Source organism: Gossypium hirsutum, chromosome D08 (genome assembly GCF_007990345.1).
Source record: "Gossypium hirsutum isolate 1008001.06 chromosome D08, Gossypium_hirsutum_v2.1, whole genome shotgun sequence".
Taxonomy (NCBI): domain Eukaryota; kingdom Viridiplantae; phylum Streptophyta; class Magnoliopsida; order Malvales; family Malvaceae; genus Gossypium; species Gossypium hirsutum.
In genome coordinates this window covers 68964650-69034179 of record NC_053444.1, presented here as the reverse complement: position 1 = coordinate 69034179, position 69530 = coordinate 68964650, and the positions used below count along the sequence as shown (strand labels likewise).

Below are 69530 nucleotides of genomic sequence, written 5' to 3'. Positions count from 1 at the left end.
GTTTCATGTTCTCTCACTGAGTCACACACAATGGCGCATCTCTTTAGAGACCTTTCACTCGGCCACTCAAAGAGAGAGTCAACGCCCCCGCCACCGCCACTTCAAACTAAACCACCACCAATGCCGACGAACAAGCTTACCTCCCCCGATCTCCAATCTCCACTCGGCCAACTCGCCTCTCAACTCACCGATTCCGACCTTCGACTCACCGCTTACGACGTCTTCCTCGCCGTATGCCGTACCTCAGCTTCCAAACCTCTCTCCACTTCCGCCTCTTCCATTGCCGATTCGCCGAGTCAGAACTCGCCTGGTCAAAACCACAACCACTCGCCTAGCTCCCCCGCGTTGCAACGCTCGCTTACGTCAGCAGCTGCTAGTAAGATGAAGAAGGCTTTAGGTTTGAAATCTCCTGGCTCGAAGAAGAGTCCCGGTTCAGCTCCAAGCTCGGGCCAGGGAAAGTCTAAGCGGCCGACGACTGTAGGGGAGCTTATGAGGATTCAAATGCGGGTACCTGAGAGCGTTGATGCGCGTGTTAGAAGAGCGCTTTTGAGAATTGGCGGTGGTCTGGTTAGCTCTATTTAAGATTTAGTTTACTTGAAATTTTGGTTGATCTGGAAATCTTGCTTTATATTGCAATTTATTTGATCCAGATAATGCTGCTTGTGAGTAAGTTAATTTGGATTGTATAATAATATAAAAGTTGATGAGCTAGGATCCGATGACAACGATGTTGAAAAGTAGATTATATTATAATTTAAGTTACAAGCTAATTTAATTCTAGAATTCAATCATGAGTAATGTAAATTCTTCAAAGTTATTGTAAAATCCATCCAGATTATCAAATTTAGTGTAATAGAATTTTGATGAAGTTCATGAATTGTATTTGTTGTGATGTTACGGTGACTGTATTGATAATGATCTACTATAATTTTATATATCACAGGTTGGAAGGCGGATTGAATCAGTGGTTCTTCCATTGGAGCTACTGCAGCAGCTTAAGCAATCAGATTTTAGTGATCAACAAGAATATGATGCATGGCAGAAAAGAAACCTCAGGGTTCTTGAGGCTGGGTTACTGTTGCATCCTCGTGTGCCACTCGATAAGTCGAATAATGCATCACAAAGGCTACGGCAAATCATTCATGCAGCTCTAGATAGGCCAATAGAAACTGGGAAGAACAATGAGTCAATGCAAGTTCTTCGCAGTGCTGTAATGTCTCTTGCCTCTAGATCTGATGGGTCTCTCTCTGATTCATGCCACTGGGCTAATGGCATTCCACTGAATCTTAGACTCTATGAAATGCTTCTCGAGATGTGTTTTGATATTAATGATGAAACATCCGTTGTTGAGGAAGTTGATGAGCTTATGGAACAGATAAAGAAGACGTGGGTGATCCTTGGGATTAATCAAATGCTGCATAATCTCTGCTTTGCATGGGTTCTGTTTCACCATTTTGTTTCCACTGGGCAAGTCGAAATGGACTTGCTATATGCTGCTGATGGTCAGCTAGCAGAGGTAGCAAAAGATGCCAAGACAACCAGGGATCCAGAATACTCCAAGATATTAAGTTCTACCTTGAGTTCAATATTGGGCTGGGCAGAGAAAAGACTCCTTGCATACCATGACACTTTTGATAGTGGAAATGTCTATACCATGCAGGGCATTGTTTCTTTAGGTGTATCAGCGGCCAAGATTTTGGTTGAGGATGTATCTACTGAGTATCGCAGAAAGAGGAAAGAAGTTGATGTAGCTCGAAATAGAATTGACACTTACATCAGGTCATCGTTACGCACTGCTTTTGCTCAGGCAAGTCTTTACTATCTGTTATTAGCCCCCTTACTCAGAATGAAGGAAAATTGAGCACCAATGGCTCATGTCTAGTATCTGAATCTTCATTGCATATGTAGAAGATCCTAACATGTATGAGACTTTGAATGCAACAAATATTATGATGTGTTTGTGTTCTCTCTCTTTTTTTCTCTATCCCCCCCAATTCTCCATTTTACTTGGTTTCATGACTAAGCATATACATTGTTTTGTTGTTGTATAGAGAATGGAGAAGGCAGACTCAAGCAGGAGAGCTTCCAAAAACCAGCCAAATCCTCTTCCTGTCCTTGCAATCCTTGCTAAGGATGTTGGTGAGTTAGCAGTTCATGAGAAGCAGGTTTTCAGTCCAATACTGAAGGGTTGGCATCCTTTGGCAGCAGGTGTGGCTGTGGCCACCCTTCATTCTTGTTATGCTAATGAGATAAAACAGTTCATATCAGGCATCACAGAGTTAACCCCTGATGCTGTTCAAGTACTTAGAGCTGCAGATAAACTGGAGAAAGATCTTGTGCAGATTGCAGTCGAGGATGCAGTAGACAGTGATGATGGTGGGAAGGCAATAATCCGAGAGATGCCTCCTTATGAAGCTGAAACTGCAATTGCCAATCTTGTTAAAGGGTGGATCAAGACTAGATTAGACAGACTTAAGGAATGGGTTGACAGGAATTTGCAACAAGAGGTAGGCACTTGCTATTCTTTTTGGATGAAAATTTTATCTTTCAAATCCAAGTTCTACAACTACTTAGTTTTATATTGTGTAATTATATATTCATTGTGAAAATATTTTTGGAGTCTCTTTACTGGCAATGTCATAATAGATTTCTCTCTTTATGGATAATTCTGTTAGGCTTGCATGGCTTGACTACAAATGAGTAAAACAGGAAACCAAAAAGGGGAAGAAGTAATTATGTTTAAGAATTAACTTTTCCTAAGCATTTGGATTACATGCTAAGGCTATAAGAGTACAAAAAAAGGTATTGTGAAGGACTGCAGAGTATATAAATCAGCTCTAATATAGTAACATGTCTTGTTAGTGGTTTGCTTTGCATAAGATTTAAAGAAGTTTCCTTTTTAATATTTATTAAAGAAATAGCACTGTGCTTTACAACCCTAACCTACATATGTTAGTAGGAGATGATTTCTCAATAGGTGCATTATTTCATTTATTTTAGTTTCGAATTCTATGTTATCATATGAAGCACTTCACTACCTGTGTAGAGGTAGTTTATGTTCCTTTTGAAAGTTGCTGGTTCATTCATGACATGGTTATCCACTGAATTGGTATTTGTAGTTTTGTTAGAATGGGAACTTGTTATTGTTCTTTTTGTTTTTGCTAACCAACATATTGCGTTATGTTAGGTCTGGAATCCACAAGCTAATCAAGAAGGATTTGCACTCTCTGCTGTCGAAACTTTGAGAATCATTGATGAGACTTTAGATGCATTTTTCCAGCTTCCAATACCAGCACATCCTGCATTGCTACCTGATGTGATAGTTGGCCTTGACAAGTGTCTTCAATATTATGTGATCAAGGCAAAATCTGGATGTGGTAATTGCTTGCAAATCTCATTAATGATCTTAATACGATGTTTAGGGGTTTTATAGTTTCTAATATTGCTGTCCATTAAATCTGACTTGCAGCTTCACGCAATACATATATCCCAACAATGCCTGCTTTGACCAGATGTGAGATTGGATCAAAGTTCCAAGGTGTCTGGAAGAAGAAAGAAAAGTCACAAAATACTCAGAAAAGAAATTCTCAGGTTGCAACCATGAATGGAGATAAGTCATTTGGGATACCACAGCTGTGTGTTCGTATAAATACTCTGCACCACATCCGATCTGAGATGGACGTTTTAGAGAAGAGGATTGTAACCCACTTAAGGAACTGTGAGTCTGCTCATTTGGAAGATTTTTCAAATGGCTTGAGCAAAAGATTTGAGCTAACACCAGCTGCTTGTGTGGAAGGGGTTCAGCAACTGTCTGAGGCAGTAGCTTACAAAATTGTATTCCATGACCTAAGTCATGTTTTATGGGATGGTTTGTATGTAGGGGAGCCTTCATCTTCTAGGATCGACCCTTTATTACAAGAACTGGAGCAGAACTTACTGGTAATCTCAGAAACCGTGCATGACAGAGTTCGTACAAGGATTATAACTGATATCATGAAAGCGTCCTGTGATGGATTCTTGCTGGTTTTACTAGCTGGAGGCCCTTCTCGTGCTTTCTCTCGTCAGGATTCTCAAATTATAGAGGACGATTTCAAAGCCCTTAAAGATCTGTTTTGGGCCAATGGTGATGGTTTGCCTGCTGACCTCATAGATAAGTTTTCAGCTACAGTGAGAGATGTCCTTCCCCTATTCAGAACCGATACAGAGAGCCTAATTGAGCGGTTCAAACGTATGACCTTGGAGGCATATGGCTCCTCCGCAAGGTCTAGGCTTCCACTACCTCCAACATCAGGACAGTGGAATCCTACTGAACCAAACACGCTCCTGCGGGTGTTGTGTTACCGGAATGATGAGGCAGCTTCAAGGTTCCTTAAGAAGACTTACAATCTACCTAAGAAACTGTAATAACCTGGGTTTGGTGTATAGCGAACCAAGGCTGCATCCTATGGAAAATTTGAGCTTGCAATGTTCATGTGATTATATATATTTTGTGAGATGGCCTAGACAAGATGTGTAGCATGTCATTGCCAGTTGACTGCAAGGACCTAAAGACGTGGCGTTAATCATGTATAGCATACAGCGGTAATATTCGGGTGAAATCCAACTGCTCTTTACTATGCTTCAGAGTCCGAACAGACTTTCAATGGCTTGCCTATGAGCATAGGTTGGTGGGTTCCATTCATTACTATGAAACATATAACTGTTTGAGATCTAGTTTTGTCTATTCTCTAGAGGGATTAGGAGAATTTGTTTGCCTTATGAGATTCTTTTGTTCATTATTTCATTTATCTGTCATTGCGTGTTATTTTGCTTCTTTTTTTTTTTTTTGATGAATTGCTTTTAGCCACTGTCTTTTGCCATATATAATTTTATTACCAGGTCTTGGCATGTATCATAATACAGGCTTTTATTTATTGCAAAAGAATATACATATTTCTTATTTCTTGCTTTTGTTTGTATGTGAACTTAGCATGCCATTTTGCAGCTCTTCCAAGCTCATCCGCATTCAAATACGGATTCGACTGTATGGACAAAACTGCATTTGGACCATTTATTCCAATGTTTTACATAGATTGCCTTTGAACGATGCTATTCATTTGGGGGGTATTTTTTCTCCGAGTGAACAAAATGACTTATAAGCAGGTTTGCCCCCGGCAGTTTTTGTCACAAGTTGGTATTGTCCTCTTTGAGCACTCCACAGGTCTCCCAAAGCCTTTTCACCGGAAGGTGCAGCTCAGGCAGACCATCCAGCTACACAAAGGCCACCTGGTTCAGCTGTTACAACTTGGCCGTTGGATTCGCGGAAGTTCAGACACAGGTTATATATTGTTGAGAGATTCATTGGTCTAGGATAGCACATCCCAGAGAAGAGCTACTTTAACTCAGCTTCAATGAACCTATTTTTCACAAGTCCAATGGCGCCATTGTTCCCAAGTTTTTAAACACTTTGGTCAAATAAATTATCCACGATTTATCATATAATATTATAGCAAAAGTCTTGCAGAAAGAGTTACGCGTTTGTATACATTTATCGTAAACATACAATTATTACGTGAACATACAACTACGTGTTTCGTTTACAATGCATCACAATCTTTTTAAAAAAAATTACGAAATAATTTGAATCGGTCTAACTTTTATAATTGAAGACTGTTTGTTAGTAAATTCGAGCTCAATTTGAAATTTGATATTTGGCATGAATTTGATCAAATATTTTTCTAAGCTTAAACTCAATGCGAGATATAATTGAGTTACTTGAGCATACTAAGTTGACTTATTAATTTTTATACTTGAACTCGATTAAATTTGTGCACATTTAAGTTTAAACTCAGCTCGATAATTAAATTTAGGGTCAACAATATACATTAATGGCAATAATATAATTTAATACTATAAAAATATTTAAAATGAAAAAACTTAATAAAACATGTGAGTCATTCTATCCAAGTAATACTAAAGCTAAAATATTTTTCCCTTCCCTCCAAATAAAATCTAAAAACCCACAAAAGCCCTTTGAACTCTCTCCTTTCTTTTTTCCCTTAAAAATCCTCTCGCCCAGCATTCAAACTCTTGCTTTGCTTCTCAAAAATGGCGTCGCGCTTTAGATCTATCTCAAACCCAACATTTTCTATCCTCAAATCTACCATTAACAAGCCAACCCTTAAACCCAGTCTCGCCTCTCCTCTCCTTCATGCTCGCTCTTCTTCTCCCAAATTTTCTAGGCAAGCTCTGTAGTTTTCTATTTTCCTGTTCTTTTTTTTTTTTTTCAAATTTGGGTTTCATTCAAATTCACCATTTGATTGTGCTACTAAACTTTTTCAGGTCTGTTTCTCGATTGGGTTGTCTTCAATCTCTGCTGCCACTTCACTCAGCAGTGTCTTCAGCTCGGCTCAAGTCGTGCCTAGGAACTGATTCAATGAGCTCCAGGTCGTTGTCTCAGGGTATGCTTTGCAGTGCAAATCCAGGAGTTTGATAATCTCCACAATGTTTGTACTTTTTTAAACTCCATAATTAATTGACAATGCCAACGCTGTTTTGTTTATGTTAGTCTTATCTCATAACCATAATATTCATTTCCAGTCACTTATCAGTCTACAGCTATCAATTTGTGAACACTTATATGTTCTTTGTTGGCCACCTTTAAAAAAAAACCTACAGCTCTTAATATATAAGTTTTAGCTTTTTTGAACATAAACCAAGAGAATACTGAACTACATAAAGGGTTATTCTGAATTAAGTAAGAAAACAATTAAGCATTGAAAAGCATGATTGATAGTTCTTCTTCTGTTAGTCAAATTTGAAGTCTATTAAATTCAGCTACATTAATATGATTGGAAATGCAAACTCTAGCTATGTTGACTTTCTGTGTATGCTATACCCCTACTAGGATCCTCATATAATACGAATATTATCATAATAAGTTCATGACTCTCTATTTTGATTTAGATTCAGCTTCTGTAACATTTGGTTTTTCTTTTCTTTTCAACATGGCCCTTTTCTATCCTTATTTGTTGCGGAAAGGATCGATTCGAGAACTCCGATATGACTACAAGTAAATTGACCGGAACGAAAAATAAAGTGAACACAAGGATTTACGTGGTTCGGCTTTAATGCCTACGTCCACGGGCAGAGGCGAAAAGAAATTTCACTATAACAAGATGAAGATTACAAGTGTTTTACACTCAAGACACAACCCGAGAACCTCACAACTCTCAACCCCTATAGAAAACCCGAAAGCTAAAATCCTAGCTTTCAAAGAACAAGCTTTGCTCTCTCTTGGTTTGGGATGATGAATATGGCTAATGAACCTCTCTATTTATAAGAGAGTTCAAGGACATAATTGTCCAAAACTTTGGCAAAGATTTGTGGTTGAAAATGGACACCAACAACCATCCACTAATCCACTACCACCAACAACCCACTACCAACAACAACAATCCACTACCAATTTTAAGCCATTTCTTAACAAATCTCCACCTTGGCTTGAAATTTACCAAGCTGAACATCATAGTGAATTCCTCGAACTGGATCACCTCTTCCAAACGCCTCTCTGGCGCTAATCAATCCCGAATACCTATCAAGTCCAAGCAATGCTTGAACTTATATGCAGGGATCACCTTAGTTAACATATCTGCAGGATTCTTCTCGGTAGCAACCTTGCTGATAACAATGTCACCTTGCGTAACATGTTCCCGAACAAAATGATATCTGACATCAATGTGTTTGGTCCGTTCATGAAACATCTGATTTTTAGTCAGATGTATGGCACTCTGGCTATCGCAAAATACAACAGTGAAATCCTGTTGTAAACCCAAACTGCTTACTAGACCTTTCATCCACAATGCTTCTTTCACTGCTTCTGCTAACGCCATATATTCCGCCTCAGTCGTAGATAAGGCTACGGTAGACTGTAACACAGCTTTCCAACTAATGGCTCCTCCAGAATAAGTGAAAACATAACCCGTCAGAGATCTTCTTTTGTCCAGATCTCCAGCATAATCAGAGTCCACATAGCCCGTGACACTGCTAGTGCAGTCACTCTGATCATATACCAAGCATAAATCTGCAGAACCTCTCAAGTACATGAGAATCCATTTCACGGCCTGCCAGTGTTCCTTGCCAGGACAACTCATGTATCTGCTGACCACACTAACTGCATGTGAAATGTCTGGACGAGTGCAAACCATTGCATACATCACGCTTCCAACTGCACTCGAGTATGGAATGTGAGACATTTGCTGCTTTTCTTCATCAGATTGTGGTGACAACTCTGCAGAGAGTTTGAAATGTGGTGCCAACGGAGTACTCACAGTTTTCGCTTTATCCATGCCGAAGCGTTGAAGAACCTTTTCAATGTAGTTCTTCTGCGACACACGAAGCTTGCCCGCCTTGCGATCTCTGTGAATATCCATGCCCAAAATTTTCTTGGCAGCACCCAGATCCTTCATCTCGAACTCACCACTCAACTGCGACTTTAACTTGTTGATTTCCGACATGTTTTTGGAAGCAATTAACATGTCATCAACATACAGCAACAAATAAATGTGCGAACCATCTGAGAGCTTCCGATGATAGACACAAGCATCATAGTCACATCTTGTGTAACCATGCTGAATCATGAAGCTATCAAACCGCTTGTACCACTGCCTTGGGGATTGTTTCAATCCATATAAAGACTTCTTTAATAGACAGACATGGTCTTCTTTACCAGGAACTGTAAAACCCTCTGGTTGACGCATGTAGATTGTTTCCTCGAGCTCACCATGCAAGAACGCCGTTTTTACGTCAAGCTGCTCAAGTTCTAGATCAGACTTGGCCACCATGGCAAGTAATACACGAATGGAAGAATGCTTTACGACTGGGGAGAAAACTTCATTGTAGTCAATCCCCTCTTTCTGAGTGAAGCCTTTAGCAACCAATCGTGCCTTGAATCTAGTTGTTTCAACCCCTAGGATGCCTTCCTTTTTCTTGAAGACCCATTTGCAACCAACTATCTTCTGGTTACTTGGCGGCTTAACCAACTCCCAAGTATGGTTCTTGTGAAGAGATTCTATCTCCTCACTCATAGCAATTGCCCACTGTGCCGACTCATCACACGTGACAGCCTCATTATAACTGGAAGGTTCTATACCAATGGACTCCGCCACACTGAGCGCGAAAGACACCAGATTAGCGTAACGCGGATTTGGTTTGATTTGTCTCTTCGTTCTTCCAGTGGCAATGCTATATGGTTTTTCTTGAGGTGACTCATCTTCATCGGAATCTTGCACCTCAACTTGATCATCCTGGACTGAAGTACCTTCCGTAGGAATTGGAGCGTCCACCTGACACTCCACCTGCTTCTCAACACCGTGATCTCCCATTCTATCTGACTCCTCCTTTTCCCGGGAATTTGTGGTGGATCGAAGCATGGATGACTCATCAAAAGTCACATCTCTGCTGATGATGAACTTGGACGAAACCGGATCAGGACACCACAACCTGTATCCTTTCACCCCTTGGCCGTATCCAAGAAATATGCATTTCTTCGCCCTCGGTTTGAGTTTTCCCTCATTTACATGAGCATACGCAGGGCAGCCAAACACTCTTAAACCAGAGTAATCAGCAGGAGAACCAGACCATACTTCCTCAGGAGTCTTCAGCTCAATAGCTGTTGACGGAGATCTGTTAACCAAATAACAAGCAGTATTAACAGCTTCAGCCCAAAATTCTTCACCGAGCCCAGCATTTGATCGCATGCAACGAGCTCGCTCCAAGAGAGTTCTATTCATGCGTTCTGCAACTCCATTTTGTTGTGGTGTTCGACGAACAGTGCGGTGTCTCACTATTCCTTCATTTTTGCAGAACTCATTGAATTCACCTGAGCAAAACTCCAAGCCATTATCCGTCCGGAATCGCTTGATCTTCTTTCCTGTTTGATTTTCGATCAAAGCTTTAAATTGCTTGAAGTTGATGAGAACCTCATACTTGCTCTTCAGAAAATACACCCAAACCTTTCTCGAGTAATCATCGATAAAGGTAAGCAGATATCTGTAACCACCTTTAGAAATTGTCGGAGAAGGCCCCCAAAGGTCAGAATGGAAGTAATCCACTGTGCCTTTTGTCTTGTGAATCCCAGTGCTGAACTTTACCCGAGTCTGCTTACCGAAGACGCAGTGCTCACAGAAATTCAACTTTCCTGTACACTGCCCAGACAATAATCCTCGTTTGCTTAGCACCGATAAGCCTCTCTCGCTCATATGCCCGAGCCGCATATGCCATAACTTCGTGGTGTCAGAATCTAGATCATCTGATGATGACACTCCCGCAACACCTGTAACCGAGGAACCATCGAGGAAGTAAAGGCCCCGCTCCAAATTACCACGTATCACAGTCAAAGCACCCGAGAATACCTTGAGAACTCCACCTTCAGCAGAGTACCGAAAGCCTTTCTTGTCCAACGTACTCAAAGAGATCAAATTTTTCTTCATTTCTGGAATGTGCCGAACATCAGTTAGAGTTCTAACAATACCGTCAAACATCTTTATACGAACTGTGCCAATCCCCATGACTTGACATGCGTGGTCATTTCCCATTAGTACTGAACCAGAATGCTTCTCGTATGTTGAGAATGCATCTTTCGAAGTACTTATATGAAATGTAGCTCCCGTATCAAGAATCCATCTCCCACCAGCGTAAGAGTCGGATACTGCAAGAACGATCTCGGCATCACTTGAAGAATCTGCATCAGCTACATTCGCACGATCATTTTGTTGCTCCTGTGATTCTGATTTCTCCTTCCTTTTCGGACAATCTACCTTCATGTGCCCGTACTTCTTACAGTAGTAGCACTGTATTCTCTTCTTGGACTGCGATCTAGGATGGCTTTTACTTGAACTTCCACCCTTTGCCTTGGATCTTCCTCGAGCAACCAAGCCTTCGCCTTCATTGTTTTCGACCACCTTACCAGTGATTTTCTTCCTCAACTCACTGGAACTTAAGGCATTTTTCACCTCCTCTAGAGTCAGGTCATCACGACCGTACATCATTGTATCAACAAAATTCTCATACGAGGGAGGCAAAGAACACAAAACAATTATTGCTTGGTCCTCATCATCGATTTTGTTATCGATATTATTCAAATCCATGATAATGGAATTGAATTTATCCAGGTGCTGGGAAACAGGTGTACCTTCCTCCATCTTCAGGGCATAGAGTCTTTGCTTGAGGTAGAGCCGGTTCGTCAATGACTTCGTCATGTACTTGCTCTCTAACCGGAGCCACAAACCGGACGCGGTTTTCTCATCCGCTACTTCTCGTAGCACTTCATCTCCTAGACATAGCAGAATAGCACTATGTGCTCTTTCTAGCATGTCATCCTTTTGCTCTTCCGAAAGCGTGCTTGGTAATTTATCTTTACCAGACAATGCTTTTAGCAATCCTTGTTGAACCAGCACTGCCCGCATCTTGATGCGCCATAAACTGAAACTATTTTTCCCGGTAAATTTCTCGACATCATACTTAGTCGATGAAACACTTGTAGCCATAATTTGGAACCTTTGAATGAATGATAATATTTTCTTCCTGATGTGAAAGATCAGACAAAGCTGCAGTCACAGGGCAATTCAGAAAATATTATCACTCCTTCAACTACGCTCTGATACCAATTTGTTGCGGAAAGGATCGATTCGAGAACTCCGATATGACTACAAGTAAATTGACCGGAACGAAAAATAAAGTGAACACAAGGATTTACGTGGTTCGGCTTTAATGCCTACGTCCACGGGCAGAGGCGAAAAGAAATTTCACTATAACAAGATGAAGATTACAAGTGTTTTACACTCAAGACACAACCCGAGAACCTCACAACTCTCAACCCCTATAGAAAACCCGAAAGCTAAAATCCTAGCTTTCAAAGAACAAGCTTTGCTCTCTCTTGGTTTGGGATGATGAATATGGCTAATGAACCTCTCTATTTATAAGAGAGTTCAAGGACATAATTGTCCAAAACTTTGGCAAAGATTTGTGGTTGAAAATGGACACCAACAACCATCCACTAATCCACTACCACCAACAACCCACTACCAACAACAACAATCCACTACCAATTTTAAGCCATTTCTTAACATTATTGTCAATTGATTTTAATGGAACAGTGGGATGCAAGACTCTGTAGGTTTCTCCTATTGAAATGAATAACTGAATGTACATTATGATTCGTGTATAATGTTAAGAAATGGCTTAAAATTGGTAGTGGATTGTTGTTGTTGGTAGTGGGTTGTTGGTGGTAGTGGATTAGTGGATGGTTGTTGGTGTCCATTTTCAACCACAAATCTTTGCCAAAGTTTTGGACAATTATGTCCTTGAACTCTCTTATAAATAGAGAGGTTCATTAGCCATATTCATCATCCCAAACCAAGAGAGAGCAAAGCTTGTTCTTTGAAAGCTAGGATTTTAGCTTTCGGGTTTTCTATAGGGGTTGAGAGTTGTGAGGTTCTCGGGTTGTGTCTTGAGTGTAAAACACTTGTAATCTTCATCTTGTTATAGTGAAATTTCTTTTCGCCTCTGCCCGTGGACGTAGGCATTAAAGCCGAACCACGTAAATCCTTGTGTTCACTTTATTTTTCGTTCCGGTCAATTTACTTGTAGTCATATCGGAGTTCTCGAATCGATCCTTTCCGCAACAAATTGGTATCAGAGCGTAGTTGAAGGAGTGATAATATTTTCTGAATTGCCCTGTGACTGCAGCTTTGTCTGATCTTTCACATCAGGAAGAAAATATTATCATTCATTCAAAGGTTCCAAATTATGGCTACAAGTGTTTCATCGACTAAGTATGATGTCGAGAAATTTACCGGGAAAAATAGTTTCAGTTTATGGCGCATCAAGATGCGGGCAGTGCTGGTTCAACAAGGATTGCTAAAAGCATTGTCTGGTAAAGATAAATTACCAAGCACGCTTTCGGAAGAGCAAAAGGATGACATGCTAGAAAGAGCACATAGTGCTATTCTGCTATGTCTAGGAGATGAAGTGCTACGAGAAGTAGCGGATGAGAAAACCGCGTCCGGTTTGTGGCTCCGGTTAGAGAGCAAGTACATGACGAAGTCATTGACGAACCGGCTCTACCTCAAGCAAAGACTCTATGCCCTGAAGATGGAGGAAGGTACACCTGTTTCCCAGCACCTGGATAAATTCAATTCCATTATCATGGATTTGAATAATATCGATAACAAAATCGATGATGAGGACCAAGCAATAATTGTTTTGTGTTCTTTGCCTCCCTCGTATGAGAATTTTGTTGATACAATGATGTACGGTCGTGATGACCTGACTCTAGAGGAGGTGAAAAATGCCTTAAGTTCCAGTGAGTTGAGGAAGAAAATCACTGGTAAGGTGGTCGAAAACAATGAAGGCGAAGACTTGGTTGCTCGAGGAAGATCCAAGGCAAAGGGTGGAAGTTCAAGTAAAAGCCATCCTAGATCGCAGTCCAAGAATAGAATACAGTGCTACTACTGTAAGAAGTACGGGCACATGAAGGTAGATTGTCCGAAAAGGAAGGAGAAATCAGAATCACAGGAGCAACAAAATGATCGTGCGAATGTAGCTGATGCAGATTCTTCAAGTGATGCCGAGATCGTTCTTGCAGTATCCGACTCTTACGCTGGTGGGAGATGGATTCTTGATACGGGAGCTACATTTCATATAAGTACTTCGAAAGATGCATTCTCAACATACGAGAAGCATTCTGGTTCAGTACTAATGGGAAATGACCACGCATGTCAAGTCATGGGGATTGGCACAGTTCGTATAAAGATGTTTGACGGTATTGTTAGAACTCTAACTGATGTTCGGCACATTCCAGAAATGAAGAAAAATTTGATCTCTTTGAGTACGTTGGACAAGAAAGGCTTTCGGTACTCTGCTGAAGGTGGAGTTCTCAAGATATTCTCGGGTGCTTTGACTGTGATACGTGGTAATTTGGAGCGGGGCCTTTACTTCCTCGATGGTTCCTCGGTTACAGGTGTTGCGGGAGTGTCATCATCAGATGATCTAGATTCTGACACCACGAAGTTATGGCATATGCGGCTCGGGCATATGAGCGAGAGAGGCTTATCGGTGCTAAGCAAACGAGGATTATTGTCTGGGCAGTGTACAGGAAAGTTGAATTTCTGTGAGCACTGCGTCTTCGGTAAGCAGACTCGGGTAAAGTTCAGCACTGGGATTCACAAGACAAAAGGCACAGTGGATTACTTCCATTCTGACCTTTGGGGGCCTTCTCCGACAATTTCTAAAGGTGGTTACAGATATCTGCTTACCTTTATCGATGATTACTCGAGAAAGGTTTGGGTGTATTTTCTGAAGAGCAAGTATGAGGTTCTCATCAACTTCAAGCAATTTAAAGCTTTGATCGAAAATCAAACAGGAAAGAAGATCAAGCGATTCCGGACGGATAATGGCTTGGAGTTTTGCTCAGGTGAATTCAATGAGTTCTGCAAAAATGAAGGAATAGTGAGACACCGCACTATTCGTCGAACACCACAACAAAATGGAGTTGCAGAACGCATGAATAGAACTCTCTTGGAGCGAGCTCGTTGCATGCGATCAAATGCTGGGCTCGGTGAAGAATTTTGGGCTGAAGCTGTTAATACTGCTTGTTATTTGGTTAACAGATCTCCGTCAACAGCTATTGAGCTGAAGACTCCTGAGGAAGTATGGTCTGGTTCTCCTGCTGATTACTCTGGTTTAAGAGTGTTTGGCTGCCCTGCGTATGCTCATGTAAATGAGGGAAAACTCAAACCGAGGGCGAAGAAATGCATATTTCTTGGATACGGCCAAGGGGTGAAAGGATACAGGTTGTGGTGTCCTGATCCGGTTTCGTCCAAGTTCATCATCAGCAGAGATGTGACTTTTGATGAGTCATCCATGCTTCGATCCACCACAAATTCCCGGGAAAAGGAGGAGTCAGATAGAATGGGAGATCACGGTGTTGATAAGCAGGTGGAGTGTCAGGTGGACGCTCCAATTCCTACGGAAGGTACTTCAGTCCAGGATGATCAAGTTGAGGTGCAAGATTCCGATGAAGATGAGTCACCTCAAGAAAAACCATATAGCATTGCCACTGGAAGAACGAAGAGACAAATCAAACCAAATCCGCGTTACGCTAATCTGGTGTCTTTCGCGCTCAGTGTGGCGGAGTCCATTGGTATAGAACCTTCCAGTTATAATGAGGCTGTCACGTGTGATGAGTCGGCACAGTGGGTAATTGCTATGAGTGAGGAGATAGAATCTCTTCACAAGAACCATACTTGGGAGTTGGTTAAGCCGCCAAGTAACCAGAAGATAGTTGGTTGCAAATGGGTCTTCAAGAAAAAGGAAGGCATCCTAGGGGTTGAAGCAACTAGATTCAAGGCACGATTGGTTGCTAAAGGCTTCACTCAGAAAGAGGGGATTGACTACAATGAAGTTTTCTCCCCAGTCGTAAAGCATTCTTCTATTCGTGTATTACTTGCCATGGTGGCCAAGTCTGATCTAGAACTTGAGCAGCTTGACGTAAAAACGGCGTTCTTGCATGGTGAGCTCGAGGAAACAATCTACATGCGTCAACCAGAGGGTTTTACAGTTCCTGGTAAAGAAGACCATGTCTGTCTATTAAAGAAGTCTTTATATGGATTGAAACAATCCCCAAGGCAGTGGTACAAGCGGTTTGATAGCTTCATGATTCAGCATGGTTACACAAGATGTGACTATGATGCTTGTGTCTATCATCGGAAGCTCTCAGATGGTTCGCACATTTATTTGTTGCTGTATGTTGATGACATGTTAATTGCTTCCAAAAACATGTCGGAAATCAACAAGTTAAAGTCGCAGTTGAGTGGTGAGTTCGAGATGAAGGATCTGGGTGCTGCCAAGAAAATTTTGGGCATGGATATTCACAGAGATCGCAAGGCGGGCAAGCTTCGTGTGTCGCAGAAGAACTACATTGAAAAGGTTCTTCAACGCTTCGGCATGGATAAAGCGAAAACTGTGAGTACTCCGTTGGCACCACATTTCAAACTCTCTGCAGAGTTGTCACCACAATCTGATGAAGAAAAGCAGCAAATGTCTCACATTCCATACTCGAGTGCAGTTGGAAGCGTGATGTATGCAATGGTTTGCACTCGTCCAGACATTTCACATGCAGTTAGTGTGGTCAGCAGATACATGAGTTGTCCTGGCAAGGAACACTGGCAGGCCGTGAAATGGATTCTCAGGTACTTGAGAGGTTCTGCAGATTTATGCTTGGTATATGATCAGAGTGACTGCACTAGCAGTGTCACGGGCTATGTGGACTCTGATTATGCTGGAGATCTGGACAAAAGAAGATCTCTGACGGGTTATGTTTTCACTTATTCTGGAGGAGCCATTAGTTGGAAAGCTGTGTTACAGTCTACCGTAGCCTTATCTACGACTGAGGCGGAATATATGGCGTTAGCAGAAGCAGTGAAAGAAGCATTGTGGATGAAAGGTCTAGTAAGCAGTTTGGGTTTACAACAGGATTTCACTGTTGTATTTTGCGATAGCCAGAGTGCCATACATCTGACTAAAAATCAGATGTTTCATGAACGGACCAAACACATTGATGTCAGATATCATTTTGTTCGGGAACATGTTACGCAAGGTGACATTGTTATCAGCAAGGTTGCTACCGAGAAGAATCCTGCAGATATGTTAACTAAGGTGATCCCTGCATATAAGTTCAAGCATTGCTTGGACTTGATAGGTATTCGGGATTGATTAGCGCCAGAGAGGCGTTTGGAAGAGGTGATCCAGTTCGAGGAATTCACTATGATGTTCAGCTTGGTAAATTTCAAGCCAAGGTGGAGATTTGTTAAGAAATGGCTTAAAATTGGTAGTGGATTGTTGTTGTTGGTAGTGGGTTGTTGGTGGTAGTGGATTAGTGGATGGTTGTTGGTGTCCATTTTCAACCACAAATCTTTGCCAAAGTTTTGGACAATTATGTCCTTGAACTCTCTTATAAATAGAGAGGTTCATTAGCCATATTCATCATCCCAAACCAAGAGAGAGCAAAGCTTGTTCTTTGAAAGCTAGGATTTTAGCTTTCGGGTTTTCTATAGGGGTTGAGAGTTGTGAGGTTCTCGGGTTGTGTCTTGAGTGTAAAACACTTGTAATCTTCATCTTGTTATAGTGAAATTTCTTTTCGCCTCTGCCCGTGGACGTAGGCATTAAAGCCGAACCACGTAAATCCTTGTGTTCACTTTATTTTTCGTTCCGGTCAATTTACTTGTAGTCATATCGGAGTTCTCGAATCGATCCTTTCCGCAACATATAATTATGTACGTGTCAATGTACTTGGACTCGTATAAATGGATCGCCATGTTTTGGTTGCAAGAGATCATCTATGGTAAGGAATGTAAGGCCATTAGGATCATTCGAACTTGTTTGATATCTGCAGTTTAGTGGTCTGCATTTTCATGTAATGCAACGATATTTTTTTTGTCTTTCATTATCGACGGCCAACATTCAAGTAATTTTGCCAGTGGTATTTGTTCATTGTTTCAATGTGTTCAATGCAAGCAGCTTAGCTCAATATTGAGTATTGACCATGCTTTGAAATATGTTAGTAAATACTGTTTTTTTCTCCCGTACCAGAGTGATCGTCTTTAAAGAATTAATATTTTGGGTAAACTACACTAGTAGTCACCCAACTATTAGTAAATTTCTTTTTTGGTCAATCAATTATGAAAAGTTACAAAACGATCACCCAACTATTAGTATATATTTTTTTTGGTCACCCAACTATGAAAAGTTATAGAATGATCACCCAATTATTCAATGTCGTCTTTCTTGGTCACCAGCTGACTAATCGTGGTAGCTTTTAAAATTGGCATAATAACAATTAGCTTTTAAATTTGGCATAATAACAACTTTAACCCTCAATGTATATACATTGTGTCACTGAAAAAAAAACTGAAAAAAGAAACAACTTACACAATGTGTAAATGTTGAGGGTTAATCTTTTTTAAATCAAGACTAAATTGATATAATTTATAAATGTTGAGAGTTAAAGTTGCTAATTGTTATTATGTCAATTTAAAAAAACTGTCATCATTAGCCCGCTAGTGACCAAAAACGACAAAATTGAATGAAAAGAAATTTACTAATAGCTGAGTGACTACTAGTTTAATTTACCGTAATATTTTTAATGATTCATTGAACCATGTGTTTAGTTTCTTTCTTGTGGCACTTGCTAATGCTAATTTATAAAGGTTCTTCTTTCTCTCGACTTGAACAGAACTAGGTCTCAGTGTGCCTCGATAACGTATCAGAAGTCGAAGGAAGTGATGCATGATGGAAGAGGGTAGTTGTTTTTTCCTTCTTTTATGTGTGTCCATTTGGAGATTTAGTTTATTTGACAAGTATGCCATTTCATATCATATTGAAATGAATTTTCAATGTCCTTGTGATTCTCCCAATTATAGAAAATTCTCTCTAGATTTCAAGCTTACTCCATGGATTCTATATGTGCTGCAACACTTTGACTTTGTTACTTTGAAGAATAAACCGCTTTGCCATTCGCTCGACGTCGGGCTTGGCTTAAAGTTATGGTGGATTGAACGAATTTATCGATATCAATCCCTTAACCAAGTCTTTTTGTTTAAGAGAAATTCATATTGTAACAATCCTTAGCATCATATCCAAGTAGCTCATGTCCATTATATCATTCATGTTTCTTGTTTTACTTTTTATAGGAGATATGTTCTTCAATCCCGCATCAAACGGTAAGTCCTAGACTCGGGTGAGAGTTAATTATGTCTTCTAGAATGGCCTACTTTTTGAAATTTTTCATATATTGGAGGATCCTACTTTCACATCCATGTCCTGATAAATATAAGGTAAAGACTTGGTAGGAGAAGCTTAAAGTTGTGTAGAAAATCGGTAAAAGTATCATGGAGATCCATGTAATAGGAGTCAGATTGTATTTTGCCTTATTTATTCAAGGCAAATTAGCTATTGTATGTTACAACAAAGAGCAAACAAATCATTTCTGTTAAAAGTTTCACTCATTTGTACTCTTAAAAATTGACATGGCTGATGGAATAACTAGATAGTTATATGTGCATGCTACATGTACCTTATGCTAATGTACACGGGTAAATTTTTATAGAAGAACATGTTTGCTCTTTGATATAACTTACGTGGACCAATTTGTTCATTTTTTTAGTAGAGAAGACAAAATGTAATCAGACTCCTAGTATAAGAGCTTCCTCGATTTTTTAATCATAGAAAGCATGCTATTTTGACTTAGTATATTTTTATATTTGTAAAGAAAGGGATGATATGTAGATATGAATATGGTGTCTCCATTTCTTTGATAGTTACCTTGGCTATGATGCCCATGTCTCCACCCTTAACTAACAAAACATTAGCATGTGCGGGCTGCCTTGTACATATATATATTTTTTTGGGTTCTTATTTTGTAATATCTGCATATAGACGTATTCATATAAACAATCATGTACTTTCATGCATGTTCAAACTACTACCTTCGTCGCAAATAGAAGAAATTTGGATTTTCTTTGCAATCGGGGCCAAGGCTATTCGTATTTCATGTATTTGTATTCTTCCATTGCCCTAAGCTTTCCGGAAAATAATAATTTATGTTACAAGGAAATCGAGATTATAATAATATTGGGATTTGAGTTTATTATCGATTTTCTTTTATTATACCAAACTTGGTTCAATGGAGGGGCAAATGAGAAAAGTTTAATATCTGCCCCAAATCCCCAAGCCATTGATTAATAGAAGGGGACAGCTTCTTTACAAATGAACATGGAAGCCCATATTTTCAACCACCATTATTTAATCCCCACATATATCATCTCACTATTTCTAATATGATTTATTGACCGACAATGAATCATGATGTATCTCTTATTAAAAATATATTATCATTATTATGTTTGAATATAGTACATTTATGGATAAAAAATACTATGGAGGCTCTTTATATTAAGGTTTGGATTAGATTTTTTTTTACTTAAAAAATGAGTAAATTAATACTTTTTAATATATTAAATCAAATAGCAAAATGGTTCTTTCTATTAAAACTTTAATCGATTTATACTATTAAAAATTGGCGTGAGTAATAAAATATTAAATAGTTAGACGTGGGGTGCCACATATATCTCATGCTGATATATGGGATCGGCTTTTTTAACAATAAAAATAAATGAAATTTTTAGCAAAAAAAATTAATTTGCTCATTGATCTAATGTATAGAGATTAATTTATCTAATTTTTTAATAAGGAGGCAAAACTCAATCCAATTTTTAATGTAAAGACTCCTTGATACTTTGATGTGCATGAATTATACAATTAATGAAAGAGAAATCATATAAAAAAAATATAGTAAGCAATTTGAGTATAAGATCACTTCCATTCATTTAATATAAGGAGTTCATGATACTGACTGTGTTGCATGCATGATAGAAGAGAGGCACGTGATCACCGCAAACTTTGCTTCTTTTTCACACTAAATTTATTAACAAGTCCTCTTTTTTAGTATAACATCACTTCTATTCTATGGGATCACATACTGTTTTAGTACACAATATTCCCATATCTTTACATTTTGATGTTAAGTAAATTGATTCCTTTAAAAACATTTAAACTATCAATCACAGTGTTAATATTTTTCGTCAATTGTACATATTTTTATTAGTGTAATAATAAATTTAGCTCGCGACATTTATACATTCTATCAATATTTACACAAAATATGCTAAATTTATTATTATATCAATCAAATTTTGTATAATTGGCAGAAAACATTGATGCCTTAACTAATTGTCCTCAGTTGCTCACTTTCAAAATTGGCAATGATTAAATTACTCTAATCTTTTTGAGAATGATCAATTTACTCAATATCGAATTGAAATAAACCATAGAAATGTTTTTACCCAATATATTCACTAGAAAGGTATTATTGAGGGAGGCCCACTCATTCAAGAGAAAGTCTTCGAAGTATTGTTCGTCTGCAACCGATGAAACCCTTAATATGTATGGTATTGTCCTTGGTCAAAGTTTTATTTCTCGACCCTATGAGGAGCAGGAGTGCCTAAAGCAACAAGTTCAATGGAGTAGAAGCGTCTCATTAGGTACTAAGAAAATGTAAGTTTTTTTTTGTTTTTTGTTTATTTGGTAAGATTTAGGGTTTAGAATTTAGCATAGTTGCTTACATTTCCTTAATAGTTGTTCGTTTGTCATGGGTGGTTCACCTATTCAAGCAGCCAACAAGAGATAAAGTCAAAGTTGATACTTTAAGCATTTAAGCTCTCCACAAAGTTAAAATATAAAATCCCGATTAGAGATAATATCAATTTATTAAAGGATTTATCATTTTTTAAATAATAAATAATAGTCGAAAGACTTAATATTGTAAGTAAAAAAAGCTGCAATGATGAAGTTTCGACAGTCTTAATGATAACAAATTCAGTTAAGTAATAATTTTCCATCACTTCAATAAACTAAAAATTGGTGCATTAATGCTTTCAACATTTTACCTTAAAAACATCAACTTTTATTTATATTTTATTAATGTTTTGACCTTATAATATAATCCTACCTTACCCTTTTCAATAATAATACAAACGTTATCTTCAAAAACCTTTCCATTTCACCTCACGTCGGTGGGGGCCGGTGGATACTGGAATTTAACAATAATAATATATTCATGTGAATTGTGGAAATTCATGCAAAATAAGTCCATTTCATTTTATATATTTAATTTATATCAAAGCTTTTAGACTTATAATCCAGTTGGCTTGGACTTTATTTTCCTTTAAATTTATTATTACAATATAAAAAAAAACCAATGTTATTTGAATAATAATATAAGTTTTAGACATATTGGAATCTATTTTTCAACCCGACTTGATTCGACTTTAAAAATAATAATTTATATATCTAAAATTTGTTTTAGAATCAATCGTCAAAACCCTTTTTTCTTCAACTCGAAGTGGGTGGCAAGGGGAATTAAACCCTTAACTAATTATGGGGGTGATCAAGTGACAAAGACGTATGTCTACAAACATGGATATTTTATATATTACGGCTTTATTATATATTATTTTTGATATGAGGATGCAACTTTTAATATTACGAAGATTGATATATAGTTCCAAGTTCTTAATATACAAGGAAAAGGTTATCGTGGTTTGTGACGGTTCATTTAAACAGTTAAGGAAGGGAGAGAAAGAAAGTGTGGATTATCTTTTACATCGATATCCTTAATATTTAAAAGAAAATCTCTAGTTATTCCTAATGTGCCATCTACTGATTTCTACTACGCCAGATTTTTAATATGTAAGGTAGAAGTTGTCATGTCAAAATGTGTCTTTAACTTGCGAAACGGTCCTTCTTAGTCCAGGGTGCCAACTCGTGAGACTGGAGGGACACGATGCAGACTCATAAGATGTAAAAAAGAAGAAGCATGCATCCAGTTTTTTGACTCAACCGGTGTTTTAATATTATTATTAATTAGTAAAAAAAATCATAATCCAAGAACAAAGAAAATATAAACAAAATTTTACTAATTTACCGGAATTAAGAAGATTGGGTTTCGAAGCTTCAAGAATTTGCCAAATTTGGCAAAGAAAAAAAAAACAACTAAAGGAACATTAAATAGTCTAAGAAAAAAAATAGTTAGGAAAATTATAAACTGGAATTCACTAATGAATTCATTAGCTAAATTAAACTCTGGTTGGGAAAAAAAATTTAAAGAGCTCTCATTAAAGTTTCCCTACTCTAGCATGCACTAGATCAGCTGCCTGAAATCAGGACCCACAGGTTGGTGAATCAAGTAGTCATCACCGTTAGATACATCAAAAACCATGTTTTGATGATGGTGATGGTGATGATGATGCATGAATTGTTGCTGATGATGTTGTTGGGCTCTTACCATTTCCTTCTGTCGTCGAAGCTCGAGGACCTTACGGTGAGAATTTGAATGCTTAGTGAGCACAAATGTCGGGCTAGCAGCGGGTCGGTATTCGGGTACAAGACGACCCGATTTATACCTCACACCACAAGCGTTGCAAAGAGTTTTCGGACCCATGGGTCCAGTCCGCCACTGCGGCGTCTTATCCGTAGCACAATGCAGGCATTTCCGCCCGTCTGAGCTCGTTTCTCCACCGTCTTTCTTCTTCGATGATGACGACGTCGTTTTGACTGGTTTTTTTCCCGGTTGGTTTGAGGGAAGTGGTTGAACAGGAACGATGATATCCGGTTCGGGGGATGAAACCGTTGGACTGAGAACGAGGAGGCGTGACGCCCAATTGCACGGCGCTGCGCGGGAACGTTTGCTCCTTGCTTTGGCGGGAACCGTCATGTCTGGATGGAAAACATGGTTGTTGTCGCCTCCGCCGCCGTCGATGGCGTTTTCGATTTGGTTAGGGAGTTCAGGTTGCAACCCTCGTGGCTCCGATGATACGTTGGGTAGGGTTTTCATACCGGATATCAGTTGGAGCTTTTGCAGGTCCTCACTTGAAAATGATTCCTCGGCGAAATTCGACAGCCATTCCAGCTCAGCTAAATCGTCGTACTGTTTTCAACAAAGATGAACAACAGTTGTAAACAATTTGAATTTTGAACTCTTTTTTTGATAAAGAAACTCTTTTAACCTTTGTTTGGTTGCCGGGAAAATTATTAAGAAACAAAAAAGGTTAAATCCTATTAAAGGTCCTATACTATACATTTCATAATTAATCCCTCTATTATCTGATTACTTTTAACTTTTATTTGTCAAAATTGAAAATAACTGTTTTCCATTAATTCTATCAAATCAAATCAAGTCATAAATATATATATCTTTTTCTTTCCAAACAGATTCAACCTATATCACATCAAGCATTCTTTTAACATTATTAACGAAAATTTTTAACAAAATTAGGAAAAATCAAATTATAAGAAAAACTAACCCCGCGAAAAAAAAATTAGTGTAAGGACTTCCCTTAAAATTTGACCACAAAAAATAACCTATCAGTATCACACCATTGCATGTATAGGAAAAAATTTTAATTACCGGCACACAAAGATCACCAGCGAACTGACCGTCGGTGAAACTCCTGCAACCAATACCACCACCTAAATTCGTTTCTGGACCAGAAAACGACGACGAATTGCAACTCTCGACAGCCGTAATGGTTGACGAATCCGTAGAATGACCGGCAACGGAGGAGTTGAAATTAGCGACATCAGTAATAACGGCATCCTCGTTGGAGAAATCGAGCAAGTCCTCCACGATGAAATGGTCACCTCCGGCCGCCGGTTTTTCCGGTGTCAATTGAGAACAGTAAGCGGTTCCTTGAAAGAACTCTGGCGCTTCCATAATTTTTTTTCTATATATTTTTTTCAATTTTTTTAAAAAATATGAAATTTTATTTTGAATGTAGTTTTTTTTTTTTTTTGGCGTTAAAGGAGAGACTATAGTGAGAGGAAAAAAATGTGTGAGGGAGTTGTGGTTTTTGAGAAAGAGAGAGAGTGAGAGAAAGAGAGGTTTTATTTGCGTTTGAAGGGGACAGGCCGACAGCTAAAATGGAGGATTTTGACTAGGGTGATAAAACTACAAGGATAATTTTGGCAATTTCAACTCTGGTTTTTATTTCCTTACTATAAAAACATTTTTGTCTAATTTTTATTTTAGTCCCCCTTTTTCTTAAATCTGAGATTCGATCTCCCTGTTCTAATTTGTCGTAAGTTCAAAATTTAGTAGCTGTCGAGAAAGTAATGACATGAATTTTTTACAAAAGAAAAACAACGTCGAACGTTCGGTTCATACCTAAATCTTATTAGGGATTTAACATGGTTGATTCAATTTTTAAATGGAACTGATTACATGATCGAAAAATTGTAAAAAATAAAATTCACACAATCATTTTAACGGCAACAACTAACAATGTTATTGATTTTGATTGACTAATAACATATTTTTTTTAAAAAATGACCAAATTATGTGAAGTGTATGTAAAATAATTAAATCTCAAAATTCTGGATAATATAATAACTAAAGTCATAATTAGACTTAATTGAGTTATAATATACCGATAATTTATGTTCATGCTTTCTACTTATAAGTTTTTAACTGGATTAGTGTCACAAGTTAATCGGATACCAATTCAATTGAGAAAGTAAAAAATATATATATTATAAGGGTATTTATTTCTTACAAAAATTTAATAATTTTTTTAATTAAATGGCTTAAACTACAACTTTAAAAGAGGTAAGTGATTAAATTGAAAGCAATTTATTCAAAAAAAAATTAAAAGTAATTTAAACCTTTGAGTGCAGTTGAAGCATTGTTATATATTCTATATAAATTTATTTAATTATATCATGAGTGTTACATAATTTAATATTCATAATTTTTTTGGGTATATATTTTTATATGATAGTTCATAAATTTATAAAATTAAATAAAAAATAATTTAATTTTAATTTAACTTTTCTCTACATCATCTATAATGTTTAAAAAAATATTCTTTTAATAATCTTCATCTTTTGAGAAAGTAAAGCTAATATTGTGAAGAAAAAGTAAAAGCAATGGAATTTAAAAGAAACAAATAAACAAGCTTTTAGAAATAAATGAGTTATTTTTAGATTTATTTTAGTGCAGGGATTTTAATTATTCAAATAATATTAATTGTGACTAGATTTATTTATTTAAAAAAAAGCTTTTAATTGGGTTGTAGGAAAATCTAGTTGGAAGTTACTTTAGTACCCTTTTTCTTTTGGGGTATTTTGTGCTTTTTTTTTCCTTCATTTAAAAATATATTTGATTTTATATATATGTATTAAATATCTTGATTATATTACTAAAATAAAAAAATAAGTAAATTTTAGAAAAATCAAAACATGGAAAATGGTGAGGATAAAGTCAAAGTTTTGTAGGGAATTTATTACACATATTTGTTTATATAATCAAGGGCATTCAAGTGTAGTACTTTTTTTTATTTCTTTATCGGAACTAGTAAAGTAATTAATTTTTCGCATTCTGTAGGCCCATTAAGGGGTAGATGCTGATTACGAGTTTTAAAATGCTCCATGCTCAATACGAGAATCGAACCCTCGACCATTGGTTAAGGTAGGAGATACCCTTACCATCTTACCTAACTCTCGTGGTTCAAGTGTAGTACTTTTTAAACCAAATTTACATTTCTACAAAATTCATCTTAAAGGTAAAATATATCGACTTAATATATGATAAGATTTAAATTTTGAATAATTTAGGAGAAAACTCATACATACCATTAGTAAGGGTGAAGTTATCATTTTTTTTTTGAAGGTCGAATTTAAATCTTAAAAATTTGAGTAAATTAAAAAGATATTTTCATCATTGTGTTAATGTAAATTTTTAAAATTTTCAAGAGATTACACTATAAATTTTTTTTTATTTTCCAAGAGGACATAATTTGATTTTAGATTTTAGGATGGGCTGAAATCATATCTATATTTGTAATTACTTGTTTTAATAATCTCATTTTTAAAATTTAAATATAAATTCTCTTCGTAGCTGCCTTACATAATAACCAATAATTATGTGATTAAAATTCAAAAAAAAAAAAAGTCAAGACAAGATTAGTTAAAAAAGACAGATCATAGAGCTAAAAGTAACAAGGGATGGATTTGATGGTCCCTGATTTGCTGTTTAGTCTGATAAAAAATCTAAACCGCACGTGCACGTAAAGAAGGTGGTGATGATCAGCCAAGTGTATAAGAACCATCATACGAAGTACCGCACATAATCATTTACTTCATTGCTTCGAGACAATCAATTAACAATGATTTACTGTATTAGAAATGAATCATTAATAGATAATTTTAAAAATAATCTTAATTAATCAAATTCAACCGATCCAGCAGGTTTAATAATTAACAATTCTTTGCTTTATTTTCATTTCTGGGGATTTGCGCTTATAATTTTTAATTAATTTTCTTTTATTTTCTTAACTCCCTCTCTGATATTTCCTATTTTATTTCTTTACTTTAAGTATACCATTAACTACCACCATAATTACAGCTCAACTTGATGAATTGGATGGCTAGGATTTTGTTATTAAGCAATATGCTTCTTTTATTGATAGTTACCCAAATGTCTCATACTTTGCAAACAGTTTATTTAGAATTCTCGTAAAAATTTTACGACAAATCCTCTTTCGAAAATACTTAGCGAGTTGTCAAACATACATTTGCCTGACATGATTTTTGAATATTTGTTGACAATCTAGTGGGACTTACACGCATTTCACTTTATCCAATTTAAGGAGCCTCGTACATATTATAGCGTCACTCTATTTAGACATTTCAGTATGAGCCGCCTGCATAACAATGTTCCAATTGCGAAGCAACATGTGGCACCTCAAGAGTAAAGTGAGACCCAAAAGGCCAAGTAACCCAAATCCATTACTCTCCACCTAACTAAAACACCACCATTATTGTCCGACCATTGTAAGTCTCTAATCTAGTTGAGCAAACTTAGGGACATCACAACTTTTTCAGTGCATCAAAAATTTACCGATTTGGTATTTGCAAATTATTTCATAATCAATCAAACACATATAATTAATTTGTAACTTATCAAACTATCCAAATTCACATGTCATATGCTTCACACGAGTAATTTGCAAGCTTGATTAAACTTTTTAATATATTTAAAGATTTATATTCAAACTCAAATATAAAAATCAAACTGAATTTTAATTTAATTGCAATAATTTAAATTTTTACCTCAAATTTAAAGTTCAATTAGAATTTGTATTTTTTAATTTACAATAATCTTAACACTCCACTAAATTGCATTGCACCAGTTTGGACGCTAATCGCCCGCGTGGCAGGTAGAGAAGTGGACGACTGATAGTAAAGTGGGCCCTTTTGAATACACCAATCCCTATGCGAGTTTATTATTATTTTTGAGGGTTAAATCTTAAAATTGTATGATTCATATATTAAATTTGATTTAAGTAATTATAGAAATAAAACTTTTATTATAATTTTAATTGTATTTATATAAATTTTAATTTTAATTCAATTATACACATTTAAATAAATATAATATATAAAATTTATATAAATATTTTAATTTTGTTAGCTAGAAAGGTAATGAATTTTGTCTCGAATCGAATTTTATAAATAAAAAAATAACATTGAAAGATTTAACTCAATTATATTTGAATTTAATTGAGATTTAATTTGAGTATAACATGCCAAAGAATCTTAGATTAAAAATAAATATATTTAAATAATAATACAAACAAATTTCTACTTATTTTTAATTTTATTATATCTTTTTCTTTTGCAATTACCTTTTTTTTTATTTGCTTGAATTAAAAAGAAATTTCTGTAAAAGAGAGGGCGTTGCTTGGCGTGGAGGTCTTCATTTACCAGACTTTTTCTTCTTCTTTTTTCACTCACTTTGAATTTTTTTTTATTTAAGATAAATTACACTAAAGTCATTAAATTATTAGTAAGCTTACGTTTAGTCACTCAAATTCAGAAATTTACAAAATGATCATTGAACTATTTAAAAGTTTTCATTTAAATAACTTAATTATTCGAAAGTTTTTATTTAAATCACTGAGCTATTAAGTTTTTTTAAAAGTTCGGCTAGCGATCTCTAAGCGACAAGTCGATGACCGATACGGTCGATTTGAACCCATCAATGAGTAGAACATATCTTAGATTTAAGTTCACCTAACTAAACTGTAAAAGAGAAGGGGAATGAGAGATTTTGATTGGTGCAGGTAGTGACATAAAATAATTTTTTGAAATTGAATGACCATAATTTACCATTGATTTATATTTTGAATTGTAAAAATGGGTGTTGCATGTGGAGGGTCCAAAATTTCAGGTGATAGAGGGAGGGGGTTGGTGGTGTCAGCCACCCATGTGAATACTTTGGTGAATATAATTCAGATCATAAATACGACATGATTATACGTAAACCAACCTAACAATTTTATAAAAAAAGAAATTAAGATTTAAATTAACAATAAAATTGCAATCCAACATGGTATTAAATTTGTGGTTATATTCTTAAAAAAAATATAAAATACGGTCAAATTGCCTTTTTCTCATGGGGACTAGTTGTAGTTTACCTTACATTACTTTTATTTTAAATGATTTTACTATAACGTGATAGCACGTGCCGGATGGGAACGTGAGTGGTTGAATACGCACGTGTTCAGAATCCCCCTTTAGAGACAACTCACGTGGGAGCGGACGTTCTAGTTGGTTGCTCAATGCTCACTTGTGTTTGTGTGTCTTAGGCCCATTTTACTTGTGTGTATCTATTGTCAAATTATAGTTTCGGTGTCCCGATTGTTTTTAAATTTATGATTTGATCCATGTATGTTATTGTCATAATTTGACCATTCTACTCTTATAACATCATTAGTTAATCTAGGCAATTAACCATTCTACTTAAGACGCCTACTTGTCTTTCTTTCTTTCTTTTTCCTTTATAAACACTTATTTGAACTCATTGAATTTTCTTTTATGTTGGAAGGATGTTTTTTTTTTAAAAAAGAAAACCCACATAACATTTTTACAAAACAATTAATAATATTAAGTATTTAAACTAATTAATGATATTATAAAAAATACAGGAATCAAGACTCATCGATTTAAAGTACTAGGGGCAAAGTAAAAAAAATTCATGTAGGGCAGAATTAAAGTATAAATATTTTAATGACCAAAATGCAAGTTTACCATTATACTAATTTATAATCTTATAGTTTTTAAAGAGATTATAAAACAGTTATACAATTTTTAGGGATTAAAACTCTCACTCTCGAACGTTGCCCTGAGTATGGGGTTTAAATCTCAAATCTAAATATAAAGAAATTATACCATTTTAAAGAATCAAGACCGTATCTCTTTAATGTTACCGTTGAGTATAAGGGTTAAATATCAAATATGGGCATGGACAAGCTTCAATCATAAGCCCATTCCTCTTTGTTTTGCTTTTTTTTAATCTTTTTTCTCCAAGGCAAAAGAAGGTGAGAAAAAGAAGAAGAAAGACATGTTACCACGATGCCAAGCAAGCAAGTGTTTATCCTTAGTGCTTAAGTTAAAGAGTTTGCATATGTAAGAAGGAATGGCATATTCTTGGCCATGTTGGGATTTTAAAAAAGGGTGTGTTTTTCAGTTCAATTTCATCCCTCTGAGCCGACATGTAGATATGTTTGCAGCACCTTTTTTAATCACATTGTTTCTATCTGTTTTCTACTACCTTCTATAATCAATATGGCAGCCAATGAACCCATAAGATTTGTCCATTGGTTTGGGCCAATAATTGGAAGAGTGGAAGGGATGAGAAACATATTCATTTTGGGCCAATAATCAAAATTATTATAGGTTTTAATTATTTGTTTTGGGTTTGAATTTTATGGATGAAGACAAAGATGAATCTAAAAAAATGTTTTAAAAGGATCAAAGATAGAGGCAAAACACAATTTTACCATTATGTTAACTTATATTTTATAATCAAAGGGATTAAAAAGGATATTTACCATTTTTTGGGGGTGAGAAAGACTACCGACCACCCTCTATCCATTTCCTTGAATGAAGAAAATAATGTTGGGAGAGTTTTATCGCTAATTTAAGAGTTTGATATGATTTTTTCTTTGGATTTGATCATAATACAATGTGGTTATTTGATATAAAAAATTCTTAAACACCGGAAAATATTAAAGTTATAGTCCTATTGTGTTAAAAATTAGGATTTAACCTCTTGATTTGGCTTAATTTATGGCAGATTATATGGAGTTGGGCATTCGCATTTCTTACTTAGTCATCCATGGTTGTTTTCTCCCAAAAGCAAATGAATCCCATAACGTGTTTTATTTCATCTCAAATCATAGTGATCGAGTTTGGTTACCAAAAAACACTAAATTAATATGACGTATAAATGTTGAAGGTTAAAGTAGCTATTATGTCAAATTTAAAAGCTATCACATTAATCAACTGGCTACCAAAAAAGACAAAATCGAATAGTTTGATGATCATTTTGTAACTTTTCATAATTAAGTGACTAAAAAAAATTTGCTAATAATTAAGTGACTATTTTATAACTTTTCATAGTTAAGTAATAAAGAAATTACTAATAATCGAGCCACTACTAATATAGTTTACCCAAAGAACTTTTAAGCCTTTCCTATAGTACAGTTACAGTTCCTGGCCCATATTTTCTTGTTCCTAGTTGCCCAAAGCACACCCATTAGTAAAAAGCCCACAGTTCATCACCCAATACAAACAATATATATATTGAAAAAAAAACCCATATACGTATTTTAGGTACAATTACAAGAATAATCACAAATTACAAATGCAAATAATATAGTCGATTGAGTCTTAACTTAATTGGCATCGACATTATTGTCAGTGTAGGAGGACGTAGATTCGAGTGCACTGAAGCGTATTATCCTTCTATTTAAAGGTTGAGAAAGAATTATGAATAGTTTTAAGCAATGTATATAAAAGAAAATAGATATGATAAAATAACATACTTTCGAGAAAGAGATCATTTTAATATCTCGTATTTATGTTTATAATATAGATTTAGGGTTTATGTTGCACTTTGGGTGTCATGCGCGGGACATAATTGAACAAAAGCCGGCATTAATGAGATTTTTCAGAACAAATAAATCTCATTAATCAAAACATAAATGAGTACATAATCAACTATTGTCTTAAAAGCAATTATTGTGGGTTAAAGAAACGACCTAACTCATATCACTTTTTTTCATGAAATGCCTATCTACTATATATCCACATTACAAAAAATATATACTTTTATCAGTTTAATTAACTATTTTAAATTCTTTGTATTTTTTTAATATTAAATAATTTTAAGATTAAATAATATTAATATAACCCATTTTAAATTGGTTAATTTTTTTCTAAAAATATTTTATAGTTAATATTAATTTACCAACATAAATATATATATATAAAACAAGAAGATGAAGATGTTCAAAAAAAAATCTCAAATTGGAATCCCCCAATGTAAAAAGTTAATAAAAGCAGCTACCAACATCCTAATCCAATGACTAAAATAAACTTTTCTTTTTTTTTTTTAAGATTCTAAGCAAATGGGAATCAATTTTCAATTTCATCCTAATCCAATGACTAGTCTAGTCGGATAAGATCACAAGATGCTTCCCTATCACTAAAGTTCTCCTACTACTCCTTTTTATAAATGCAATCCCTACATTTGGTTATATTTAATAATTATATTAAATTTTGTAGACAAAAAATTAATCTCTTTTAAGAGAAGTCTTTGAAATGTCGTTTATTAAGTGTTAACAAACCTCTCGATTATAAAAATATTATACCCATAATATCCTTGCTCGATTTTATCTTTGAGTTTTACCTTCTATCTCCACGACAGATACTATTCTTACCTCTAATGTTATATAAAGACGTGTTTTAATCTATGTACAACTTTTAACACATATAGGTAGTGGAAATGATAAACATATCAAATACAAGAATATTATTGGAAACATTAAAAGTGAAATTAAAATTTTTCAGAAACTAATTTAATTACTTCTTTTCTTATTTTTAATTAATTTTATTTTTACAATATAAATTCAACCCTTCGCAGCTTATTAATCATAGTAAAAATATAATTCTATAAATAAGATACAAAATAAATACCTTTGAATTTATAAGAAAAACTTAAAATTTTCAATATTTTTAGAGTGAATTATTCTTAAAGATCACTAAACTATTAGTTAGTTTACATTTTAGTCGTTCAAAAAATTACAAAATGATTATAGAATTCTTTGAAAATTTTTATTTAAGTCACTAGACAATTAAAATTGCTATTGGATGGCCTTTTACGTTCACATTGCCTGCACCAATCGAAAACTCTTCCTCCCTTATCTTCTACAATTCATTTTTTTTACGGGTTACGAAACTATAAACCACTGTACCAATCATCGAATTGTGGTTTGGAGCTCACTACCAAATGAAAAAATTGAATAGCCCAATGACTGAAATAAAATATTTTGAATAATTCATTAACTATTTTGTAACTTTTAAAAATTAAGTGACCAAAATATAAATTAATTAATAATTTACAGACCTTAAAAGTAATTTACCCATAGTTTTTAAGAAAAACATATCCAAAATATGGGAACAGTAAAAAGAGTGAAGGCAAATGAAGATCATGGGATCTCGAGAGATCAACAGAGGAAGCAATAATCCATATCGTTTGCCGCGTGTACGAATCTCCTCGTTCGGGTGTCAGTCACACGGACCAAAGCTTTATGCAGCCGCCAGCTCACTGTGCCACCAACCACGTGAACCCATATTCTTTGACCGCAGGTGGGTGGTTCATGTCACGTGATCTTTCTTACGTGTCAACGTACGAACTCCTGTCAGAAAGGATTTTTATTTGTACGGATCATGTGCTCGGTTTTTTTTGTCCGTTTGTGAGACCTGACCCGGACGTGGTGCCATCACAGCCGTTTATTTCCATAGATCGAGGCGGTTTTTGGATTCTAATGCTCCTACGTGTACTCGCCGATTTAATATAAGCTGTATATCTTACTTTCATTAAAAAGTAAAAAAATATTAACGGGTTAATTGCAACTTAAGTTTGATTTTTAATATTTTATTCATTTATATTTAAAATAAAATTATTTGTTTTATATAATGAAATCTTTAAATTTCACAAAAAAGAAACATTTATATGTTCTTTTATATATTTATTTTTATATTACCCCTCTGCTCATATATAACATATTACACTGTAAAACCAACTTGTGAATTAAAAAAAAGTAAATACAAAAAGTTATATATAAATTTTAATATATAAATTTTATTTTTATATAATTATATATATGAAAATTTGATTGTGATTTAAAGGCATAAAACACTTTAAAATTGATTTAAATGTAAACATTTTAAAAAATAATTGTTATTTATATTATATAATATAATATTACATATTAAATTAAAATTTCTATATAAAATTAAACTTTTCATTTTTTTAAAACTCCACTTATAATTTTAATACAACATTTATTTTACTTTTTAATGGATTCATTAAAAAAGTGGTTAAATAAGTTAAAGCCACCCTAAGCTAGAAAAGCATTTAACTTCACCAGTAATTTAGTGCTCTCTGACAGACTGGAAAAATATCTACCACCCAATGCGGCGTACACTAGTGTTAATTCATTTTTATCACGCTAAACTACGCAGGGGGAGTTAACGACGTGTCACTGCCGCTATGTTTGTCGGGTTCTTAACTGCCAAGTAGTTTGTTAAATTAATGACACCTGGCTGCAATGCACGATCCCGAATCATCAGCCCATTTGATCGTGGCTGCCACTCTCTTCTCCCCGTCCACGTGGCATTAACACTGTTCTTGATCCATTAAAACCGAATATATCTTAGGATTTCGTATTATTATATTGAAATCGCGAGATTGCCCTAAGAAGTTACTAGTAATTTCGTTTTAGTACAATTCATGGTGAAAATAATAGTTTTGGAGTTTTTTTATGATTGTTAAATTTAAAAAGGGTTAATGCTAACATACATCCTCAATTTATCTTTTAGATTATAAATTTTAAAATGTTCCAATCCAATTCTCAAAATATCTTTATATCAATTAGATTCTTCCATCATTTTAATGATAGCTTAATTGTTATGTGCAAGCTCAGATTTGACATGGAGGATAGAGCATAGTTGAAGCACATGGATCAAATTATGAATGCTTATGAGGTTCTTGTATGGATGACGTTGAAATGATGTATTAAAAATCAGATAGTGTTATTAGAATTTTAGGGAGAAATTCTTAAACAGGTCATATTGCATTTGTTATTATGATAAGTAAAGGCATATTTTGTAAGCAGTTAGAATAAGTGATAATGGACTTATTCGTCATATATTTGAACTAAGATTGAGTTTTAAAGTCATCATTATTTGGAGAGCTTTACTCGAATACCATCTCTGCCTAAATAAGAAAACATGTGGTTATACAAAAAAAAAAAACCCCATTTGATCAAGCTTTATGTTGTATCTAACGAGTAAGCTAACATAATGACCTGGTTGGTATGGTAGTGAAAACTTCCAAGATTAAGTTAGAATGTTTTCAAATTTTGGGATTATATAAAGGTTTATGTTATAGTTTAAGGACTTATGGTGAAATTACTCCATAAAAAACTTCCTTAAACTACCGTTAAAGATCACCTAAACTCGCGATATTTTATTTCGTTTGTTCCGCGATAAGCGACAACTCCTCTTTAAAAAAAAATCTCAAAAGCCGGTCCCATAAGCCAAAAACCAGTTTTTTCAATTCACTAGACGGGTAAATAATAAAACGACAAGGCCGTGACGTTTTATTCATCACAGCCAATGACAAAGAGATAAGCACAAAGCTCTAATTCCATGGGACCCTCAGTGATGGCAACAGTAAAAAGACTATACCTAATGACTTAAAAATCAACGGCTAATAAAAGCCCGTGAGAATTGTCCTACTGTCACATCTACCATTAGTTTTTTTTTCTTCTCTTTTAAAAGGAAAGTGTAGGCGGAAGAGTTAAAAAACTTAACCATGGTTAACTCAAACAACTACGGGTTAAAAATGCAGTTTATAATGGGAGAGAACCGATCGTTCATTTTAGGAACCAAAGAACGATGTACAAAAATGATGATCGGAGAACCAACACGACCAAATCCCACCGTTAAAATCCCGGCGTGGGACCCACTCAATGATCCGACGTCTAATTATTCTTCCGTTAATTATAACTGCAATGCGCCGTCCAGTCCTTGTCCCGTCGATTACCTCTCATCGCTCCACCGTTACCTCCCGTCAAACGATTTCGAGTCGTCCGACTCTCTGAGTGAGGATTCGGATTTTCCTGTTGACGCGTTCTCGTGTGACCATTTCCGTATGTATGAGTTCAAAGTGAGGAGGTGTGCTCGTGGCAGGTCACATGACTGGACTGAGTGTCCGTACGCTCACCCCGGGGAGAAAGCCCGGAGGAGAGACCCGAGGAAGTTTCATTACTCGGGTACAGCTTGCCCTGATTTCCGTAAAGGAATCTGCAAAAAAGGCGATTCGTGTGAGTTCGCTCATGGTGTTTTCGAGTGTTGGCTGCACCCAGCACGGTACCGGACTCAGCCGTGTAAGGATGGTACCAGTTGTAAAAGGAGGGTCTGTTTTTTCGCTCACACACCAGAACAGCTCCGGTTGTTACCACAACAGAGTCCGAGAGGAAACGGGTCGAGTTCGGGAGATTTGGATTACGTTGGGTCCCCAATACGTCACCGTTTCGACATAGTTTCTTCGCCGACTTCCATTTTAGCTTCACCTCCGTTATCCCCACCTTCCGATTCACCGCCTTTATCCCCAAGCGGCTCGTTTTACTCGGTGAGTGAACTCGCTGCTTCCATGCGTAGCATGCAGCTCGGTAAGTCCAAAATGAACGGCGCCGGCGCTTGTTCATGGGGTATGCAAATGGGATCGGGTTACGGTTCCCTTCGGGGCTCCACGCTTCGACCCGGGTTTTGCAGGTCTCCTTCAACCCCGACCCGTTCTGGGTTAGGCCAGTTCGATCTCTGGGAATGCAACAACGGTTTCGAAGAAGAACCAGCAATGGAAAGGGTTGAATCCGGTAGAGATTTAAGGGCCAGAATGTACGCGAAGCTTAGTAAAGAAAATTCCCTCGACGGACTCGATCCAACCGAACCGGATCTGGATCTCGATTGGGTCTCCGAGTTAGTGAAGTGAACTCGATACTGGCAACTCACCCAACTCAGCTTTCTGTTATGATTTATTTCGGGAATTCTTTTTATATATTAAAAAAAACAAATCGGTGGCTATAATCTGACCTTTTGTGAATATTAATGGGGTTTTTTTTTATAATCTGATTTTCGATCATCATTTGCACTGTGTAAATAGACGACGGTGGAAAAGAGAGATGGCGGAGAAAAGTCTCTATTTTGTGGTGCGACTGCGTTTTCGTTTTTAAAATTTTCTTTCCGAGAAAACCAATAAGAAAAAAAAATTGCAGACGTTTGTAAAGAAAAGCAAGTATTTCTAATTATCGGAGATGGTAATTTGTTTCTTCATTTTGTTCTTGGGATTATCTCTGTAATTTCTTTTGTCATGGTTAATCAATGTAATATATGTCATTTTTCTTTTGATTTACTTGTGCTTCTTCTTTTCTCGGGAAACACAAAGAAATTTGAGTTATTGTTTGAACGATAAAAAAATTGGAAGAAAATTTATGTAAGTGAGAAGTCACAAGGGAAGGGCTAATTCTCCATTGCTTAAAAATACTAAAAGAGAGTTAATAATTTTAATTTATTCTCTCTTTAAAATACTTTTAATGTTTAATTATTTTTTCATCCTTTAAATAGTATAGTATTTTTTTTCTTTTTGGTGTTTAATTATAAATATGTTAAAATTATTAATTAAAAATAAAAAAATATTTTTTAAAATATTAATTATAAATATTTAATGATTATATTTAAATATTAAATATTTAAAATATAATTTATATATTCTAATTAAATTTTATTAATAATTAATGTTTATTGTTTAAAAATATTTAAAATTTATATTTCATATTATTAAAATATTAACAACAAATTATAATAATTTTTTATATTTTTACTAAAATATAATAATATTAACTAATTTAAATATTATTTAAATGTATATTTGTTACTTGATAATAATATGAATATTTTATTTCTCAAAATCACTTTTTAAAACAAAAACATTACCAAAACTTTTTAAAGCAAAAACATTACCAAACTAGCCTAAAATGTTTACCTTCGTAAGGCTGAGATTAATAAGAGTTGGATGCGTCTGAAAAAGAAGACATGATATTAATATATAGCCCATTTATCTTTTTCCCTCCATTGCTTTAATCAATCAAGGCTATTTACTTTTTTGTAGACCTCCCCACCTTTGCCCTCTCCCCCTCTTCCCCCTATTCTTTCTTCACCATCATCCCCACCATTGTTACCACCGTCGTCGTTGTTACTACTCTGTTCCTTACGTTAGATTTTGACGTAAAAGGGTTGGCATGGTCTTATAAGAACAACGTGCTTATAGGAACTTGTTGCTTAGGTCCAAATGATCATACTATTCATATCTTTTCTCTTGGACGACAACACTAAACCGAAAAAACACAAATAGAGGGATAGAAAATGGCAGCTTCGTCAAGTTTATAATAGAAAACGGTAGCTCCGTCACGTTGGTAACGGAAAATGGTTAGTGGGAGCTGTTTTGTTATTTTTTGAAATTTGAGTAACTGTTTTGTTAGCTAACTCAAAGTCGAGTGACTATTAATACAATTTACCCTTTAATTAATTTATTGTGGTTTTGGGTTAAGTCTTGTCTACCATTTCATTTCGTTTGGAGGTCCTTTATATTCGTATACCAACTATAGTTTATATTTTTATTTTACTTAAAAAGCAGTTTGAATTTTAACTAATTTCAAATAATTATTATATATAGTGTTGTTTTAATTTGAGCTTTGTTTTCTATTTTTGGCATGTATGACAAGATTCAAAGTCACTTAATCAATTTTCGATTTACATTCTCTTCTCGAGTATTTAATTTAATTGTTTTATTTTTCTATCGGATAAATAAAAATACATATTGAAATTTGAAATAATTCAAAGATAATACAGAATATAAAATTAAGGATGGAAAAATGTTAAACTAAAAACAAAGAGTGATTTCGCTTTCATACTGAAATGGAAGTGGGAAGATCTTATCTTTGGGTTTGGTTGGATTCTCATGTAATCCCAACCTGATTGGTAAGTAATTACAATGATTTAATAAGAATTTCCATTTTTTGAGATGTCAACTCATTCAAACTCATTAATATATATTATCATATTACTAATACAATAATCATCATATTAAATTTATAATTATATTTCTATTGTTGTTTTATTTTTAAATCTTTCGATGTTAGAATTTAGATTTTTTTTAATTTTATTTCGGTACTTAAATTATCATATTTTATTTAATTTTAAAGATTATAGACCTAAAATAAGTATGTGGCACGTGTCATGTTTTTGTTAGTAGAATTTTCTTTCCGTTTATAGTTTATATTATTAAAATGGGATAATAAAAATTAAGAATTAAAGGCTAAAATTTTACTAAAATATATATTAAATGTAAATGCAAAAATACAAAGACGAAAAAGAGTGTAAACCTAAATTAAATTGCATAAAAACGAAAGAGACACACCACAAAAAAGTAATATTTTCAGAAGTGTGAGTCCATATAAACGGTTGTCATCGTTTTTTTTTAATTAAATAAAAATCCTTTTTGAAATATAAATATTTTGATCATTAAAATACGTATTCATGAAAAAAAATTAATATTATTTTAGTATATCTTATAAGATATATGTTATATCCTTAACTCACGTGTGAAGTCTAAATTTTTTTTTTACGTATTGTACATCTTTAATATTTTTCTATTAAGATAAATTCGATTGAAAAACATATAATAATGTCAAAGAAATCTTGGTAAAAAAATGATAGAATTATGGTCCTAAAATTTTTTATATCTTAATTCGAGTTTCATGATGCGTGAAATACTATGTTTATTCTAATAATAATTATATTATTATTTATATCTATAAACTCCAATATTAAAAAATATCTTAGTTTTATTTATTTAAAAAACATTTTATTAAAAATATTGTTCTCGAAAGCTATGGAATCTAATATATAAAATAGACATCGCCCAATTTGTCCGAGCATTCTTTTTATCCAAAATTGGAGCCCTCGTAGGGGACAATGAACCTAGTCGGTGCCTTGGGGCTTGGGGGGACCTCACCTTCGTGTCATTTTCTATGCACCATTCAAAATTTCAAATACCTTATTTGTTTAGACATCCTTAATTTTACGATATATTCTATTTATAAAATAATTTTAAAAATAAATTAAATTTTATTTTATAATAATAAATATCATATATAAACTTAATAAATTTTTTTCTAATTTGACAATATTTTATAGTAATAAATATTATATATAAAGTATAAACTTAATATGCCTAATTAAATTTTATAATAAACATCATATATAAAATTTTTAGTAATTTATTATATTATTAAATATAAATAATTAAATATTTATTTTTAATAATATTGAATATTTTAATATTTTATAATGATATTTAAATATTCTAAAAAATATAATAAAATAATAACATAATAATATTAGACTTGATTCAAGTTAATTTTTATATAAAAATAAAATTACTTATAAATGAGTTTTTTTTAAATGATCTACGCTTTTTAAAATTGTAAGTCAATTTACAATAAAATTTACTTATTTTCCGTTAACTTATAACTCATTTTCTATTGACCAAAATGTTTTTCATGAAACGAACAAACAAAATATGAAAAACATTTTTAATAAGTCATATTCCATGAAATAAATAAACTCTTAAACTCAGATTAAGTTGGATTCGTAAATGAGAGCAAGGTTGTCTTAATATTTTTTCTTATACAAAAGACTCTAATACTTTTTTTTTAAATAATTTTTATTATAAGTTTTGATCATATATGTTTTTTTTGGACATAATATTTAGAACTATCCATAACTCCTACCTAACTTATATGCATTCAAACTCGTATCTTCCCACATCAACAACAATATATGTGCCAATCGAGCTAAAACACAACCAACACAATACTCTAATCTTAAGTTGAAGGCGTTCGAGTTTTTCACTTATATTGTAGTTAAATATTATTATTATTATTATTATTATTATTATTATCACATTGAGATAGTGACGTACCACCCCATTGGGATTGTGTTTGGATAAAAATTGGGGCTCATATGCACTCTTTATGTTGACAGCTTTGGCTTCTTTCTATTTATGGTTTCAAATCTTTTTCAAAACACATATATATTGAGAAATATGGCAAAATCACTTGAATTGTTATTAAAATTATGATAAAATAATTTTTTAAAATAACAATGATATTTTTTATTAAATAAAAATAATAAAGCGTAAAAGAAATATTTCTGTTTTTGTTTCTTTATAATAATTAAATTTAAAAATTTAATCTTTCTACCTTAATTTAATTATATTGTTAATTATTTTGATTAAAACATTATGGTTAATTTTTTTCTTTACAACTTATTATAATATAAAATGAATCGTTAAAATACTTAGGAGATCCTTACATTATAATGATTGAATTGAATCAATTCCTTTATTATTAAATGGATCAATTTAGTCCTCGAACTATTAAAAAAAATCAAATAAGTTCCCTTCTAAATAAAAAATTTCGTTTACAAAATTATAAAAACTTAAAAATATTAAATCTATTAAATAATAAATATTATTTTTTAAACAACAAATATTAAAATCGATTCTAATTTAGCTTTATATAAAAATATTTAATAATAAATTAACTAATTTATAATTTTAAATGAATTTATTGAATGCAACGAATAATTCAACAATTCCGGAAAATAAAGTCTATTTTAAGAAACGTGGAACCTTATCTAAAAGAGGTCCACAATGTTGTTTGCGTGCTAAAGAGTAGGTATAGCAAAATCAAGTTACCATCAAAGGGACAAGTAGTCCTCAAAGGGGACCCAAGTCTTTTTCGCTACATATACAAACAAATGCTTCTTTGTTCTATGTTCCCCACCTTCTTCAGTTATCCATTCCATACACCTATCCTTGTTTAAAGTGATAAAGTGATATTTAATTTTTTACTTTAATTTTTTTTGTATATTGATAAATTAAGTTATTACTGTTTATATTTTCTTTTTGTTAATTTGATCTTTATTATTATTTCGAGTTAAATTTGACCATCAATTTTTTTTTAAAAATGTCAAATTTCATCATCAACTTTTCGAAAAGAATTGAATTATTTTTTAATTGAAATACAAGCTAAAATGTTAATATTTTAAATGTGGTAGCTTGCATGACAATCCACGTGTACTTCATACAATTTTTTTTCAATTTTTATGAATTTTTTTAAAATATTTTTCAAAATTTAAATTTATTGTTAACGTAATATATAAGATAAATAATACAATGCTAGCATAAGTGTACATAAATTACCATGTAAGTTGTCACACCAACTTCGTTGAAAAATTAATGTTTTAGTTAACATTTCTATTAAAAATAAGCGATTTGATTCGTTTTGAAAGGTTAATAACCAAATTTAGCTGAAAGAAAAAAAAAAGAATGACATCCAAATTGACAAAAGACGTAAGCACTGAGAACTAAATATATCATTATGTCATATTTTATGTTTTGGTACTTATGTAATTTCCTAATTGAGTTTTTGTCAAGAAGTTACAACAGCTTTATAATATTACTAGCACATTCATAATATCCTAAGTTCAAATTTCATAATATGTGAATTTTTACTGATTTTATATAAAATATAAAAGGACAAAACTACGAGTATAATATAAATCATTTAGTTGTATATAATAAGAAGCAATTATACAAAACATCTCTAAATTATGACCCTAATTTTAAATTGGTCCCCCAAACTTTAATACATCTTAATAACATCCTCAACTATTGAGGTTATATCAATAAGATCATTCCGTTACTAAATTCCTTATTTTTACCATTAAATGTGATGTCAGATCTTATGTGGCATAATTTAAAATCGAAAATTTTAAAGAAAAATTAATATTGTAAATATGGGTGTTGTAAAAATATTAGTTTTGAAAATTTTGAGCTTTTTACAAAAGCTTTATTTAATAATGAATCTATTTTTTTTGTTTTACTTAATTTTCAATTTTTACTTTTAAAAGTTATGTGGCGATGTCTTATTTTTCTTTAAAATTGTCATTTTAAATTATGTCACATAAGATTTGACTTGCCATTTAACGATTAAATAACAACTTTAACAATGGAAGGACTTGATTGATATAACATCGATAATTTAGGGATGTTATTAGAATACATTGAAGCTTAGGAACTAATTTAAAATGAGGATTATAGTTTGAGGATGTTTAGTGTAATTAACTCATTATAATTTATATTGATCGATTTAACTGAATTAATCGACCAATGTTAAGCTGATTCGATTAGATCAAATAAAATTTAAATTAATTAGTTAGTCAATAGTTATTACTAGATTAAATCAATTTTGGTGAAAGTATCATCGAGGCCCCTGTACTAAGAATTAAATTACATTTTGCTCCTTTTACTAAAAAAATGAGCAAATTAGTCCTTATACATTAGACCAAAGAGAAAAATGGTCTTTTATGTTAAGATTTTCATTAATTGCTACTATTAAAAACTGATGTGGTTGACGAAATAACTAGATAGTCACATACAATGACTTGTTTTTAACAATAAAAATTGATAAAATTGTTAATAGAATGACCAATTTGCTCATTAATCTAATGTACAATGACTAATTTGCCTATTTTTTGAGTAGAGGAGTCGAAATACAATCTAAACCTTAGTATAAAGGCTTTCATGATACTTTTACCATCGATTTTTAATTTTTTAACAGAAGGAAAGAAAGGGATAACCGATTTGGATGCTTAATTTGGGCCAGCAAATCAAATCCAGCAATGAACAAGACCAAGGCCGAATGGAAAATGGATACTTCTCTTGGGTTTTGAATAAATTTATTTGTTTATTTTTTTTCATTCTTCGTACTTGTTTTCAGCCCAGATTTTCATTCTAAATACCAGAATTCAGTTTAGATTTTCTATTTTAATAAAAAACAAAAATCATCGTCGACTACCGAATTCAGTTTTTTAGCGAATGATCATCTCAATTTTTTCATCAATGAGCAAACCAGAAAACGGGAAAACAAAGGAAAACAGTTTTTAGCGAATGTTCGACATTTTTCATTATATTAGAAGCCTTTGAACTTAGCTGCTGAATAAATAATCTATAAGATCTGCGTCATCCTACTGATTCGATCTTATATTTTCTTCCACAATTGTGTGTTTTTTTTTTTTAAAGTTAGATCCGATATGGATTTCATGAAGGCATTCGATCAAACTGTTCGCGAAATGTAAGCTCTAAAACTCATCTGTTTCCAAAATTTTTGAATCAGAATTTGGTTGATTACTGTTTTATCTTCAATGATCACTTGATTTATTCATTTAATTTTCAGAAAGAGAGAGGTGAATCTGAAAGTATTGAAGGTTCCAGAGATCGAACAGAAGGTGAGACTGAATTGCAATTTGAATTTTTTTTCTTGAATTCTTATTTACTAGTTATTAGATTCGTTGAATTTGGTGTACAAGGTAGAGTTCTCTATAGATTTTGCAGAATTTGAGCGTGAACCAGAAATGTTCATAAGGAAATTACAATGTGTTTAGCTATAGAAACATATTCATCTACGAATATAAAGTTTATGAGATGATCGAAAGCTCGTGTTGAAGCTGCATATTGCTTGCTAGCATACGTGATTTTAAACGTGCTGAGAGATATCATACATAAATCTTTACTTGATATTTTGGATCTTCCAATTCAGTTGCGATCAACTTAGTGTTGCAAAATGAATCTGCCAACTTTGCTTTAATTATGGAAATGGTTATTGTACGATGTCGCAGGAGATCCAAAATTATTTGTGATTTTACTTCTGCTGTTGCTTGCGATAGTTATGATAAAAATGTGTTACAGTATGTGTTTCTTGTAATGAGGTAGGCTATACATTTCAACTTCATGTAAAGTTTCGAAAGATAACTATGAGTTGTGGAGTGGTAGTTGTTCAACTCATCTTTTAATCATGTGGGCGGTGGATATCCCCACTCATAAGAATGGAGTCCATTTACCTCTTAAAGAGCAACTGCAGTGAGGAGATTAGTCACTGCCGTTGGCTATGGATATCCAGCTTATGTCCAAAAAATCTGGTTACATAATTTTCATGGAAAATGTATATGTAGGTATTGGATGCGACAGATAATGAACCATGGGGTCCTCATGGCGCTGCATTGGCGGAAATAGCGCAGGCCACAAAGAAATTGTAGTTATCAACTTTTGCACATATTTCCCTTTCATTCTGTTTTGTCTCTTGCTGTATTGCTAATTGAATAGGCTATCATATCTTGCAGCTCTGATTGTCAAATGGTTATGAATGTTCTTTGGTCAAGACTTGGTGAGACTGGAAAAGATTGGCGTTACGTCTACAAGGTATGCATATCGTTACGCGGTATAATTATAAATTTGATATGTATTTCCAAAGCTTATGCACCTTTTTTTTTCATGCATTCAACAACTAATACTACTATCAGGCATTGTCTGTTATTGAGTATTTGATTTCTAATGGATCTGAGCGTGCAGTCGATGACATAATAGGACGTACTTTCCGGATCGCTGTAAGGCCTGAACCCTTATATTTTCTTAGTCTTGCCATTGCATGCTTTTATGGGAGTAAAGTTTAATATTCCCTACTTGTTTTGCATTTCAGTCCCTCATGAGTTTTGAGTATGTTGAGCCAAGTGGGAAAGATATGGGAATCAATGTCCGGAAGAAAGCAGAAACTATAGTGGGTCTCTTGCATAATAAAGAAAGAATACAAGAAGCTAGAAATAAAGCTGCTGCCAACCGTGACAAGTAAGTTTATTTTCAGGAAGTGAAATCGCTATATCACTGAAACATCCCCTAAACTGTTTCTCTGTTTTTAAATAAACCCTTATTTGTTTTATATTAAGGGTTTGTTTAGGTGTAAATTAAAGGTTTGGGGCTTATTTGGGTAAAATCAAAAGGATAAAGGCTTATTCAGGGGCTTATCTAGATAAAACTGTAAAGTGCAATATTATATGAAATTGTATGCTTCTTATAGGTTTTTATTGATTAAACTGTGCATCTATTATTGTTTCTAGGTACATTGGCTTGTCATCTACTGGTGTAACCTTTAAGTCTAGCGCATCCTCATTTAGTGGTGGAGGCTACCAAGGTGGGGGGGATAGGTGCGGAGGCTCAAGTGGTAGAAGAGAAAGTGACAGCTATAAGCCGAGGGATAGATATGGAGAACAAAAGTTTGATAAAGATACCTACGTGAAGCCACGCCGAGGGAGTACTGCAAGTGAGAGCCAAGCAAATTCCACAAACGAGTCTAGACGTCATGGCAGGTTTATGTTTTACATTGTTGATTGTTAACTCCAGGGTTATTATACACTGCATGCCATGTTTGGTTCTAGGAATCATATCACCATTGTGAACCCATTTATTCTATATGGTGATTCGTGTTTCACCATGCATAACAACTTGATTATGGAAGTTCAAGCTCTATTACTATTAACATGTTTCAAGATCTATTACTATAACATGTTTCAACACACTCACACACACACACACACACTTGGTAATGTTGTTTTGCAGCAAGGATCCAAAAAATACCTACGTGAAGCCACGCCGAGGGAGTACTACAAGTGAGAGCCAAGCAAATTCCACAAAGGAGCCTAGACGTCATGGCAGGTTTATGTTTTACATTGTTGATTGTCAAATCCAGGGTTGTCATACACTGCATGCCATGTTTGGTTCTAGGAGTCATATCACCATTGTGGATCCATTTATTCTATATGGTGATTCGTGTTTCACCATGCATAATAACTTGATTATGGAAGTTCAAGCTCTATTACTATAACATGTTTAAACACACTCACACACACACACATTTGGTAATGTTGTTTTTCAGCAAGGATCCAAAAAATAAATTATCTGCGAAGTTGAGTGAAGATGATAAATATAGTCAAAGCACAAGTGCCCCTACAAATAATTTTGAAGCCGACGATGATGATTTTGATGATTTCGATCCCAGGGGAGCTTCTAGGTCTAGTAAGGATATTTTTGTTTGTTTGTTTAGTATATATCTTTGGAGATTTTTGATAGGCTGTGTTTTACCAATGCATTGTTGATTATTCCTTTGGCAGATCCAGCGACAGGAGATTCTAATCAAGTGGATCTATTTGGACAAAGTTTAATGGATGACCTCTTCGATGGACCAGCATCTGCTCGTATGGAACACTCTGTTACGAGTACTGATTCAACAGAAGTTGATCTATTTGCTGATGCAACTTTTGTCTCAGCACCAAACAAAGCAGTAATTGAAGCAAGTCCTCAAGCACAGGTCGGACCCATGTTTCATCTTAATGCACATATATATAAACATATGGATATGTGTATGTGTACTGGAAAAAAACACCATTGCTTTTATTTCAGCATGTAGAATGATGACATACAATCTGATTTTCTCGTATGTGCAGAAACAGGTTGATCTATTTGCTTCCCAGCCTGCCATCGTTCCTGCTGTCTCTCCAACTGTCGACCTCTTTGCCGCCACTGATCCAGTTGTCCAACCAGACATCATGGTACCAAAACCCGACCCAACAAATGCTAGCATTATCGATCCATTCGCTACTGTTCCACTCAGCAATTTTCATAGTTCATCTGACATTTTTGGTTCATTCACTCATCATTCCAATTCACCTTGGAAAGAACCAACACAAACTCCGATTAACGACGTAAACCTCAACAACAACATGAACACAAAACCCTCACAAGACATTAAACCACCTCAAAAGAAGGATGCTATTTTTCAGGTGAAGTCCGGAATTTGGGCCGATTCATTGAGCCGTGGAATAATCGATCTTAATATATCTGCTCGTAAGTATCCCCTCATTATATAAACCCCTTCTGTACATATAAGTGGTAAAAGTATGATGAAGCTCTGATTAGGAATTAGATTACATTTTATTCCTCTATTAAAAAAATAGATAAATTAGTCTTTACAGTTTAGATCAAAAAGCAAATTGATTATGCTAAAAATTTCATCACATTTTTCTCTTAAAAATTGATCCCTATATATCAGCATGAGGCACGCCACGTGTTACTATTTGGATACTCCATTAGTTACATCAATTTTTAACAATACTAATGGATAAAATTTTAACATAAAGGATTAATTTACTCTTTGATTTAATGTATATAAACTAATTTGCCCATCTTTTTAGTAAGAGGGTAAAATGCAATCTAAAACCCAATATAAGGACTTCCATGGTACTGAGAGCTAGTTTCATTTGGTCACCTCTACTCAAAAAATCGACCAATTAGTTACTGTATGCTAGATTAAAAAGAAAATTAGTCATTTAGTTAAAAATTTTATTTATTTCTATTATTAAAAACTGATCTACATATGTCAACATGAGGTACACGTGGCATGCTATATGTCACTGTTTGGTTATTTTACCCACCATGCCGGTTTTTAAAAGTAAAAATAGATGAAATTTTCAACATAAAAGACCAATTTATTTTTTGAACTAATGTATAGATAATAATTTACTTATTTTTTTAGTGAAAAACGAAAAATGCAACATTACACCTACTTTTTTTTACCACATATTAGCATCTTTTAACAATTCGGCTATCATATCAGAACCTTGCACAGTCAAGAAGGTTTCACTGGCAGACGTTGGCATACTTGGCGAATTAAGCGACATAGATAAACGAGACAAAGGACCTCCAACTTCATTACATATGGGGAGAGCAATGGGCACCGGCTCTGGGTTCGGCAAAACCGGCTTCACATCAGCAACTGCCGAAGACGATATATTCAGTAGCTTTAAGAAGTAAATTCCTTTTTACTCTCACCTTTTTATTATCCTACCTATTGATAAATTAGTTTCAATCATAAATTCAGATTTATATTTAACAATCATAAAATGGACATACATTCTTGATACCCCAAAAAATGAAAGTCCTGAATTATTAACAAAGATCTCAAATTTTGGGCTGTGATTGTATTGAAGTTTTTGGTGAATTTTAGTCCATTTATTATAATTTGATTCTTTACTTTTGGAAATGTATACTTTCAATCTCAAGATTTTTTTCCCTTGAATTCTATTAAATTATGATTTAACTTTTTAAAACATGTGATGATGTCACATATATATTATAAAATTTTTAAAAAGTCTACTTAATTATATAAGAGAATGTCAATGTGTATACGTTAAGTCATTACATGTTTTAAAAAATCACCTTAAATCATTTGTCAAAATTAATTGGTCCAACCATTAATTTTTGATTCAACAATAGTTAAATGAAAAAAAAAGGAATAAATCCCAAAACTATACATGAACTATGATTTAATGTGAAATTGTATATATGAATTTTGATTTTGTACAATTTTATACATGAAATTTTAATTTGATTCAATTCTTATAAATTATTAACACAATTATTGATATAACATTATTTTATGTTTATATATTGTATACATAAATAATTATATTTACCTAATTAATAATAAATTGATGTATTTATTTCTTTAAATGTATATGATTAAATCAAAATTAAAGTTTCAAGTATACATTTGAACCACAATTAGAGTTTCCAGTGTATGATTGCATCAAATTAAAGTTCATGAATACAATTGCACATTAAATTAAAGTTAATGTATAATATTAAGATTTATCTCATAAAAAATTTTTAAAAAAATTCTTAAACAAGTTCGTACAGTTTTTTTGGAACGTATTTATCTAGTTTAATGGTTTCTTTTCCCGGTTCTCTCCTTTGTTTTGATTCCATGACATTGGTCCAATCAGTTTTTGGTTGAACCAATTAATCTGATTTGGCTTTGACAATATTGCAAAATACGTTGAAAATGTATTATACAAGGACTTTAAATAGAATTTGACCTCTTTTTTAATGTAACAAACAATTTTATCCTATCATAATTAAAAAAGAACAACGCTGCCAAGCAAAACCTTTCCACCACATTGGATTTTATTCTAATATAAACGATAAAAAAAATATTTAGAGGACTCTAAGGACAATTATAATTCTGACCAGGTCCTCCAAAGTAAAAAATTGGTAATTTTCCATATCCTTCGTGATAATTTAAAGCAGTGTAGCAATACTGTTCATCAGCCCAAGTGCCTACCCACTGTGGATACTTGAGTTGCATTGAGAAATCAACAATGGCAATATTCAGTATGGAACATGCATTCCCTTTTAGACCAGTAGCAAATTTGCCACTTCCCATACCAGTCTTTGTGTGTGGCTTTTTCTTCACATTTGAGCTATAAACTTGTCCACCCCATTCAACCATTGTTGAACTATGATTCAAGTAAAACATTAGGGTTGATGCTGGCCAATACCCAACTGGTATATCTTTCCCAATTTTTAGCCACCAATTGGCTGTGTTCGGATCCTGCAAATAAAACCACTCAGATTAGTTGTTCTCGTTAAAGTGATGGACATAGATTTTTAATCACTAAATTGATATCACGATTACTTGTTGTGATGATATTTTTTTTTTCTGTTTTAGCTACCTAACTATGAACAATTACAAAATAGCCACTAAATTATTTAATTTTACTCATCCAACTATCTTGAATTTTTATGTATTTCCGTTTTTACAACCAACCATTGCTGGGTGACCTCTACCATGGTTTACCCTTTTCTTTTTTACTTTTATTCACTCATAAACTCATGTATATATGATTCTTTTTACTACTATTTATTCATACAATCAAGACTGTGTGAAAATTCAATAACTATATTCAACCAATAATAAGTTTATAGTTAAATTCTTAAGTTTAATAACCACAACTAATAATATCATCAATTTAATCTCGATTTATTAGAGGGACTAAAATCATAAATAAACAAAAGAAAGAAAAGCTGAGAATAAGGGTTTTAATGTTACCATATAAATGCCAACTCTGAGATAATATTGTTTTCCAAACTCAGTAGAGACAGGCCCAATGGATCCACCAAGTACATGTTGGGAACTTGTTTGAACAAAGCCACTGCAAGTCATGTCAAAGCAACCTGTTGTCTTGTATGAATCTTTCTGTAAATAAAAAACACAACTTTTTTAATGATTGAATTAATTGCAAATTTTTACTCTTTAAAAACTTTTTTATGTACTTACAGTCCAATGTACAAATAATCTGGTCCTTTTGTCACCATATAATTGTGGGTTTACCTGAATAAAATATTGAAAAGTTATTAAAGAAACTGAAAGGGAAAAAAATGTCGGGTCGGGTTGCTTTCAGATTGAATCAATCTGAATCAGGGTTAATAAGGGCAGATACAAGGGACAGACAGGGCCTTAACCCCCACAAAATTAAAATAAATTCAATCCTAACCTCTTATAAATTAATATAGAAAAAATTACACTTTACCCCTTAAAAATAAAAACACATTTAAAAAATTTATAATTCAATTTTGTCACCTGTTAAAATATTCCCTGTTCGCTCCTAACGGCTAATATGAATTTTATAATTTATGAGTCATTTTAGTCCAAGACAATTTCAGTTGAGATCATCTCAGATTTAGGTTAATGTCGGATCATTATGGATTTAGATATTTTAAGTGAACCATTTCGGATTCAAATTAGATAAATTTAAGTTGTTAACTTTTTATTATCAAATAGAGTTAGGTTTAAATTAAAACTTGCCGTCCATCCCGATTCTATGCTTTCAAAATTATCGCCAGGGCCAGCTTTAAGCCATATTTGAGCTGTAGTGTATTCATCTTGAGCTTCAACATTCGGATTCCAAATATTGAAGATTCCTTTAGCTCCTATGTAATTGTATCCAAGTGTAACAAGAGTTGCTGCCTGTTCAAAAAAATAAATAAAAACCATCAATTCAATTAGATCCGTCAATTTTTACTTAAATCTGTCAACAAAATTCAGTCAATTCGAATACAAATTAATTAGAAATGAGCCTTAAATCCGAATAACTAGAACGAGAAACAACAAAAAAAACCCAAAGTTAGACCTTAAATTAATTCCAAATATGCTTACGGATCGATTAACAATAATAGGTAGTGCAACAGCGGTGGTATTAATAGATGGAAGTTGGCCATCTCTATGTTCAATTGTTGTGCTTGAATTCAAGACAGCTTCATGAGGTTTTCTTCCAAACTGTTGGACAGATTTCGCTCTCAATAAATCCTCTCTTCGAATCCTCCGAATGGGGACGGTTCCTTCCGGACAACTTCCACTTCTTTGCCACGTTTGAAACACTGCTAGCTCTGCAGGCTCGTTTTTGGAGCTCAATTTCTCGTCTTTCAAATCGAAACTGGGTTTCATCTACAATGTTGAATAGCATTACATCTACAGCAACAACAATAAAAAAAGAAGTAATGATAGAAAGTTTTACCTGGATAACATGATTCTTTAACGCAGGGTGATCAAAAGCAGGCTGTTTGTAGATATCGACGCAATCGATGATATCCCCATCTTCACTCTGCCATAGTCATTTTCAATGCTCAAAAGAAACACCCATCGACCTTGTGCGTAATTACCTCGGTTTTAGTAAATACTTTTACCTGTATGGTCTTCACTGCAGGCTTGTTAAGCTGCTTTAATTTCTCTTCAACATCTTTAAAATTCGCATTTCCATTGACTCTATTACACAAATATGACAAAACCAGAGTCAAGAAAACCCTAAAAATAAAATTTGCCATTTCTTTTACTCCCTAAAAGAATGAAGAACGAATGAACCAAATATAACATGAAAAAAGAAGCCGTTACAATCTTAAAGATTTATGACTATATATGATGCTTTGGAAACTAAAGATTATTTCCTTTATTACTTATTATTTTTATAAAAAAATAATTCCCAAAAATATAAAATACCAACACTGTCTAACAATCCCTTTATTATCATTAAAAATCATATAAGTTTCTATGCTCTTTAGCTTTAACCAGTTACATTTTTCGTATTAAAATGTCTTTCTTTTTTCAAAAGATTAAGGGTGAGTTTGGATGGACGGTGCGTTTATCTGCGGTTAGTGTAAAAACAGAGGTGGCGGTAAAATTAGATACTGTAGCAATCCTATAGCGTGAGACAAAAAGTAAGCTAAACGCACCGTACCGCATCCAATCACCCATCCAAACCCACCCTAAATCGTGATTTTCTCGTTGAATTTTAATTATTACATAATTTTATTTAATTTTTTATTAATATTGAATTTATTTATTTCGTTTTTTAGAATAAACTTTAATTAATTGGTTATTTTAACTATCTTATCCTTCACTAATTACTAATTAAATTTGAATATTTATTTTTATTTATTTCTTTATTAGAATTGAAATCCTTATCAAAATAAACTTTCCTTAACTGATTGTTTTCATTAAAAACAAATATTAATTACTTTTCATCATTCATCAGTTTCCTTTTATTTTAAAAAATTTAAATTAAATACCCTTAATGAAGTTATTATGGTAATATATCTGTCGTTTTTATATATACAAGAAACCCTATTACACACGTATACATATGCCATATGTACGGAATTAAAATAAAAAAATATTTTAACTTGTGAGTAAAAGAAAATTGAAATAGGTAAATACATCATAATGAAATCATCATTTTTCTATAGCACATCAAAAAGAGATCAAGTTAGTAAAAATAAAATTCGATATTAAAATTCTATTTTTTTTTTAAAAATCAACTATTGAATTGACTTGTAACACCAGCGTAATCAATGATATTATTTATATACACAAATCTAGTGAGAGAAAACATGATATATTAAAAGTTAATTTTTTTAAAGTTTACTCAAGAATTATTACTATTAGCGTAGTGGTAAAGAATTTGTTTATAAATCTATTAAACATGAGTTCAATTATTAGATATGTCAATTTTAGTTATTTTATTTAACAATTATATAAAAGTACGGAAAAACAAAAATGCCATCAAAATAATAATAATAGTCATTTAATAAAAATGTATATTAGTCATTTTCTAATCTAGTTTGGTAGACGATTAACCCGTGGCGCCAATCCAATCATGGGTTTTATTAATAATATAGATTCTAAATATTTCCTTGGAACAAATGCATATATTTATCGTAAAAATATCATGGAAACCCTTGTACTAGGAGTACAACGTAAAGTACCTCCAACTTCATTTTATATGGGGAGAGCAATGAGCAACGAGACAAAGGCCAATTTTTTCCTTGAATTCTATCAATTTATTTGGTGTGACTTAATTTTTAAAAAAATATGTTGAAAATGTATTATACAAGGACTTTAAATAGAATTTGACCTTTTTTTAATGTAAAAACAAACACTTTTATTCTATCGAACAACGATGCTAAGGAAACCTTTCCACCACATTGGATTTTATTCTAATATAAACGATAAAAAAATATTTAGAGGACTCTAAGGACAATTATAATTCTGACCAGGTCCTCCAAAGTAAAAAATTGGTAAAGTTCCATATCCTTCTTGGTAATTCAAAGCAGTGTAGCAATACTGTTCATCAGCCCAAGTGCCTACCCACTGTGGATACTTGAGTTGCATTGAGAAATCAACAATGGCAATATTATCCATGTAACATGCATTCCCTCTTAGACCAGAAGCAAATTGGCCACTTCCCATGCCGGTCTTTGTGTGTGGCTTTTTCTTCACATTTGAGCTATAAACTTGTCCACCCCATTCAACCAGTGTTGAACTATGATTCAAGTAAAATAGTAGTGTTGATGCTGGCCAATACCCAACTGGTACATCTTTCCCAATTTTTAGCCACCAATTGGCTGTGTTTGGATCCTGCAAATCAAACCACTCAATTACACGTTAAAATTGATGTTGTGGATTCTTTTTACTGATATTCGATCATACATGCAACATTAAATAAAATTTCAATCAACTAGGCTAAACTGATAATAAATATTTTACATCTCATCGCATTGTTACTTTAACAACAACAATGACAAATTGTGTCATCAATTTAGACCCATGAATAATGTTGTAATAGAAAATGGACCAAATTATATAAATTCAAAATTTAATCCCTTTACTTCTTGTTTACTTTTATAATGTTATTGTAGGACCAATTTGATAAAACTATTAGTTGTTGCTATTAAAATGATGACGTGGAATTTTTTTTACTATTATTCAATCATTAACGAACATCTGAAAATCCTATAAAAAAAGGGTTCAATCAATATTAAATTTACACAAAACCGACACCATAATTTTAACAATTAATGATGTGATGTCATCAATTTAATCTCGATTTTCTAGAGGGACTAAAGTCACAATTAAAGCAAAGAAGTAGCTGAGAAAAAAGGGTTACCATATAAATGCCAACAGTGAGATCATATTGTTGACCAAACTCAGTAGAGACAGGCTCAATGGATCCGCCAAGTAAATATTGGGAACTTGTTTGAACAAAGCCACTGCAAGTCATGTCAAAGCAACCTGTTGTCTTGTATGAATCTTTCTGTAAATAAAAAACACAACTTTTTTAATGATTTAACTAATTGCACATTTTTGCTCTTTAAAATCTTTTTTATGTACTTACAGTCCAATGTGCAAATAATCTGGTCCTTTTGTCACCATATAATTGTGGGTTTACCTGAGAACAATATTGAAAAGTTATTAAAGAAACTGAAAGGAAAAAAAGAAAGTCGGGTCGGGTTGCTTTCAGATTGAATCAATCCGAATCAGGGCTAATTTGGATTTTAAAACTTTACTAGACATTCTGGTTCAGGTCAGTTTCAATTGGAATCATTTTAGATTTAAGTCAATTTGAAGTTCGGATCTTTTGGATTTGATATTTTAAGTCGAGTTATTTTGAGTTCGAATTATTATAAATTATTGATTTTTTATTATCAAATTGAGTTAAATCAAATTTTTGGGGTTGAGTCGACTTACTGTCCATCCAGATTCTATGCTTTCAAAATTATCACCAGGGCCAGCTTTAAGCCAGATTTGAGCTGTAGTGTATTCATCTTGAGCTTCAACATTTGGAGTCCAAACATTGATATCCGCTTTAGCTCCTATGTAATTGTATCCAACTGTAACAAGAGTTGCTGCCTGTTTCAGAAAGAAAAAAAAAATCCCACCCATTCGATTAGATCCGTAGATTTTAACTGATACCCGTCAACAAATTAAGTCAACTCAAACACAAAATCGATTTAACTACGAAAAGTCAATAAGCTAAACTTAAATTGTTCGGAACCTAAGACAATATAAACTCGAAAAGAGTGAAACTCAAAAATATTCAAATAATTAATTTGAAATGAGTCTCAAACCCAAATTAAAATGACACGAAGATTTTAAAACTTTAATTAACACGAAATATGCTTACGGATCGATTAACAATAACAGGCATTGCGAGTGCGGTGGTATTAATTGATGGAAGTTGGCCATCTTTATGTTCAACTGTTGTATTTGATTTCAAGACAACTTCATGAGGTTTTCTTCCGAATTGTTGGACGGATTTCGCTCTCAGTAAATCCTCTCTTCGAATCCTTCGAATTGGAACGGTTCCTTCCGGACAACTTCCGCTTCTTTGCCATGTTTGAAAGATTGCTAGCTTTGTGGACTCGTTTTTCGAGCTCAATCTCTCCTCTTTCAAATCAAAACTAGGTTTCATCTGTAATGTTTGAATAGCATCCATGTCCGCAATCATGCTCAAAGAAGAAAGTAATAATAGAAAATTTTACCTGGATAATGTGATTTTTTAACGCATGGTGATCGAAAGCAGGCTGTTTGTAGATATCGACGCAATCGATAATATCTCCATCTTCACTCTGCCATAACCATTTTCAACGCTCAAAATAAACACTCATTTCAATCTTGTTCGTATTCATATAACTATATCGTGTCTAATATTTTCTCGGTTGTAGTAAATATTTTTACCTGTATGGTCTTCACTGCAGGCTTGTTAAGCTGCTTTAATTTCTCGTCAATTTCTTTAAAATTAGCTTTTCCATTGACACTATTACACAAATATGACAAAACCAGAGTCAATAAAACCCTAAAAATAAAATTTGCCATTTTCTAAAACAAATTATTAAAAAATGAAGAACGATTGAAACAAATATAACATGAAAAAATATAACTGTTACAATCTTAAAGATTTATGCCAAAATCTGTGATGTTCTGGAAACTAAAGATTATTTCCTTTATTAGTTGTTATTACTATATGTATGTAAAACTAAAGATATATGACTAATGGTTATCCAAGTCGTCTTCGACATGGTTTTTAATTAAAGCCACATAATTAGTTGCTTCGTCAGTCACGTTACCGCTTAACAGTAGAAAATGATAGAATTTTTAATAAAAAGATTAATTTGTTCTTTTATATGACGTATAAAGACAATTTGACTCCTAATACATGGCATTCGTAGTACAATAAACCCTTTCAATAACAGTCACTCGCTAAAACAACCAAGTTTCTAGCAGAACTGATTTTTTATGTTTTATTTGAACTCTCTATATCATATTCTCACTTATAACAGCAACAACCATAGTTATGAAGTATGTTCTTTATTAAATTAATTTTCTATAACAATAGATTGTATAAAATTTGAAATAAAATTATAGTTGTTTTATATAAGAAAACCTATTAATTATAATTTATTAAATAAAACTTATTTTAATCAGTATGTTATTTCAATAAAATGTTCAAACTTCACGTGAAAAATTTTATTAATCAATTTTTATTAAATGAAAATAATCTTCAACGAGTGGAATTAAATATATCAATTCAATAAACTATTAAGTTTTTTTTTCTACTATGAATTATTTGAAATGACATAAACTTATAACATGATTACTTGAATTTAACAACTCATGATAAATTAATTTATTTATTTTGATAACTCGTGCTAATTAATTAAATTTTAGATTTAAGAACTCCATAATTAATTATGTGAAAAATGCAAAATAAAAGATGCATAAAAGTAATAGCACATGCGTCTGCTATATATATTTTTATTTTGTTGATTTGATTTTGGCTTAACATAATTTTTACATTCTTTATTTTATAAAAATTCATTATATTAATTCTATAGTAGATTTACAACAATTATTTCTCAATAACAAGATGGTATTATAGGTGTACAACAACTGCCTCTCTATAATAAGTTAAATCTTGGTAGACAAATAGAGCTTTTATAAAGAGAGTTAATTATACTTTCACCTACGCAAACCATGATTTTATTGTATTATAATATAAATCACGGACACAAGCCAAAACAAAAACAAAAACTATATATTTAGAGGACTCTATGGACAATTATAATTCTGACCAGGTCCCCCAAAGTAAAAAGTTGGTGAACTTTCGGATCCATCTTGGTGATTTAAAGCAGTGTAGCAATAATTCTCTTCAGCCAAAGTGGTCACCGCAGGTGGGTACTGAAGTTGCGTTGAGAAATCCACAATGCCAATATTCTCCATGTAACATGCATTCCCTTTTAGACTAGAAGCAAATTTGCCACTCCCCATGGCGGTCTTGGTGTGTGGCGATTTCTGCACATTTGGGCTATAAACTTGTCCACCCCATTCAACCATTGTTGCACTATTCTTCAAGACATTTAGTGTTGATGCTGGCCAATATCCAATTGTTATACCATTCCCAAATATTAGCCACCAATTGTTTGTGTTTTCATCCTACAAACCAAACAATTCAAAATAAAATCTACGTACAACAAAGAAAATACATTGGTTTATTGGTTAAGGTTGGGGCCTTGAGTCAATGAGACTTGGTAAAAGTACTATAGAGGCTTTTATACTAAGAAGAAGAAGGTAAATATCAATCCTTGTATGTTATATAAAAAAACAAACTAGTTCTTTCATTAAAAGTTTCATCCATTTTTATTGTTAAAACCTAGTCCCTATATGTTAGCATAAGGTACATGTGACATACCATAAGTAATTGTTTAGTTGTTTCGTCAAACATTCTAATTTTTAACCGTAGAAATGGATGAATTTTTTAACAAAAATAATTAGTTTGCTCTTTGATCTAACGTACATGGACTAATTTACCTATTTTTTTGAGTAAAGTGAGCAAAATGCAATCTCTCTCTATTTTTTTTTAACTTCTATAATATCATGGTAGGTCCAAATTGTGTTCTCAATTTAGACCTAAGAATAATATCCGAAAAGTATAAAGACTTTGAACATATTTTAACCTAAATTTATATATCAGCATAATGTTAAGGCATCATCAATTTAATAGCAACAAATTGTCAATTTAGACCTAGGAATAATTTGATAAAAGTAAAGGACCAAATTATATCAAAATAAAAAATTTATCCCTCTAATTTTTTCAACTTCTATAATGTTATAGTAGATTCGAACTGATAACTTGATTTTCTTTTATTATTATTTTGGTCATATAGTCAAGACTATTTGAAAATTCATTCTTTCAACTATATTCAACTAAAAATAAATTTACATCATTACTCTAATAACGACAATTTAATCTCAATTTACTAGAGGGGCTAAAATTAAAACTAGACCAAAGAAAAAGCTGAGAGAAAAAAGAGAGGTTAATCTTACCATATAAATGCCAATGGTGATATAGTACTGTTGACCTAACTCCATGGATATAGGCGAAATGGCTGCACCAAGGGCAATTTTAGAGCTTGTTTGAATGAAGCCACTGCATTGGAGGTCAAAACAACCTGTTGTCTTGTAAGAATCTTTCTGCAAATATGTTGGATAATGTGATATCATCAGTGTGTACATTAACCATATAATTCCTTCCAACAAGATAAAACACATCATTTTTAATGATTTAATTAATTGCAAACTCTTATGATTAGCCCGATGGTCAAAGGATATTCATCCATAATACTTGCATGATATGTGTCAACACTAACTCTATAATTATACAATACAGAAAAAATTAATTGTAAAAACTTTCATGTACTTACAGTCCAATGTGCAAATAATCTGGTCTTTTTGTCACCATATAATTGTGGGTTTACCTGAGAAAAAATATTGAAAAGTTAATAAGAAAAACAAAAAGAACAACAAACAAACAAAAAAAAGAACAGTGTTGAGTGAGGTTGCTTTTCAATTGATTCGATCCGAATTAGGTTTGGTTCAAATCAATTTCAGTTTGGGTTAATTTCGAGTTCAAATATTTTGAATTTGATTTTTCAAGTCAAATCATTATCAGTTTAGATAATTTCTATATTAATCATTTGAAAATTAGATTGTTTTGTATTCGGATTAAACTAATTTAACTTGTCAAACATTTAATTATCAAATCTAGATGAAAGCAAATTTTCGAGTTTAGATTAAAACTTACTGTCCATCCGGATTCTATGCTTTCAAAATTATCATTAGGGCCAGCTTTAAGCCAGACTTGAGCAGTAGTGAAATCTTCAGATTCAACATTTGGATTCCAAACATTGATATCCGCTTTAGCTCCTGTGTAATTGGCTCCAACTGTAGCAAGAATTGCTGCCTGTTTAAAAAACAAAAAACCCCACCAATTCAATTACATCAATCAATTTTGACTTGAATTTGTGAACAAAATGCGGTCAACTCAAACACAACATCAATTTAAATGGATTTAAAACCAAGGAAAGTCAAGGAATCAAAGTTAAATTATTCGGAATCTAAAATAATTCATTCAAATAATTAATCAAAAATGTGCCTCAAACCCTAAACAATAAAGTTACCCGAACTAAAATACTCAAAAATATGCTTACGGATCGGTTAACAATAGCAGGAAGTGCGAGTGCGTTGCTATTAATAGATGGAAATCGGCCAATTGTTGTGTTTGATTTCAAGACAACTTCTTGAGGTTTTCTTCCAAACTGTTGGACAGATTGCGCTCTCAGTAAATCCTCTCTTCGAATCCTTCGAATTGGGACAGTTCCTTTCGGGCAGCTCCCGCTTTTTTGCCATGTCTGAAACACAGTTAGCTTCGACGACCCATTTTTCGAATTGAATTCCATTTCTTTGAAATTGAAATTGGGTTTCATCTGCAATGTTCAATAGCATCCATTACATCAGCAGTCGCAATGATAAAGAAAAAAAAAAGTAATGATAGAAAAAAGAATTACCTGAATAACGTGATTCCTTAATGCAGGGTGATCGAAAGCAGGTTGTCTATAGATATCGACACAATCGATAATATCCCCATCATCACTCTGCCATATTCATTTTCAACACTCATATAATTATATCCTGTCTAATATTATTTCAGGTTTTAGTAAAAACTTTTACCTGTATGGTCTTCACAGCAGGCTTGTTAAGCTCCTTTAATTTCCCATCAACATCTGCGTGAATTTCTTTGACAGTAGCTTTTCCAGTTACTCTGTTACTCAAATATGATAAAACCAGAATCAAGAAAACCCCGAAAATAAAATTTGCCATTGTTTTAAGCAAATCTGTTCTTTGGGGTCTTGAAAATTGCTGTAATATAAGAAGTTGAATGCTTCAAGTTTTAAATTCTAATAAATGGCAAAGTGCTTTTTAAGAATGTTTTTAATTCAGATTCCTTGTTGGGCATATGTAATTAATAAAATCCCTTACAAGCATAAAAAAAAAATTGTATTTACCTTAAATTTGGAGATGTAATGAATAAAATCCTATCTGCCAAATCCAAATTATATATTTTTTAAATCACCACCAACAGCATTTGAATTTTGAAATCAATATTATTAAAACGACTTTATCTAATTATCACCTTTGACCTAAACATATTCTAACCGTAAAATGTATGAGTACACCCGTGGTTATAAAAAAAAATCTAAAAACTTAATGTAGGTATATTAATTAGATGAAAATTTCAAATAATATTAAAGGATGACATATCAATAATGCGAGTGGAAGATAAATTATATATATTTATAGATTAAAACTAGTTTGTATTTCGGTGCAATAACAGGTCGTTTTTATATGTTTAATTTTATAATATTAGTTTTTGCTTAAAATTTTAATCAATTTCTTCAAAAATAATTAATAAATTAAAAATTAATGTAATTAAAAAATATTTTTAAAAATATTTAATATAAAAATTTATCATGGTTTGAGTATTAATATTAATATATTATAATTTAAATAATATTATTAATAATTTTTTATAGGTTATTTATTATATATATTGTTAAATTAATTCGTTTTAATGCTAAAATTATTAATATTATATTTTTTTATAATTTTATATTTATCTTTGCTCTAATTTAATCAATGAATATAATCCTATTATATTTGCAAAGTATAAATTTAATTTGATAAATGTTATTAGTACGTGTATTTTCTTAAACTATATTTTAAGCTTAACAATGTAAGATTTATTAATTTTAATATTATAACATTAAAATTTAATTAAATTTAAGTAAAATCTTAAAATGAAGAGATAATTTATTTAAAATTAATTTCATATTTAACATATAAAAAATAAAAAAAATTAACAAAAACATGGAATAATTTAAAATTTTAAAAGGCAACGAGGAAAATAGAAATTTACCCAAATTGTAAATTAGTGTGAGAGTGTCGGTGTCAAAAAAAACTATAATGAGAATATATATGACTATTTATTTCCTTTTTAGTAACCTCATATTGCTATATTATATATATATATGATATGTTTCTAAGTCCCTATATTCTTTGTCCGTTTTAGTCTCATACTTTATTATTATTTAAATTTAAAAATGTAAGTCTAATTACTAATACTTATTAAAATTCTTCTATTAAATTTGTTACTAATAAAAACAAATCACTACTAACACACCACAACAGGCCATTTCTATGATCCAAACTTAGACAATTTCTAAAAAAAAGTGAACACCTGAGCCTTAGGGTTGACTCTAGGGACAATTAAAATTTTGACCAGGTCCCCCAAAGTAAAAAACCGGTAAAGTTCCATATCCTTCTTGGTAATTCAAAGCAGTGTAGCAATACTGTTCATCAGCCCAAGTGCCTACCCACTGTGGATACTTGAGTTGCATTGAGAAATCAACAATGGCAATATTATCCATGTAACATGCATTCCCTCTTAGACCAGAAGCAAATTGGCCACTTCCCATGCCGGTCTTTGTGTGTGGCTCTTTCTTCACATTTGAGCTATAAACTTGTCCACCCCATTCAACCAGCGTTGAACTATGATTCAAGTAAAATAGTAGTGTTGATGCTGGCCAATACCCAATTATCAAATCTTCCTTAATTTTTAGCCACCAATTGTTCGTGTTTGGATCCTGCAAGTCAAACATCTCAATCGATTAGATGTTGTTGTTAAAGCGATAATGATTTTACATGTCAGTCAAATCTTAAGATGGTTTATGTATATATAAACAATTAGCCAACGAGGTTTATAATAGTATTACTCTTTTAGAAAATTTATTTTTATTCTGGTTTTAGTTCTTGTTCTATGTTCAGATTTAACCATTTTGTTTCAATTTAACACTTTTTTTCTCAGCCAAAGTAAAATTGGCCCTAAACCCTAAATTAAATGGATAACCGAATTCAATTAGTAGGCTTAAATTGATAATGTAGTAAGTAGTTGTCCTTAAAGTGATAAAATAATAAATTTAGGGTTAGTCTATGCTCAAAGTCCTTATACTCTTTATACAATTGGAATTTGGCCCCCCTATATTTATTTCAAGGAATTCAGGTATCTATTTTTTCGGATTTAGGATTAGTCTATGCTCAAGGAATTTAGATATAAGAACTTTGAGTATGTTTTAATCTAAATTTATATATTAGCAGAATGTTGTTGTTGTTTTATAAAAGAATCACGTCATCAATTTAATAGCAACAACTTATTATGTTATCAATTTAGACCTAGAAATAATATTATAAAAGTAAAGGAATCAAATTATACCAAATTTGAAAATTAGCCCCCTCTAACTTTTTCTACTTTTATAATGTTATAGTAGGTCCAAATTGATAAGACCATTAGTTATAATTGTTCAAGTGATAAGATGAATTTTTTTTTACTGTTATTGGATCATACAATCAAGACTATATGAAAATTCAGTCAACTAAATTCAACTAATAATAAATCCACATTATAACTCTAATAACGACAATTTAATGTCGATTTACTAGAGGGACTAAAATGAGAATTCGACCAAAGAAAAAGCTGAGAAAAAAAAAAGGGGTTAAGGTTACCATAAATATGTCAACATTGATATAATACTGTTGACCAAACTCAGTGGAGGCAGGCTCAAGGGCTCCACCAAAGGCAACTTTGGAGCTTGTTTGAACGAAGCCACTGCAATGGAGGTCAAAGCAACCTGTTGTCTTGTATGAATCTTTCTGCAAATAAAACATACACAATTTTTAATGATTGAATTAAATTCAGATAAGAATAAAAAAAAGGTTAAATTGCTTTTTCGGGCCTAAACTTGGTAACTATTCTCGCATTGGGCTTAAACTTTATTTTTTGTCTAAGATCGATCCTGAACTTGACAATTATTCTTATATTGGGGCCTAAATTTTTTCTTGTAGAAGTTAGCCCTTGAACTTGACAATTTTGATTTGATGCAATTATATACATGAAACTTGAATTGTGGTTTATATGTATATATAAAACTTTGATTTTGATTCAATTATACACATTTAAAGAAATGAATACATACATTTATTTTCATTTTTTATTAATATAATTGTTTGTGTATGAAATATATTAACGTAAAATAGTGTGAATTCGATAATGTTGTTAGTGATTTGTAAAAATTGAATCAAATCGAAATTTCATGTATAAAATTACACAAAATCAAAGTTAATGGATGATATTGCACATTGAATCGAAGTTCATGTATAGCTTTGATATTTATCCCTTTAAACAATCAGGCAATAAGAAGCACAATACACTTTAAATGAGATTCTAGGTTTAAAATTGTGGATAAGAAAAACAACATCAAGATAGCTTCGCTTATAATTTGACTCTAGATTAATCAAGACTCAAATATATGACTTCCGAATGCTGAAAACTATTAATTCGTAACATCAAAACTCAAATACGAAATAGATTATACAATCCAAGTTCTGGAAGCAAAGAAACAACACATTCAATTTCCTCACTATCCCTAAACCACAATCATCATCAAGTTCATAAAAAAGAAAAGAAAAGAAAAGAAAAAAAGAAGAAGAGATAATTTGAAGCCATTGACGAAGACACTCTCTTTTCAAGGACACATTTCATTCCTTCCAGGGCCACCAAAATAAAACTCAGGATCTACAACATAATCCGAAACATATTGAGATTGATAACACCAATATTCATCTGCATAAGTGCCCACCCATTCCGGGAATTTCAAGTTGAGCGATATGTCGAGAATCCTCATTCTTTTCATATACCCTGAATTCCCGTCGATATAATCCGGGAAATTACCGTTGCCCATTTGTGTTTCCGTGTGGGGAACTTGCTCCAACTTTGAGCTGTAAACATCGCCGCCCCACTCCGCACATTCCGCACCGTAGGTCAGTGTTGTGAACAGCTTCGGTGGCCAATACCCTATGTTGGTTCTTTCACCGTATTGTACCCATAGATTGTTTGTGTTTGGATCCTGAATATGAAACAAAAAGGGAATTGAAATGTAAATGATGATCACAAATTTCAATCGTTGCTTTGTGTCAAATGTTTTGGTATGTTGGATTGGTTTTGGATGGGATAAATTTGGATATGGTTGATTCGGTTTTTTAATATTTTTTATCGTTTTCGGTTTCGTGTAGTTTCGTGTTCGGGTTTTTTTTGTTTTAGGTCATTTTGAGTTCAGGTTTTTTAGGTTTGTTAGTCGATTTTTTGGATTCAGTCACTCCAAGTTCAAGTAAGCTTCATATTTGAGTAGAGGTGAGATCAGTTTGGTTTTGGTATTCCATAAATCATTCAAACACCATGATTCGAATTGATCAAATTAGTTTTGGGAAGTTCTTTTTCATCCCTAGATTTAAGTCATTTTGGGTTTTTCGGGTTTGTCATCTTGTTTCGAGTCATTCCAAGCTCAAAACATTTCGAGTTCTAATTATTTTTGGTTTAAGTCCATTTTAATTTGTAGTCGAAAATATTAAGCTGTTAACTATTTACAATCAAATCAGATTAAAACATATTGGGATTTTAATAATGTTTTGGTAATTGAAAGTTTAGAGCTTTGATATTTTGCTGACCTTAAATATAAAGAGAGTTATCTGATATGGAAGACCTCGGAAGACAGAGATAGGGTAAATGGCTGCACCAAGAGCAATTTCATGGCTTGTCTGAACAAATCCGGGGCATGTTAGATCAAAACACCCTGTTTTCTTTGATGCATCAACCTATACATGCACACAAATGTTTGGTTATTTTGATATGTTAAACTTGGATTTCGGTACATTTCTAACATCATTACCTTTAGAGTTAAATTTTGTAAATTTCAATCTTAAAAAGTCAACAAATTAGATTATCCAATTGAACTTTAAAATGATACTCTTCAAAATTTTTGAAAGTTCTCATTATGCCTCTAATTTTTTTGAAAATTTTAATTGAGTCCCTCAATATTTTAAAATTCCCGTTAAGCTTTTTGAAAGTTTTACTCAAAGCCCCTTAAATTTTTCAAAAATTCTCATTAAACCCTTTAAACTTCTTGAAAGTTAAACCTTTAGGTTTAAAAAAAATTAATTAAAACCCTAAACTTAATGCCAAAATTCAGCACTGACAATGAAGCTTCGAGACACTAGTAAAGGTGTTAAAGTGAACTTACCGTCCAATAAGCAAATAATCGAGTTTGTCTATCTCCATACACACCAGGATTCACCTAAAAAATCTTGAAAACTTCAAAAGCATATTAACAGCTATAAGCTTATCTAACAAGTGCAATGACAAGACACATTGCATTCTTAATAAAAGAATGTAGATTTAAATTTTAGAGACGATACTATTAAAGGGAACAGATACAAACTTCGAACATAAATCACAAAAAGAACATGAAAGATATCAAAAAAAAATAAAAAAGAGCTTAGAGGTATTAAAAAAGAGTTTGATATACTAACCGCCCAACCAGCTTCAACGCTCTCAAAATCATACCAAGGACCACTTCGGAGGCTAATTCTAGAGGTGGAATATTCATCGTCGGATTCAACATGAGGGTTCCATACTTTGATATCTGCTTTCACTCCCGCATAGTTATACCCTTCCGTCAACAATATTGCCTTCTAAAACAATGCAAAACTTCCTATCAGACTTGTTGGAGAATCGAATTATTTGTCTAAATTTAAAGATTCACACGATATTTTCAAGGGTTTTAGCTAAAATATTAAATCTGAAAGATAGATTTGGAAAAAAAAGTGGGATTTTTTTTGTATTTTATGTATTATGTAATTTATATTATAAGAATATTAAATATGCTATACTATAATGTAAATATTAAAAGAATTATATGTTTGACTTAAATAGATTTAAGTAGAAGTATTCCTAGGTTGAGTAGAGTTGGGGTTTTTGGTTGGGTCTATGCATGGTATAATTATACATAGTTGCCCAAGCTTGACCCAACATGAAATATAAGCCTCAAATTTTGTCTACTCTCCCATATTTTTTATTTTTTTTAAAATAATTTATTTTTATTTAATATTTATTAAATTTCTAACTATAAACAACTTAATAGTTAATTACTTTTATGATATATTGTTTTTCATATAATTAAAATTAATATAGTATAAACTTGAAATCGAGTCAAGTGAAGTTGAGTTTGGACACTAAATATTGGAAACTAAATCTAGTCCATATTTTAAATTTTTTATTTTGTTTTTTTTTCAAGCCCATCTTTTAACTCTAATATTTTTATTCAACCCCTTCTAAATTTTAAGCAAATCTTCGAATTTGGGTGAGTAAACCAACCCTTAAATATGTCTAGGTTTTAAGTTAGTCACTTACATTTTATGAATGATCTCGGACAAAATTTGAAACTCATAACTCGATTCAAATTTAATCTACTATATATGATATTGATACCGTCCACGAGCTCTACTCAAAAAGCAAGTTTAGTGCGAATTAGGAATTATAGATTTGCCATGTTTAATCGCTTGAACAAATAAGAAACTAGCATCGAAAGTGATGGGGGGTACCGAATGGTTCCTTTGATGTACGGTCAATGGACTCTTCTTCCTTGAGTTAGATAATAACTCATCATCATTATGGGTTCTTCGAACTACTGGGATTGTTCCTTTGGGACAGCTTCCACTTTTCTGCCATACTTGAGATGTTACACTCCTCAAAGGTTGTTCACTTGTCTGAATTTCCTCCATGTTTGGATTATAACTTGGTGCCAACTACATTAAACAAAATCAAATGAAAATAAAGCTTTTATTTTAAAAAAAAAAATGAAAATGTATACCTGGATGATGTGATTCTTCAAAGAAGGATGATCCAATGAAGGTTGCTTGTAAATGTCAATGCAATCTATAATGTCACCATCTTCACTCTGCAAACAAATACATATATCGTTATTCGTTAATTTTGTATTTCCAAATACAAGTGATAATATTTTAGAGATCACTAAAAGGGATAAATTTAGGGGTTGGTAGCAGTCTTGACTCCCAAAAAATCATAAAATTATAAGTTAACCCTCCAAAACAATTATGATCCTAATTTTACCCCTAAAATGCGAATGTCACTAACATTGTGAAACTAAATTCTGCAGCTTTCGTTTTGTCAAACTCGAAACCACCTATCTTGATATGTTCGAAATATAAAAGCAATAAACCCTAGTAAGGGATTACAAATGTTGGGATTTAAACCCCAAACACAGCGAAGGGAGGGTGGCAGGAAGGGGCCTTGATGCCCCCCAAAATGAAAAATCCTTGCTTGAGTCCCCCTAATGTTTATAAAACCTTAAAAGTAATGTTTGGTAAAATTATAGTTTGGCCTTCAAAAAGTACTAGAATTTTGATTTAGTCCTTTTGAAATCCATAAAAATATAAGTCAATATATATAAGAGTGGAATTACATTTTAACTCTCGTAAAAATATATAACTTAATCTCAACAATTTTTAAAAAAATTTTGACTTCGCCCCTAACTCCAGATTTGTTTAATGCTATCCTTAAGAGGTGACAATATATGAAATATATGAGCTAAGTCGAAAATTTCAAAGACTAAAACAAAGGATAAAAAAACATTATACCTGAATTGATTTCACTGCATGCCTTGTAGGGTTGTTTGGTACATTTTTTCCATCTAAAATCTTAGGTTTTCTTGTATCCAACCCTAAATCAGCCTCTCCAAGTACATAACAAAGTGTTAACCCCAAGAAAATGATCACTCGTTTAAAACTTGTTCTTCTCATTTTGATATTGTTTCTCAAATTGATCATCAATGGCATGTATAATTGCATATAATATTGTATATAGGTGTTTTTTATGTGATCACACAAGCATTTTTCTAATGATTTTAATCATGAAAAATACAATCTTTTCTCAAGGAATTATTATTTGCCATTATATAGATGTTATAGATGATCAAATCACACATAAAATTTGCATGCTTCACCTTCTAATCATTCATTTCCCATTTACAATTTCAAAATTTTGAATCATGCTAGGAAAATAAGATGGAGAATGGTTTTTTCTTTTCTAAAATATTATTACTTTAAACCATCAAAAAGAAATTGTAAGTAATTTTGGAGAAATATATTTTTTAGTCTTATAGTACACCAAATATTTTATTTAACTAAAAGTAAGAGTTTTTTTCAAAGAATATATAAATTACTCATATAATTCTTAATATATTACTTTTTTTTGTATATTTGATTTTTTTAAAAATTTTCATAATAAATTTGGTGTTTAGTTAACTCGTGGCATCA

General features: G+C 32.8%; 10 protein-coding genes across 18 annotated transcripts in view; 4 read left to right on the top strand and 6 right to left on the bottom strand.

Annotated features, from left to right (window-relative positions):
- LOC107932861 (protein unc-13 homolog) overlaps window positions 1–5481 on the top strand; it is a 5600-nt gene extending 119 nt beyond the window's left edge. The window contains exons 1-6 of one of the 3 annotated variants that reach the window (XR_001693495.2): window positions 1–567; window positions 944–1807; window positions 2052–2507; window positions 3188–3377; window positions 3470–4663; window positions 4985–5481. The exon at window positions 1–567 is cut by the window's left edge and continues 33 nt beyond it. Coding sequence is in view for 1 of the 3 variants with exons in the window: in XM_016864977.2 (XP_016720466.2) it covers window positions 31–567; window positions 944–1807; window positions 2052–2507; window positions 3188–3377; window positions 3470–4404 (2982 nt within the window). In the remaining 2 variants the exon portion in view is untranslated. Of the gene's footprint in view, window positions 568–943; window positions 1808–2051; window positions 2508–3187; window positions 3378–3469; window positions 4940–4969 lie in introns of those variants that run through there. The other 2 variants (XR_005917081.1, XM_016864977.2) reach the window with 2 other exon arrangements.
- A 489-nt stretch (window positions 5482–5970) lies between these two features.
- On the top strand, window positions 5971–18484 carry LOC121202975 (protein NONRESPONDING TO OXYLIPINS 2, mitochondrial). 3 transcript variants are annotated; one of them, XM_041099046.1, is made up of 3 exons: window positions 5971–6221; window positions 6322–6440; window positions 18272–18484. In XM_041099046.1, exons 1-3 carry the CDS (start codon window positions 6088–6090, stop codon window positions 18295–18297), a joined length of 279 nt encoding a protein of 92 aa, XP_040954980.1. In that variant the 5' UTR covers window positions 5971–6087; the 3' UTR covers window positions 18298–18484. The 3 variants fall into 3 exon arrangements, with proteins under 3 accessions (XP_040954980.1, XP_016720412.1, XP_040954979.1); XM_016864923.2 differs by having other exon boundaries at window positions 6322–6485; window positions 18272–18337; XM_041099045.1 differs by lacking the exon at window positions 18272–18484 and having other exon boundaries at window positions 6322–6582.
- Window positions 18485–22554: 4070 nt separating this feature from the next.
- LOC121220014 (GATA transcription factor 12) lies at window positions 22555–24537 on the bottom strand. The gene is made up of 2 exons (XM_041099044.1): window positions 24062–24537; window positions 22555–23581 (listed from the first exon to the last, which is right to left on the bottom strand). Exons 1-2 carry the CDS (start codon window positions 24365–24367, stop codon window positions 22796–22798), a joined length of 1092 nt encoding a protein of 363 aa, XP_040954978.1. The 5' UTR covers window positions 24368–24537; the 3' UTR covers window positions 22555–22795.
- A 10785-nt stretch (window positions 24538–35322) lies between these two features.
- Window positions 35323–37198, top strand: LOC121220013 (zinc finger CCCH domain-containing protein 23). The gene has a single exon (XM_041099043.1). It carries the CDS (start codon window positions 35600–35602, stop codon window positions 36776–36778), a length of 1179 nt encoding a protein of 392 aa, XP_040954977.1. The 5' UTR covers window positions 35323–35599; the 3' UTR covers window positions 36779–37198.
- A 6417-nt stretch (window positions 37199–43615) lies between these two features.
- LOC107932894 (clathrin interactor EPSIN 1) lies at window positions 43616–48839 on the top strand. Of its 4 annotated transcripts, none has more exons than XM_016865014.2 (12): window positions 43616–44045; window positions 44148–44199; window positions 44923–45002; window positions 45091–45169; window positions 45271–45354; window positions 45447–45592; window positions 45862–46110; window positions 46361–46456; window positions 46677–46816; window positions 46912–47108; window positions 47251–47644; window positions 48414–48839. In XM_016865014.2, the coding sequence occupies exons 1-12, from the start codon at window positions 44005–44007 to the stop codon at window positions 48608–48610; spliced, it is 1755 nt and encodes a 584-aa protein (XP_016720503.2). In that variant the 5' UTR covers window positions 43616–44004; the 3' UTR covers window positions 48611–48839. The 4 variants fall into 4 exon arrangements, with proteins under 4 accessions (XP_016720503.2, XP_016720504.2, XP_016720502.2 ...); XM_016865013.2 differs by having other exon boundaries at window positions 43620–44045; window positions 47245–47644; XM_016865015.2 differs by lacking the exon at window positions 46361–46456 and having other exon boundaries at window positions 43619–44045; window positions 47245–47644.
- An 875-nt stretch (window positions 48840–49714) lies between these two features.
- On the bottom strand, window positions 49715–52459 carry LOC121203334 (uncharacterized). The gene is made up of 6 exons (XM_041100094.1): window positions 52322–52459; window positions 51910–52239; window positions 51444–51605; window positions 50916–50969; window positions 50688–50834; window positions 49715–50189 (listed from the first exon to the last, which is right to left on the bottom strand). The coding sequence occupies exons 1-6, from the start codon at window positions 52457–52459 to the stop codon at window positions 49803–49805; spliced, it is 1218 nt and encodes a 405-aa protein (XP_040956028.1). The 3' UTR covers window positions 49715–49802.
- A 1644-nt stretch (window positions 52460–54103) lies between these two features.
- On the bottom strand, window positions 54104–57653 carry LOC121220390 (uncharacterized). The gene is made up of 8 exons (XM_041100093.1): window positions 57649–57653; window positions 56649–56727; window positions 56453–56539; window positions 56095–56382; window positions 55659–55820; window positions 55306–55359; window positions 55078–55224; window positions 54104–54548 (listed from the first exon to the last, which is right to left on the bottom strand). The coding sequence occupies exons 1-8, from the start codon at window positions 57651–57653 to the stop codon at window positions 54162–54164; spliced, it is 1209 nt and encodes a 402-aa protein (XP_040956027.1). The 3' UTR covers window positions 54104–54161.
- Window positions 57654–57936: 283 nt separating this feature from the next.
- Window positions 57937–61177, bottom strand: LOC107932827 (uncharacterized). The gene is made up of 7 exons (XM_016864929.2): window positions 60978–61177; window positions 60815–60901; window positions 60458–60733; window positions 60052–60210; window positions 59672–59725; window positions 59295–59441; window positions 57937–58403 (listed from the first exon to the last, which is right to left on the bottom strand). Exons 1-7 carry the CDS (start codon window positions 61125–61127, stop codon window positions 58020–58022), a joined length of 1257 nt encoding a protein of 418 aa, XP_016720418.1. The 5' UTR covers window positions 61128–61177; the 3' UTR covers window positions 57937–58019.
- A 1386-nt stretch (window positions 61178–62563) lies between these two features.
- LOC121220389 (uncharacterized) lies at window positions 62564–64028 on the bottom strand. The gene is made up of 2 exons (XM_041100092.1): window positions 63867–64028; window positions 62564–62950 (listed from the first exon to the last, which is right to left on the bottom strand). The coding sequence occupies exons 1-2, from the start codon at window positions 64026–64028 to the stop codon at window positions 62564–62566; spliced, it is 549 nt and encodes a 182-aa protein (XP_040956026.1).
- Window positions 64029–64701: 673 nt separating this feature from the next.
- Window positions 64702–69147, bottom strand: LOC107932828 (uncharacterized). Of its 2 annotated transcripts, XM_016864930.2 has the most exons (7): window positions 68853–69143; window positions 68066–68152; window positions 67797–68000; window positions 66726–66887; window positions 66437–66490; window positions 65865–66011; window positions 64702–65266 (listed from the first exon to the last, which is right to left on the bottom strand). In XM_016864930.2, exons 1-7 carry the CDS (start codon window positions 69060–69062, stop codon window positions 64886–64888), a joined length of 1245 nt encoding a protein of 414 aa, XP_016720419.1. In that variant the 5' UTR covers window positions 69063–69143; the 3' UTR covers window positions 64702–64885. The 2 variants fall into 2 exon arrangements, with proteins under 2 accessions (XP_016720419.1, XP_040954976.1); XM_041099042.1 differs by lacking the exon at window positions 65865–66011 and having other exon boundaries at window positions 68853–69147.
- Between the last annotated feature and the right edge of the window lie 383 nt (window positions 69148–69530).

Excerpts from the sequence above, each read along its gene's own strand:
- LOC107932894 (XM_016865013.2), top strand. The coding sequence starts at position 44,005 with ATGGATTTCATGAAGGCATTCGATCAAACTGTTCGCGAAAT. Across the intron at positions 45,170-45,270 it reads ATTGGCGTTACGTCTACAAG|GCATTGTCTGTTATTGAGTA; the intron begins GTATGCATATCG and ends TACTACTATCAG. Across the intron at positions 46,111-46,360 it reads GAGTCTAGACGTCATGGCAG|CAAGGATCCAAAAAATACCT; the intron begins GTTTATGTTTTA and ends GTTGTTTTGCAG.
- LOC107932827 (XM_016864929.2), bottom strand. The coding sequence starts at position 61,127 with ATGGCAAATTTTATTTTCGGGGTTTTCTTGATTCTGGTTTTATCATAT. Across the intron at positions 60,211-60,457 it reads CTGCTATTGTTAACCGATCC|GCAGCAATTCTTGCTACAGT; the intron begins GTAAGCATATTT and ends TTTTTTAAACAG. Across the intron at positions 59,442-59,671 it reads GATTATTTGCACATTGGACT|AAAGATTCTTACAAGACAAC; the intron begins GTAAGTACATGA and ends ACATATTTGCAG.
- LOC107932828 (XM_016864930.2), bottom strand. The coding sequence starts at position 69,062 with ATGCAATTATACATGCCATTGATGATCAATTTGAGAAACAATATCAAA. Across the intron at positions 68,001-68,065 it reads TGAAGAATCACATCATCCAG|TTGGCACCAAGTTATAATCC; the intron begins GTATACATTTTC and ends TGTTTAATGTAG. Across the intron at positions 65,267-65,864 it reads TAACTCTCTTTATATTTAAG|GATCCAAACACAAACAATCT; the intron begins GTCAGCAAAATA and ends TTTCATATTCAG.
- LOC121220014 (XM_041099044.1), bottom strand. The coding sequence starts at position 24,367 with ATGGAAGCGCCAGAGTTCTTTCAAGGAACCGCTTACTGTTCTCAATTG. Across the intron at positions 23,582-24,061 it reads CTGGTGATCTTTGTGTGCCG|TACGACGATTTAGCTGAGCT; the intron begins GTAATTAAAATT and ends TGTTGAAAACAG.
- LOC121202975 (XM_016864923.2), top strand. The coding sequence starts at position 6,088 with ATGGCGTCGCGCTTTAGATCTATCTCAAACCCAACATTTTCTATCCTC. Across the intron at positions 6,222-6,321 it reads TCTTCTCCCAAATTTTCTAG|GTCTGTTTCTCGATTGGGTT; the intron begins GCAAGCTCTGTA and ends AAACTTTTTCAG.
- LOC121220390 (XM_041100093.1), bottom strand. Across the intron at positions 56,540-56,648 it reads CTGCAGTGAAGACCATACAG|AGTGAAGATGGAGATATTAT; the intron begins GTAAAAATATTT and ends TGGTTATGGCAG. Across the intron at positions 55,821-56,094 it reads CTGTTATTGTTAATCGATCC|GCAGCAACTCTTGTTACAGT; the intron begins GTAAGCATATTT and ends TTTCTGAAACAG.
- LOC121220389 (XM_041100092.1), bottom strand. The coding sequence starts at position 64,028 with ATGTTTTATTTGCAGAAAGATTCATACAAGACAACAGGTTGCTTTGAC. Across the intron at positions 62,951-63,866 it reads TCAATGTTGACATATTTATG|GATCCAAACACGAACAATTG; the intron begins GTAACCTTAACC and ends TTTGACTTGCAG.
- LOC121203334 (XM_041100094.1), bottom strand. The coding sequence starts at position 52,459 with ATGGCAAATTTTATTTTTAGGGTTTTCTTGACTCTGGTTTTGTCATAT. Across the intron at positions 52,240-52,321 it reads CTGCAGTGAAGACCATACAG|AGTGAAGATGGGGATATCAT; the intron begins GTAAAAGTATTT and ends TGACTATGGCAG. Across the intron at positions 51,606-51,909 it reads AAATCTGTCCAACAGTTTGG|GCAGCAACTCTTGTTACACT; the intron begins AAGAAAACCTCA and ends TTTTTTGAACAG.
- LOC121220013 (XM_041099043.1), top strand. The coding sequence starts at position 35,600 with ATGGTTAACTCAAACAACTACGGGTTAAAAATGCAGTTTATAATGGGA.